General features: G+C 43.4%; 2 pseudogenes; one reads left to right on the forward strand and one right to left on the reverse strand.

The window, feature by feature from the left end:
- Positions 1-1,035: 1,035 nt before the first annotated feature.
- Positions 1,036-8,857, forward strand: LOC123415203 (annotated as a pseudogene).
- Positions 8,858-46,147: 37,290 nt separating this feature from the next.
- Positions 46,148-49,038, reverse strand: LOC123415217 (annotated as a pseudogene).
- Positions 49,039-59,704: the final 10,666 nt, after the last annotated feature.

Here is a 59,704-nt window from a genome sequence, read left to right on the forward strand (position 1 = left end):
AGGCCGCCCCACGATGCCACCGCGCCCGCCCGTCACCTCACCGGTGCTGGTGATGGAGCGTGTGGATAAGATGAGACAAATGATCGTGATTGAAATTCTTACAAATGTAGGGGGCTTTTTGAAACAATGAAGCGTTTTCTCAGATCCACTTAGGAAGGGACTGCGGGTTGATTTCAACAAAACAGAAGTTTTTTTTTTGTAAAATTGCAATGACGGACGGCAGAAGCGCTCCGCGCTTTATTATTACTAGCAAAAGAGCCCGTGCGTTGCAACGGAAGAGAAAGTAACACACGCTCTGAACGCAATATATTTTCACATGGCATCACATTTGTGTTGCCGATGATGGCTTTAGTGCTCACACAATGAAAACACGTTTGAATATACAGTCACTCGGAATAAGATGAGAAATATCTTGTTTCTCCCCACGAGGTTTTCCAAAGATGTGCATGTGTTGTTAACGATGTTTTTTTTCTCTCAATTTGGTTTTAATTTAATGAATGTTTATTGCAATTCGTATCGTCGCCAGAAAGAGAGAAGAAAAAGGGACCGTGTACTACAGATTAAGTTTGCACCAAAAATAATATTTAAGAAGTATTCAACTGCTAAAAATAACATCCTATTTAGATTCTACACATTTTTTAATCAAATTTCATATATAACATGTTAAAATCGGAGTTACTGTTTAAAAGATATGGATAATTTTGTTTTAGATAAAATGTGGATTGATTAACTGAAAAGTTAGGGCTTTTTTTATTAGAATACAGAGGGCGGGTTGATTACCTGAAACATGAGGGGATTTTCGGAAAAATGCAAAAATATGATTTGTTTTCTGTCTTAAATCCGGACTGCGGGTTGATTATCTGCAACATCAGGGAATTTTCTAAAAAAAAGCAAAAAACGATTTTTTTTAACTTAAAAACGGACTGCAGGTTGAATACTAGTAAGAGATAGGGGAGTTGTGGGGAGTACAATTCAATGCTGGTAGTCGAACAGGCGGGGTGGCGTCGTGGTTGACAACCGTGGTCGCCCATTTTCATCTCCGCACCGCACGCCTTCTCCGTTCGCGCGGATCGCCTTCATCTCGCTGCCTTCTCCCTCTCCTCTCCCCACCCAAAACCCTACCATCTCCTCTCCATCGACGCCATGGCGCCGCCGGGCTCGCCTTCTCCCTTCACCGGTGAGCCCCTCATCCACGTCTTGTCCCTGACCCCGACCCCAACGCTAACCCCCAGCCCCAAGCGCTAACGCTACTTCTCGTGCCGCAGTCGGCGGGCCGATGCTGAACATGATATTCCAATCTGCTTCCGACGGAAATCTCTCCCTCTTCAAGAGTACGCGGCTGTGGCTCTCGGTTTCCTCGTTTCCGATCTTTGGTTGGATATTCAGTGCTGATTATTTTTGCGTCCAATCCGCTGCAGGGCTGGTGGTGATTCTGGACATGGGCAGGGGCCGCCTCAAGGAGACGGTGGAGGCGCTGAGGGTGGAGGATGCCGGGTTGCTGCAGGGTCTCGGGGCACTGCACGTCGCCGCTATCAGAGGCAGGCTGGAGGTGTGCAGGTACCTGGTCGAGGAACTGCATGTTGATGTGAATGGCGTCGACAAGGGAGGTCAGGAGGTCCCTCTTTAGGATTTTGTGATAACATTTTGTTTATGCTTGCTCATTAATTATGGCGGTGTAGGAAATTATGGATTTGCCAAATCTCACCAGGTGCTAGTTTACATTTGCATTGGGTTCATGCAGGAAGTGAACCCCTGTTTTGGTTTTCATGCGCATCCAAATATAATCATTGTTTATATGAGTTGCTTGATCTGTAGATCCAAAATCATGATTTTGTTGTGTCTGATGTTTGCGGGTGTGCTAAGGTTAGGCCTGGTAGTCTGAAGGAAATAGCTATTGTGCTCAGTCATGAAGTAATGATAATATGACATCTATGTTGCTCTGCGTATTAATTTGCCACCCAGTTAGATTTCATCTCTTCAATGGTAAGATATGTCTGTGCCCTGTGTGTTTGAGAAAAAAAGTTAATCATATACCTAGCTTCATGTGGAAGTGGACCATGCTCAGTTATGATGCCTCAGGTAATATCCTATATATGTATGTGTGTGTGTGTGTGTATTATTATTATATTTTCAGGATTTCTTATTTACACCTTCCATGTCTTTTTGTGGAGATGAAAAGTTACGCATTGGGACAAAATTATATTTTTTCCTTGCTAAATCCAGAAGTGGTTTGCATCAATAAGAACTACATCACTGTCTGCTTGGCAGGTAGAACATGTCTGTTTTTTGCGATACTTTCTAAGGATGTGGGTATCGCCAAATATCTTCTTGATCATGGTGCCAATCCTAACAAAGTCAACAACGATGGGATCTCCCCTTTACATCAGGCAACTGTATCAGGTCTACCTCTACAAACACATGCCTCTGTTTTGTGCATTTGTGCACTGCATTTTTTCTTCTTGTCTTGTGAATTTCAACGTTGTATTATGGTGTGGTTTAGTACTGTACTAGCATATATTTTTCTTTGTTTCATATGGTAATAAGTTATATTGGCTGTAATCCCTTCCTGTCCAATTAAGGCCCTGTTTGGAACCATAATAGATTATGATAATCTGGATTATGAACATAGATTATATAATCTGGTTTATAAAAATAATCCAAGTGGGTATGTTTGGAGGCCAGATTATATAAACTGTAAACCAGCTTTTAAATTGTATAATGACATGCTTGCCCTTTGTTTACAAGAAAAAATAGGAAAGTGGCGGTGACACTGCGTAATTCTCTTGAAGTTTACAAGGATAACACGTCATTTGAAATCCATAATCTCATTTTAACTGGGGTAGAGCAGATTATGAGATTATAATAATCTGGTCATCTAATTTATAAAATCTACAATATAAACTGTCCTGTTTGGAAATACAATAGATTATAAAAACCAAATTATATAATCTGGGTGGTTCCAAACATGACCTAAGTCGTTATTTATTGCACATGGCCAAGGCGGAGCGAGGTGCATAAGACTTTTCAAAAGAAGGATATTATCCCAAGAAATACCTATCCTCTGCTGTCAAAAATCCATGGATTCATTTTCTGTCAGAATGAGAATGAGAATGTTACCTCTCCTCTTATCCAGCAAGTTCATGCATCTTTCTTCAGGAGATTGTGAAGCTGTTAAACTATTGCTTGCTAAAGGAGCCTATGTTGACCCAGTAGCTTCTTGTGGCACGCCACTTCATTGCGCTGCTACTGAAGGGCATGCTGACATTTTGAAGATTTTATTAGACCACAATGCAGATGTAAGTTTATAAGTGCATATGTTTCTGACTTAAGTTTCTCACTGGACACCTGAACGTGCATGGTAAATTTTAATTCCTTGTGTTCTGATAAAGTAAACTCATTAGCTGTCTTCCTCATGCTGTATTAATTTACTGTTTTGTCTGGTTGCTTGATTCTACTTTCTTGTCTTTTGCATTTTAAATCACGGATGACTTGGAGCTCAAATGCAAGTACTGTTAGCTAACTTCTTCAGCACAGCTAACTAACTCTTTTTTCTCAAACACGTGTCAAAATGCGTTTCATTTTGCGTCAGAGAGAAAACGTCAAGATGACACAAAGCACAAGGAAAGACTGAAGGGACAAAGCAAACCAAGCGAAAATTAAGAAAAAAATCCTAAGGCCTAGCTAACAAAAACGTGCAGAAGAAGCAAACAACAATGCGTACAGAGGATCAAACGGCAGGAACATCAGAAGATCCCACGTGCAGCAGTAGGCGTCACAGTGACTTGACCCCTGCCTTCTTCCAAAGGCTAGCCTTATGGAGAATTGAATCCACCAGTTCTTGGCAATTCAGCGTCTCATCCTCAAGCACACAACCATGCACTGTGAATCACCAAATCTTGCACATTTTTTAGATTTTGCCATCTTAACTCTTGGACAGTTAACTCTTCATATCTTGGTTACATTTTTCGTCTTTCCTTGTTCAGATCGTGCCATTGTAACAAGTGTCAAAGTACTTCATCCACTTCTATTTAAATTCACTGAAATATACTATCAAATCTAGGATCTACATAGTTCCTGGCCTTAATAACCGCTGTCATTGCATGCAACTTACGTTTTTCATGGAATACATGATATATACACAGCACAACTTGTCACTTCTGGTCTCTTGAATGTTGATGCCGATACATTCAAAATTACTTCTTGATGCAATTTCCTTTTTGCAAATTTGCTACAATATAATCTTTAACTTGTGCTAATGCTTACTTTTCAGTGCCATTTAAAATTTCAAGGTTCTACAAAATGCTTGTAAGCTACGAAATACGCTAGATAATAAGTTAACAATTTTCGTGGGTATTTTGTGATGACTTGAAAGCTGCTTGATTTCTGTGATTCTATCTCCTTTTATCCATTTTACCTTTACCCCTTTATTATCATTTGACTGTATGAGCTGATATCTTAATTGTTTCTCACCAGCGCAACAAAATGGTAGATGGTAAGACACCTCTCATTGCGGCTGTAGATGCTGACTCAAGGAACTGTATGCTTCTCCTTATTAGGGTATGGTACCTCCATCTTTGCCTTCTCAAGTCCTTCAATTTTGATGATTCTGTTTGCTTTGCAATGACATATTTTTCTCGCTGAAGTTGAGAAGTTCGACTTACTATGCCGGCTTTTGTTTTGTGAACATTGACTGCAGTTGACGCTGCAATTTGTCCCACTTGCAGTAGACACTTTCTTAACTATTTTTCTTTCGAGCTTTTCGTCATTTTGGTTACCACAAGCATGATGACAGCGAACTCAACCACATGAACTAGCTGAAAATTCGTTCTGAAATGGTGGCCCCTATGCTTGCTATTCATTCCTGAAAGTGTAGAAATGTGAAATGCTATCCTGTTCATCTTTAGGACAGACATTTAACATCTTCTTTTATGATAGGCTGGTGCTGATGCCAAGGGAGCTTTAACCTATGCTGCAGAGAATCTCCATTCTGAAAAACTTGTTTCAACTGACTTCGTCAATTGCATTATGGAGGACGTTGCTGCCAACCGTGTTGTTCCAGATGCTGTAAGATTTTACCTCTTTGAGAGTCCATGCTTGTCGAGTTTTTTTTTAATGAATCATTCTTGTAGAGTTGTACTAAGCACTGCAATATAGTGCATGCGCATTGTTTTTTAGAACTCTATATGCGTGCATATTGACCCTAACAAGTTGCAACCCTTGCACACACATTAGGAACTCTACGGAGAACAAAATGCACAATCTTTCGGAACCTGTAGTTGCTGACAATGGTCAAGATCCAGGTACCGTATCGGATTATGGGTAAAGCGCCGATACATCCATGGCGTATTCAAATATTTTCTGCTAAAAAATAGAAAAACTAGATTCCCAACGTGGCTTTGATACTGGTATGGCGCAACTGGACATGCTTTGGATGAAAGCCCGGGCCTGTTGGATTACAACACAACTTTCCCACGCGAATAATGCATTTCTTTGGTTAGAAAATGGAAGTTTTCATTACACCTGGCCTCTGCATCAATGACACATACAACCTAAATTTTACTACAAAGTTCAGTACAACCCAAAACACGGCCAAATTAGAAAATGGTGACAGTCAGTACACACTGAAAAAGTCTTAGGTATTAATTAAGAAGTCTAACTGAAGCACATGACCCAAACCGGGGCATAAATTCTCTGGAAGTCACAAATCGGGACATAAATTCCCTGGGAAGTCACATCGGCTCCTTGGCGTCAAGTTCCATTTGCTCCTTGTGCTGTGAATGTTGTAGCACAGCCCTTGGTAAAGCAGGTCTAGAACTCACTGGGGGCTCAACCTCCCCACTGTAATTTGGGAATAATATGTAGCGGCTCAACCATCTAGCCTGACAAAGGTGGTGTTTTGGGCAAGGGACTCTAGCCAATAATCATAGTTGTGAAACTTGCAATGTAAAAATATTTGCGCAGTTGCCTTTGTAAGTATTTTTGGAAGATCAAATGCAAGACATGTTCGCATTAGTTGACTTAAATGAATATTACCACTCCAATCTATAGTCCCTGATTGTGCGCAAGAAGGGTAGATGGAGATTCTCTCAAAGTTATGTACAAGATTGAAGATGGTAAATAGTATACTACAATGCATGTGGGACGTTCAAAAGGAAGAAATCAGTACCATCTTGCCGGTTATTAATGAGGGAAATGTTACTTTCTCATTGTGGGCAAGGCTGGTGGAACTGGTTAGGTTGTATGTACATAGATTAATGTATCATGTTGATATTTGTAGTTAGCAAAGCATGATATCAACAATTTGCGGGAATTAGTTAATAATTTAGACAATAAAGTATTTGTAATACTGGAAGTAACTCGAAAGTATGCCATCATAGATGTGTAAGCAAATGATCTTTATGTAGTGAGATCCATATTTTCCAAATCTTTACATCAAAATTCAAGGTATTTTTTGAACTTATCTTCTTTTTTTTTGCACACCTGAATTAACTTTCAACATCTCAATGATTCAGGACGAGCCTGTGTTCAAAAAGAAAATTAGAGCAGCAGGGTTCAAGAAACTTGCGAACCACTCTTTCAAGGAGAAGGATTATCTTGCTGCAGCAGGATCCTACAGTGTGGTATATTAAAGCATCATATACTTCTTACTTTGTTCCTTTCCAACATTTCGTTTAGTCCATGTCTTATAATTATAATGGATTTGTGTGTGATTCCTTTCCAGCATTTCATTTAGTCCATATATTATACTTCTTCTGTCCCAAAATAACTATCTCAAGTTTGTACTAGATTTAATACAAAATTGTACTATACTTGAGACACTTATTTTGGGACGGAGGGAGTAATAGATTGTGTACCGCTTTTTTTCCCAGCTCTCCCTGAAGCAGCCAAGGTTTCTTAATTTCACAGATTATTATGGCCTGGTTTTACATTACTATTTAATGCAAATACATTGGTCTAAAATATCTTTTGGAAAAACTTATATGCAAATACCAAATTTTCACGCCGAGCGGGTGGCTTAAATCAATGATTACAAGTCACATGGCAACAGATCTGTAGCCTATGACAGAGGGAGCTGATAAATAAGACACTGCTCTGCTTCCAACAAGTCATGAACATGAAGATGGTAGATTATTAGTGTGTTGATCTGATGATTGTGCATTTTAATTAAGGAAAAAAAATCAGTATTTTATTTACCACTCTTTTGTCATATACTAGCATGACAGTACTGTTGTTTAGGTGTTACTGCCTTCTGTTTCTGTTTAAGACATGTTGGATAATGAATGAGGTGATTAAAAGTATCATGATATTCACTTGTACGAAGACACGTTGACAAACAATTTACACACTGCTACTTTTTAATTCACACGTAGTATTACCTCATCATTCTTAGTACTCTCTCCGTAAAGAAATATACGAGCGTTTAGATCACTACCTTAGCAATGTAAACACTCTTATTTCATTACAGAGGCTACCTTGGTAATCTAAACACTCTTATTTCATTACAGAGGGAGTATTTAATAATTATTGGTTGGGTTCATTGGCTTTGTTTTCCAGGCTTGCTCATTCTTGGTTTAGTTAAATGCTGGCTCAAGTAATTATCTATACTATTTCGAGTATCCTCTCAGCCATGTGCTGGATTTCCTATTTCACTGTCGAGTGCCCAAGTAAACAATTTATTATTTATTTTATGGTCACACTGTTGATTTGCCCTGCTGGTTGTAGGCAATGATACTTGATCCAGAGGATGCAACCGTTTACTCGAACAGGAGTGTTTGCTTGCTTCTTATGGGCGAGGGAGATAAAGCTTTGATAGATGCTAACGAATGCAGAAAAATGCGGCCTGACTGGCCAAAGGCCTGTTATCGGCAGGGTGCAGCTCTGATGTTGCTGAAGGTTAGATAGAAGATGCTGTTGGATGTTGTTTCATCCTTGTCAGTTTGTCTGCACATTTTTTTTTACCATTAACTTGTGTTTTATCATCAGGATTACAAGGGTGCTTGCCAACGTTTCTTGGAAGGACTAAAGTTGGACCCAGCAAACACTGAGATTGAGGATGCATTGCGGTATCCCATCTGCCCGTCACTTTAAGAATGCCCTTTTCATATTGGTGGTTAACTACATACTTTCTTCGTTCAAAGTTACTTGTCGCAAAAATAATAAAAATAGATATATTTAAAACTAAAATACATGTAGATACATCAATTTCTCTGCAAGTATTTCCAGACGGAGGAAGTATGAACTAGAACTGAGTTCCATGTTTCAGCACATCTCATTGTTAGTCATGCATTAGCTATGCCGTAGGTACACACTCGTTTTTACACTGAGATTGCTTTATTTTTTTTCCTTTTTTTATCAAGACATATGCATGGCTTTTTCTTTCTTTGTATTTGTGCATCGGCCACTTAAATATGTTACGCCATGGGGCGTTTCCAGCTCTGATGGTTCTTCTTGAAATGTGCAGGAAAGCTTATGATGCCATGAGAGATGTCTTGGACTCGGAGCACAAAGGCTGAGTAACTGTCTTGAGTTGCAGGGGGCAGGAGCTCTGGATCTAGTCTCTAGTTGAGTTGCCATTCAGGGTTTCACCTTCTGCTTAAAAGACTTTGAATTCCTATAAACCAAAGAAGTGTATATTACCCCCTGAAGTATCCTGGATCTGACTGTATCACCCCCAAAACTCTATAATTGATTACCTAATCCCCAATGTTCCGAATGCCGGCCAAATCACGCCCTCCCCAAGGGTGCGCTTGTATTGGGTGTAAAATAATACGAAGGTATTTTTTTTACACGTGTAACTTACAGGCCAGTGAGCAATTTTCAGCTGGAAATGAAACAACCGATCGAGGCATGTATCTTTTACGGAGGTATTTCAAGAGGAAACGCTGATCCAAACAGGCCTCAAGTGGTTTATATGGCGGTTTTGCCTATGTGACTGGATCAGCAACCGTGCGGACGACTATTGCAGTGATGATGACCACGTGCTCCCCCTTCTCGTTCTTTCCACCGCCCCATCTTCTTTATCCTCCTCCCACATCCTTGCTACTCCCTCCCTTTAGATGGTGGCATGCAAACATGGCTCATGCCCTCGCTGCGTAGCCGTGTTCAGATCCACGCATCTACACCCAAATTTTTGTGATTTTTTTCAAATTGATTAAGTTTTTACAAATTTGTGAAAAAAACACAACCGATGAACTTTTTTAAAAAACTACTGAACTTTTTTCCAAATTGATGATTTTTTTCGAATGGGTATACTTTTTTCAATTTCCATTTTTTTGCATTTTTTGAAAAGTCAAATTTCAAGGGATCAAATGGTTATGTGTGTTGAAAGCAACCGAGACAAAACAAATGATTCTGTATCAATCTTTGCTGATCTCATTTATATACATGTACAAGGGACGCCTCCTGAGAGGTGTCTGTTCGCAGCGTGTGGGACATCCGCTAGTGGTTACCAAGTTTGAAACCGTCACACTCCGTTCCCTTAAGCATGGATTAATAATAGGATTAGTTGAATCCTAACACTCCCCCCTTATCATCTTGAAAGAGTTTCCTCCAAAATCCTTGTGGGAAGAATATGAGGAGTAGTGTAGGATATGTTGCTAAAACTCATTCAAATCCGGTGAAAAAAATAAGGAGAAAATGATGCAACACATACTGGTTATTGTCTCTTTTAACTCAATATGAGAAAACTATAGAGTTCAGAGGTCAATAAATCTGTCGTGATACTTTTCTAAAATCCCCGATGGGGAAAACATAAAAGTATGACATATGGTCTTGTGTTGATATTACCTCGTTAATAACCTTTATGAGAACCTGTAAAGTAAACTCATGAAGAAAAAACGAGTATAATATGATGCTTCGAACAGGAACAATTCAGGAAGATACCCCCTGATTCTTGTAAATTTCGAAGCCGTCACATACCAATTCCATGAACATATTTCTGGAATGTCAAAGTTCGTAGAGACTTGGTGAGCAAATCCATCACATGATTTGACTTGCAAGATATGCAATATGATGATATTGCTTATTATGTAACATGTTTGCATTCGGGCAATACAAGCAACATTATCATTGAGATAATGGTTGGTGGATGTAGCCACGAGATATGTTTTGAAGACTCTCATGATATGGCTATCACACCTAGCAGGAACACAAACGTTGTCTACGATCTGACATAGTGGGGATATGATTGATGTATCCAATGATATTGGTGTCCAAATTTCTCTAGAAGTGAAAGATTAGGACAAAATGTTTGATGCATTGGAGATATCGAAATATATTCTTGACTCCCAACCTGTGTTTGATGAATCCAATGCATGACCTGTGATAGGGAACTTTATGTCCCAACTGTTTGAAGTAGAGATCGGTAGAAAACACCAGTGATGTAAAAGTGAACTCTGTGTCATCTTTATTGATACTTCATGTATTTATAGTGTTACAAGAGATGCAAAGGAAAAAGTGCCTGTTTGGCAAGGGGCGTGGGAAACCGACAACAATTGCTAAGCACTAGTAGAAAACAGGGCTATCGTTCGGCCCTGACTAGCCCATTAGTCCCGGTTCTTGAGAACCGGGACCAATGGGGGGGGGGTATTAGACCCGGTTTGTGAGCCCAGGGGGCCGGCCGGGGCCTCGTGGGCATTGGTCCCGGTTCGTGTAGAACCATTTGTCCCGGTTCGAGCCACGAACCGTTACCAATGGTCCTCGCTGCTGGCCCACAACCATTGGTCCGGTTCGTGGCATGAACCGGGACAGAAGGGGTGGCTTTAGTCCCGGTTCTGTCCCGGTTCATGCCACGAACCGGGACAAATAACTTGCCTATATATACCCACCGCCGCGGCAGAGCACTCCACAGTGCTCTGTTTTTTCAATCCAGCGAGGTTTCTAGTTCACCTCCTATGCACATGAGGTGTTCACCTCCTATGCACATGAGGTGTTCGGTGAAATGCCCGAGCCACACTAGTTAAGCTTTCTCCTCTCGAAGCTCGACCTAGGAGCTCCAATTTTTTCGAGATTTGTCTAGATTTAGGGGTCCGTCACGCCCCGTCCCGTTTTCACCGCCGTTGATCGCCCGCGCCGATCTTGTCGCCGACACCATCGTGGTGAGCCTCTTGTTCTTATCTTCTTTATGATACTTGTCTGATTTTCTTACTTTAGATAGACATTTGTCTGATTTTCTTAATTTTGACACACATAATTATATGTAATGCACGCAGATGAACCGGCAATGGATGTATGGTGACAGACACACCTCCGAGTACATTAAGGGCGTGCATATTTTTCTCGAAGTGGCTGAGGCAAACAAGCAGAATGGTTTTATGTGTTGTCCATGCAGTAAATGTGGGAATACGAAGTCTTACTCTGACCGGAAAATCCTTCACACCCACCTGCTTTACAAGGGTTTCATGCCACACTATAATGTTTGGACGAGGCACGGAGAAATAGGGTTATGATGGAAGACGGCGAAGAAGAAGAGGACGATGACAACTATGTGCCCCCTAAATACGGTGATGCTACAACGGGGGGAGCTGCTGAAGATCAAGAGGAACCAGACGATGTGCCCGATGATGCTGCAACGGGGGAAGTTGCTAAAGATCAAGAGAAACCAGACGATGTGCCCGATGATGATCTCCGCCGGGTCATTGTCGATGCAAGGACGCAATGCGAAAGTAAAAAGGAGAAGCTGAAGTTCGATCGCATGTTAGAGGATCACAAAAAAAAAGTTGTACCCCAATTGTGAAGATGGCAACACAAAGTGGGTACCGTACTGAAATTGCTGCAGTGGAAGGCAGAGAATGCTGTGCCTGACAAAGGATTTGAGAAGCTACTGAAAATATTGAAGAAGAAGCTTCCAAAGGATAATGAATTGCCCGACAGTACGTACGCAACAAAGAAGGTCGCATGCCCTCTAGGATTGGAGGTGCAAAAGATACATGCATTCCCTAATGACTGCATCCTCTACCGCGGTGCGTACGAGGATTTGAACGCATGCCCGGTATGCGGTGCATTGCGGTATAAGATCAGACGAGATGACCCTGGTGATGTTGACGGTGAGCCCCGCAGGAAGAGAGTTCCTGCGAAGGTGATGTGGTATGCTCCTGCGAAGGTGATGTTGATGGCGAGCCCCGCAGGAAGAGAGCACCGAAGGAAGATGACCACGGTTGAAACGACTGTTCGGAAACAAAGAGCATGCCAAGTTGATGCGATGGCACAGTGAGGACCGTAAGAAAGACGGGAAGTTGAGAGCACCCGCTGACGGGTCGCAGTGGAGAAAAATCGAGAGAGGGTATTGGGCTGAGTTTGTACGTGACCCAAGGAACGTATGGTTTGGTTTAAGCGTGGATGGCATTAATCCTTTCGGGGAGCAGAGCAGCAATCACAGCACCTGGCCCGTGACTCTATGTATGTATAACCTTCCTCCTTGGATGTGCATGAAGCGGAAGTTCATTATGATGCCAGTTCTCATCCAAGGCCCTAAGCAACCCGGCAACGACATTGATGTGTACCTAAGGCCATTAGTTGAAGAACTTTTACAGCTGTGGAATGGAAACGGTGTACGTGCGTGGGATGAGCACAAACATGAGGAATTTAACCTGCACGTGTTGCTGTTTGTAACCACCAACGATTGGCCCGCTCTCAGTAACCTTTCAGGACAGACAAACAAGGGATACCATGCATGCACGCACTGTTTAGCTGACACCGAAAATATATACCTGAGAAGCTGCAGGAAGAATGTGTACCTGGGCCATCGTCGATTTCTTCCGACCAACCATCAATGTCGAAAGAAAGGCAATCATTTCAAAGGCGAGGCAGATCACCGGAAGAAGCCCGCCATGCGTACCGGTGATCACGTACTTGCTATGGTCAATGATTTACACGTAATGTTTGGAAAGGGTCCCGGCGGACTAGCTGTTCCGAGTGACGCTGGGGGACACGCACCCATGTGGAAGAAGAAATCTATATTTTGGGACCTACCCTACTGGAAAGACCTAGAGGTCCGCTCTTCGATAGACGTGATGCACGTGACGAAGAACCTTTGCGTCAACCTGCTAGGCTTCTTGGGCATGTATGGGAAGACAAAAGATACAGCTGAGGCACGGGAGGACCTGCAATGTTTGCACGAAAAAGACGGCATGCCTCCAAAGCAGTATGAAGGTCCTGCCAGCTACACTCTTACCAAAGAAGAGAAGGAAATCTTCTTTGAATGCCTGCTTAGTATGAAGGTCCCGACTGGCTTCTCGTCGAATATAAAGGGAATAATAAATATGGCAGAGAAAAAGTTTTAGAACTAAAGTCTCATGATTGCCACGTGATTATGACGCAACTGCTTCCGGTTGCATTGAGGGGGCTTCTACCGGAAAACGTCTGATTAGCCATTGTGAAGCTATGTGCATTCCTCAATGCAATCTCTCAGAAGGTGATCGATCCAGAAATCATACCAAGGCTAAGGAGTGATGTGGTGCAATGTCTTGTCAGTTTCGAGCTGGTGTTCCCACCATCCTTCTTCAATATCATGACGCACGTCCTAGTTCATCTAGTTGACGAGATTGTCATTCTAGGCCCCGTATTTCTACACAATATGTACCCCTTTGAGAGGTTCATGGGAGTCCTAAAGAAATATGTCCGTAACCGCGCTAGGCCAGAAGGAAGCATCTCCATGGGCCATCAAACAGAGGATGTCATTGGGTTTTGTGTTGACTTCATTCCTGACCTTAAGAAGATAGGTCTCCCTAAATCGTGGTATGAGGGGAGACTGACTGGAAAAGGCACGCTTGGAGGGGAGACAATAATTTGCAGGGATGGATATTCTTGGTCTCAAGCACACTGCACAGTTCTACAGAACTCTACCTTGGTGACCCCTTATGTCGATGAACACAAGAACAGTCTGCGCTCCAAACACCCGGAGCAGTGCGACGACTGGATTATATGTGAACACATCAGGACTTTCAGCAGTTGGTTGGAAACACGTCTCAGAGATGAAAACACTTTTTGTGATGAGTTGTACTCGTTGTCCAGGGGACCATCTTCGACTGTTACGATTTGGAAAGGATACGAGATAAATGGGAATACATTTTACACGATCGCCCAAGATCAAAAGAGCACCAACCAAAACAGCGGTGTCCGTTTTGATGCAGCCACCGAGAGGGGAAAGGACACATATTATGGTTACATAGTGGACATATGGGAACTTGACTACGGAGTAGATTTTAAGGTCCCTTTGTTTAAGTGAAAATGGGTCAATCTCTCAGGAGGCGGGGTATAGGTAGACCCACAGTACGGAATGACAACAGTGGATCTGAACAATCTTGGGTACACTGACGAACCGTTCGTCCTAGCCAATGATGTGGCACATGTTATCTATGTGAAGGACATGTCTAGCAAACCGAGAAAAAGAAAAAATAAGGAAGCGGATACATCATACGATGAGCCAAAGCGCCACATAGTTCTTTCAGGAAAAAGGGACATCGTGGGAGTGGAGGGCAAGACAGACATGTCCGAAGATTATGAAAAGTTTCATGAAATTCCTCCCTTCAAAGTCAAGGCTGACCCAAGCATCCTGATAAATGATGAAGATTATCCATGGTTACGGCGCAATAAGGAAAGGACACAAGCGAAGAAAAAGTGAAGACTTTCTCCACAACTATTATGATGATACCATGCCAACTTTCAACCTTTTTGTAGTTAATTTGAAATGCATGTTGTAACAGACAGGTTTCGTATGAAATCCTGATACTTCGAAAAAATTAAAATAAAGGAATCAACTAAAAATCTTTTATAAACCTCTAGTATTATTGAAACTAAAATTATATAGAATTTTATTACAAACTTTAATAGAAAAAAGAATTATCATAAAAGAAAATAAATAAGTAATTAGAATTTTGTTCAAAACATTAAAAGCAAAAAGAATTATCATAAAAGAAAATAAATAAGTAATTAGAATTTTGTTACAAACTTTAATAGCAAAAATAATTATCGTAAAAGAAAATAAATAAGTAATTAGAAACAAAAAAGAAAGCAAAAAACAGGAAAAAAAATAAAAAAGTGCCACCTACAAGGCCACCACGACCTGCATATGACTAGAAACCCATTACTAGGGCCAGGATGCACGCCCGTAGTAGGCCCAATAGGCCCACAAGCACAGAGAGTGATTTTAGGCCCGTAAGCCTGCAATAGAGAGGAGCTCGAAGTGGTTGATTCGGCAGGGCTTATAAACCACTCCAAGCCCCTCTCGGCTACCGAGGTGGGACTAAACATAGCATCGCACCATGCAAGGCCTTTGGTCCCGGTTGGTGGCACCAACCGGGACTAAAGGGGGGCATTGGTACCGGTTGGTGCAACCAACCGGGACCAAAGACCTCTGCTTCCTGCCCTTCGGGCTGCTGAAAAGAGACCTTTAGTCCCGGTTTGTGCTACCAACCGGTACCAATGACTCTGCTTCCCGCCCGTTGGGCTGTTGAAAAGAGACCTTTGGTCCCGGTTGGTGCCACCAACCGGGACTAAAGGTGGGGCTATATAAGCGGCAATTTAGAAATTCTGATCTCTCCCCCCTCTCCATTCGATCCCGACGCCGACGCCGCCGCTGCCCCTGACGCTGCCAGGCTGCCGGAGTTGCTGCCAGAGTCACTGCCGCCCCCGAAGCCGTCCTCGTCGTCGTCGCCACCTATGCCGGCCGCGTGCGCCTCCTCCATCTGCCCGCCTACGAGCAACCCGACCCTCCTCTGCTTCCCATGGTGAGATCCGCCGCGCCACTCCTCCCTCTCCTCCTCTAGCTCCGGCTTCCTCTCGTCGGCAGGCGCCCTCCTCTCCCCACGCCGCGGTCAGGCGCCCCCATCCTCTCCCCTCGCCGGCAGGGCCGGTCCTATGATTTCGGGGGCCCGGGGCGAATCTGACTTGTGTTCTTAGGATTATATGTGTGTAGCTATTATTGGTTCTAGTAGTACTTGCTCACTTCAAGAAATTTTATCCTGGGAGCAGTCTACATATGGACGTTGCTCCTTGAAAAAAATGCATTTTTGTGTTCTAGGAAAGGATAGTACCTGCCAGGCATGATACTTGATATTTTACTAGTACTATATACTCATTTTTGTGTTCTATGCATTTCTTTTAGACACGTCAATAATTAGCTGGCTCCTTGTTTCAAAATAATATGATACAATGTCACTACTAGAAGGTGAAGTACTTGTGATGACAATGCAATCAAACTGGATATATATTCAAAAAAAAAGCCATTGCATATTGACCAACTATTATGAGGTGTATCCAACGCTTCTAAAAATATAAGTTCGACTATTAAATGTAAACTATGCACACTTTTTTAGATTTAAAGGGGGGACTATGCTATAAATTTAGAACATTTAGGTATAATGACGTTGTAAAACAGTTCATGAGACATTTTGGCAGAACACCATAAAAATATGAGAGTGTGTAAGCAAGTTCATGGCTAAATACGAACAAAGATGAAATATTTTTAATTTTGTAATAATTTGACTAAATCCAAAATTGTCAATGGGCACAAAACATGTTCTTTATTGGGAAATAATTTATATTCTCATATGGTGCTTTCCTTGTTCTTAATTAGTACACGGAAAGAAAATTATAGAGCAATCAAATCATTATTGTCCTTCTATTGTTTTAGACTACTTTTATATGCTATGCCGAAGAGAATAAGCGCTGAAAGCATGCTTGCGTTGAACTAGTTTATTTTACTATATATAGAAGTAGTTTATTTTTAGCAAGAAAATTAGTAGAACTAGTTTATTTTTTAGTTCATTTTACGATGCCTATCCCGCATCCTCGTCGTCGACTCGGCGGAGGACACCTGCTTGATCAAAGGGGCCATGTCCGGGACTGGGCTTCGCCCGGCTGGTATTGGGAGGTGCTACCTTTCGAGGGGCGTAGGTTGGTGAGGAGCCGGCCCGTTGTTGACCCGATCCTTGTTTGGTGGCGGTCGCGTGGACCAGTGACGGTGCTTAGGCTTCCGGACACCGCGGAGGTGGTACGTCACCGTGTCAGCGAGGAGGACAAGCACGTCCGTCGCTACATGGTTGCGTTGGAGGGCAGGTTCGACAATACCTGGCAGGTTCTTCAGGGATCTCAGTGGAGCTATGATCCTGTGATGGTTCCTTCTCTTTGGGTGTCCACCGCCCGCGACGATACCCGTCGGGCGCTACGGTTCTAGCTATATTAGTGATGCTATATGTATGACAAGAGATGATGTAGTTTTGCTTATAATTCAATGCATGCTAATATGAATACTACTTTATTTTACGATTTGGTTTTGCTTATTGAATGCTCAAATTAAAAAAGTACTCCTACTTTGAATGCTTAAATTGGAGAGCACTATGCAGAAATCTAGGAGCCCCCTCCATCATCCAAGTCGTCGTCCCCGTCACCGACCCCCCTCCGACCTCGAGTCAGGGTCTATATTGTTTTATGCTATTTTACCTTAAAGAGGGTATTTAATTAGGTCCTACCTAATACTGATGATCATGTTGCTGTAAATGTTGTATGACAATGTTGTAAAGGGTAGTAATTGGTCTCTTCAGCTGCTTTTCAGAGATGGAGTTCTTCACGATTATACTTGAGAAATCCTCCAGCAGGCAGGTGCTGCCGGACAATTTTGTGAAGATGCTGGACGGCCATCGACCACAGAACATGAAGCTGAGGCAGGCCGACAACGGGCTTTGCAAGCTGTGGGACGTGGAGGTGGTGTTCGACACCGATGGAAGCACGTACCTAGATCGTGGCTGGAAGCAGTTCGTCCGTGCCTACGACCTGCAGCATGGGTACTTCCTTGTCTTCAGGTACGACGGCAACACCAGGTTCGCCGTGAAGGTGTTCGACATGACTATGTGTCGGAGGCGCTACCAGGACGCCGACGATGCCAGTATGCTCTGTCTCTTCTTACTCTCCAGTTGGCTATGTCTCACACCCATTTAAAAAACATTTTTGCATTTGGCAAGGCAATGGGAGCAGGAGCAGCGAGTACTGACAATGTTGTAAAGGGCAGTAATTGGTCTCTTCTGCTGCTTTTCAGAGATGGAGTTCTTCATGATTATACTTGAGAAATCCTCCAGCAGGCAGGTGCTGTCGGATAATTTTGTGAAGATGTTGGACGGTCATCGGCCACAGAACATGAAGCTGAGGCAGGCCGGCAATGGGCTTCGCAAGCTGTGGGACGTGGAGGCGGCGTTCGACACCGATGGAAGCATGTACCTAGATCGTGGGTGGAAGCAGTTCGTCCGTGCCTACGACCTGTGGCACGGTTACTTCCTTGTCTTCAGGTACGACGACAACGCCACGTTCGCCGTGAAGGTGTTCGACACGACTATGTGTCGGAGACGCTACCAGGACGACGACGATGCCACTACGCTCTGTCTCTTCTTCCTATCCATTAGGATATGTCGCACACCCATTTTAAAAAAAACTTTTTTGCATTTGGCAAGGCAATGGGAGCAGGAGCAGCGTGGCAGGTGCTATGTCTACGGCAGCAACGACTCTGGCTATAGCAAAAGTAGCAGCGACTCTGGCTACAACAAAAGTAGCAGCGACGATGGCCTCGCAATGGTGATCCCACAGCTGGGCGACAGGGCCATGCCAATTCTGGTAGAGGAGTACATCCCACAGCCTGGCCTGGGGCTTCGCCGCTCTAAGCGCATCAGGATGATGGAGAAGGTGAAGAAGCAGGAGTGAAGATCTTAAGAACCTGATGGAGCTTTAATCTTTATAGTGTAAACCTTTTAAGTACGATAGTGTTGAACTGCTACTGCACTTTTAAGTATGATGGTGGTGTGTGAAAAGGATCGAAATGGACCTAGAGGGGGGGGGGGTGAATAGGTACAAATCCAAATTTTAACAATTACTTAGCAATTTTAGGCTAAAGTGTGGAATATAAGTGTAAGCCTAATAATTGCTATGACAAAGAGTAAGCTATTAGGAGTGAAGCAAGGCAAGCGGTAAACAATAAGCAAATACAAGTATGTAATAAGGATTAACACAAGTAGAGAGTTAGGGTTAGGAATAACCGAAACTCCGAGAGAGACAAGGATGTATCCCGATGTTCACTTCCTTGGAGGGAAGCTACGTCACCGTTAGAGGGGCGGATGTTACCACGAAGGCACACCAACGCCATGAAGGCTCACCCTATTCTCCCTTTGAGATAACTCCACGAAGGCGTTTCTCAACCACTAGTGGTAAGCCTTGAGGTGGCTTCCAAACCTTCACAAACTTTCCGGGGGATATCACAATGGTTTGATTCCTCTCCGAAGACTCCTACCGCCTAGGAGTCTCCAACCTCCAAGAGTAACAAGATCACGGGGATTGCTCAAAACTTGCTCAAATCACAAATCACTTTGGTGGGAAGGAGGAGAGGGAGATGATCTATCTTTTGATTGGAACAACACTCTAAAGGACTCACAAATGCTCTTGGGGTCTAGGATTTCTTGTAGACAAGAGTGAGTGAGAGGAAAGGTGTTCTTGGGTGTGTCTTAGCTGTGTTGAACAACCTTTCACGAGGTGGGAGAAGAGTATTTATAGTGTGGAGTGAAATCCAGCCGTTGGAGGTGCAATAAGTCACACAGGGTCCGGACGTCCGACACTTGCCGGACGTCCGGGCGTTCGCGAGGGGCCGGATGTCCGACAGACGTCGGACGTCCGAGACCTGTAGGCATGACTGTAACTCTTCTTAGTTTATCATCGGCCGGACGTCCGACAGGGGTCGGTCGTCCGAGGCCTGTAGATGTGCCTGAACATGTTTGAATTCATCATCATACGGACGTCGGGAGTGGCCCGGAAGTCCGTGTTATACAACACAATTTCTACTGGTGGTGGCTTCCGGATTTCCGATGGGTGTCGGACGTCCGGCGCTCGGACGTCCGGAGGTAGCCGGATTTCCGAGATATAGTGCACACAAACTACTGGTGTTGACCTCCGGATTTCCGGAGCTTGGTCGGACGTCCGGCCCTCGTTCGTCCGGAGGGAGCCGGATTTCCGAGATATAAGCCTTACAAACTACTGGTGTGTGGCTGCGGATTTCCGGAGGGAGCCGGATGTCCGGCCCTCGGACGTCCGGAGGGAGCCGGATGTCCGAGGTAATTGGACATATGTTGAATTGTAGACAGTGGACAGTATGTGGTGTTTGATATGTTTGTAGAGATGTGGTATGAGCAAGTTTATCGCAAAGCCTGTGATCCCCTCTTAATAGTGCGGGATCCCTATACTCAATATCAGTAAACTCAAAAGACTATTCTACAGCATCTCTTCTTAATCCCGAGTCTTCTCGAAATATGAATCACCAATCTTTTCAGGCAACCTTTGGCACATAAATCTTAATCTACTAAAGTATTTGCCGTCCTGAGATACACTCAACAAATAGGATTAGTTTCCTATGTATGTGTTGTCATTAACACCAAAAGACAATTAGGGGCATAGCATGCACTTTCAATCTCCCCCTTTTTGGTAGTTGATGACAACATATACATAGGTCTCAAAAATATTAACCATACATTATAGTCTAGGAGATATTTAGTACGGAGCTCCCCCTTAGGATATGTATGATACAGAAATCGAAGCTCCAAATGGATCAACATGGAAGGATAATAGATCATCATAGAAGTAAATGAGAAAGATATAATAGTCTATGATGATATCATAGCAAATCACAACCATTCATAAGTAGCCATACATGAGTTTTATCCATTACCTTAAATCTCCAAAGACTGAAAATGACGAGAATAAAATATTAACTACGATACATTACTCCCCCTTTGGCACCAAGTACCAAAAAGGGAGCCATCAATAACACCAACCAAACTCAGAGATCATCACCATCATCATCAGCATCATCAGCCAAACCACTGCCCCCAACCTCGTCAAAGAACTCAGACCACTCAGGACCAGAAGGGAAGCCAAAATCAATGGAAGGAGCAGCAGGAGGGGCCTCATCATCACTCACAGTAAGATCGCCCGAGGCTCTCAAACGAGCCTTGAGGGCATTCTGAGAGGAAACTAAGCGGGAAACCACATCATGGGTTTGACCACACTGAAAGGAGACAACCTTCATCAACGCAGAGTGAGCTTTGCCAAGGAATTTGGCAATGCGACCGAGAGACGCGGAGCTAGATGAAGGGGTGGCGGCCCGTGCAGCAGTGCGGCGAGTGGTAGTAGAGGAAGAAGGGGCGTTCTTGGGAGAAAAATCATTCGCCATGTGAGCGGGAATGGACCACTTGCGATGGATGTGAGTGGTAGCCACAGAGAAATCAGCAACGTGATTAATAAGTGCCTGGATGAAAGGAGCATGAGGAAAGGATCGCTTGAACTGAAAGCTAGCAAGCCGAATCTCATGCCATAGGAAATGGGGCACATTGATTTTGGTCTTGGGGTTCTCGAACAAGTGGTACATGATGTCGATACAATAGCCACTACAAGAACCCTTATCACCCATCTTGGGATAGATGGTGCGGATGACACACTGAAAGATAATGAAGTAAGGTGAGCGCCAGATGGATACCTGGTTAAGTTCCTTCTGGTGCTCATCCTCATCAAGCTCACGTAGTGGTTTGAGGAGGTGTCCACACACGTCAATATTCTTAGGCGCATGGTTAGGATCATCCTTATGTATTTTATGACCGGAATGGGGAAAACCCAGAGCGGCAACAAAAGTAGCATAAGTGGCTTTGAAGCGAACGTCAGAGGTCATCCAGGTGACAATGTTCTCGGAGCCAAAATGACATGTGGCATAGAATTGGTGGATGGCAGCAGCATTATAGTCGCAATGAAAAGCAAACGGGGCGGCAAGCCCCGAAGACTCAATAAGCTCAATGGCACCCGGATATTTCGCCGGGTGCTTGCGAATATGCTCAATATCAATGTAAAGATGATTAGATAAGCCCTTAGGAACTATGACTGTGGAAAAGACGTCCGCCTGGACGTTTGTGCGAAAACGTGAATCCGTAGAATCACTGCCGACCACGTATTGAGTTACGTCGCGGCGGAAAGTAAGATAGGAAGCTGCCCCAAGGGAGGGAGAGGGTCACCTTCAGGCTGGGCAGGAGGCGGTTGTGGCATGTAGGATGCCCTGCGAGACCCGAGCTTGGACCTTCGAGCGACGGGCTGAGGAAGTTCCTCGGCGGCAAGCTCCTCCTCGAAGTCGGGGTCAGCATCATCAGACGGTGATGGAGACGGCGACCGCCGGGGCGGAGAACGCCGGGCAACCCGTTTGAAGGGACGGTGTGGCTCATCCGATTCCGACCCCGTGTTCATAGGGATGCGAGAGGATGAGCCGGCCACGGTCTTCCGAGCGGTGTGCTTGGTCTTGCCCATGGAGCCCTACGCGGATGAAGAATCCCCAAATGAGGAACGAACAAGGAGAGACATGGGGAAAATCAAATCCAACACGAGAAAAGACGGAGGAGCAACCTGAGATGGATCCCGTGAAGAGTACGGACGGAGAAGTAGGGGATCCGCGGAGGAGATCGGCTCGATCTCGTGGGTGGCGGCACTGGGGAGGAGCTCCTCGAGCAGCTCCCAGGGCTGGCGGCGGCGGCTGGGGGAAAATGGGGCGCTGGGGATTAGGGCAAAAGGCCCAGCCCCGCGCCCAGCTTTATATAGGGGCCCCGAGGCGTCGGACGTCCGAGAGGTGTCGGACGTCCGGAGGATGTTCTGGCGCCGGACGTCAGGGATGAGCCGGACGTCCGAGAGATAGAGGAGAGGAGTGTTTTGATGATGATGACTTGCATGGTATATATATATATATATAAGACAAACTATGAGCACTGTTTTCCTAGAAGCATTACATGCATGAAATGATCTGTGCGTACGTTGTAAGCTTAAAAACACATAGAATTACTATGCACTCCCCCTAAATATATGCGCACATCAAGACACAACCATAATGTGAGTGTATGTATGTGTGCAAGATTTCAAGATATATTGTCAAGCTCCAAGATACCAAGTTCACGCCTAAGTTGACAGAACCTAGCTACGCTAACTGGCTTGGTGAAAATGTCGGCTAACCGCATGTCGGTACCCACATGGGTAATATCAATGTCACCCTTTTGCACATGGTCTCTCAAGAAATGATACCTAATATCAATATGTTTTGTGCGAGGGTGATCAATGGGGTTTACGGAGATCTTTACGGCACTTTCATTATCACAGAGAAGAGGAATGTGTCGATACATGATACCATAATCCTTCAGTGTTTGCCTCATCCATAGCAATTGAGTAGCACAGCTTGCGGCTGCAATATATTCGGCCTCGGCCGTGGAGAGAGAAACACAGTTCTGCTTCTTCGAGGACCAACTTACCAACGAGCGTCCAAGAAACTGACATGCACCGGAAGTGGATTTCCGTCCCACTTTATCACCGGCCCAATCCGCATCAGAATACCCAATAAGATCAAACTTTGCATCCTTAGGGTACCATAAGCCTAACTTTGGGGTGTGAACAAGGTATCTAAGAATGTGCTTAACCGCCGTGTGATGGCTTTCCATAGGGGAAGCTTGAAATCTAGCACATATTCCTACACTTAACATGATGTCCGGTCTAGATGCGCAAAGGTAAAGCAGCGAACCAATCATGGAGCGATAAGTAGATGGGTCAAAAGGAATACCGTTTGAGTCTTCATTTAGAACTACATCGGTGGCCATGGGTGTCTTCATTGGTTTAGCATTTGTCATATCAAATTTCTCAAGAATGTCCTTGAGATACTTAGTTTGAAACAAGAAAATCCCTTCTTGAAATTGTTGTATTTGAAAACCAAGAAAGAACTTCAAGTCCGTGTTGAGTGACATCTCAAAGGTCTTGGTCATGGAGGCTGCAAACTTCTTGCACAAATGGATGTTAGGAGAACCAAAAATGATGTCATCTACATAGATTTGGCATAAGATCAAATCACCATTTCCCTCTTAGTAAAAAGAGTGGGATCGATCACCCCCACCACAAAGCCATCATCGAGTAGGAACTTCTTAAGATGATCGTACCAAGCACGGGGTGCTTGTTTAAGACCATAAAGTGCCTTGTGAAGTTTATATACATGGTCTTTGTGATGAGGGCAACAAACCCAGGTGGTTGTGATACATATACCTCTTCTTGTAGAGGACCGTTAAGAAAAGCACTTTTCACATCCATTTGATGCAAGGTAAAACCATTGAAAGCAGCATAGGCCAATAAAATGCGAATGCACTCAAGACGAGCAACAGGGGCGAAAGTTTCACCAAAGTCCAAACCTTCAACTTGGGAGTACCCCTGTGCTACTAACCTTGCCTTGTTGCGTAGAACAGTCCCGTTCTCGTCTTCCTTGTTCTTGAAAATCCATTTAGTTCCAATAACATTATGTTCCTCAGTTGGTCGGTCTACCAATGACCATACTTCGTTGCGTGTGAAACTGTTTAGCTCCTCTTGCATAGCAAGTAGCCAGTCATTGTCACATAACGCATCCTGAACCCTGTGTGGCACGGTACTAGAGACAAACGAAAAGTGAGCACACAAGTTTGTTAATTGTTTACGAGTCACTCTACCTTCCGATACGCCGGTGAGGATTTGATCAATATCAACACGACTGGCCACACGCGGCATGATGGAGGTCAAGGTTTCACGAGGTTCAACTTCGTTTCCATCATCAATGTCCTCAACATATGGATCATTTATGTGCGGAGGAATATATTCCTCTTCACGTTGCACCTGTTGAGGTTCATCATCAAGCATGTCCATACTTTGGTCTACCTCTTGAAGATCAACTTGTTCTTGAGTGTCATCTCCCACTTGATCCTCAACAACTGGCATGATGGGTGTGCTAATATCTTGTGGAGGTACGGGTAGTGAACTGTCTTGAGGATGCGAGATGTTCTCATCATCTTCATCATCATCATGGGGTCTTTGTTCCATAGGCAGAAGTGCACCTACACCCATGTTTAAGATATCTTGTGGGGAGTCTTCTTCACCTGCAACATTTAGATCAACTTGCTCCCCATGGGAGCGGTTAAATTCATCAAACGTCACATCACATGTTTCTATAACACATCCAGTGGATTTGTTGTAGACTCTATAGGCGTGAGAGTTTGACCCATAGCCAACAAAAATCCCTTCAGTTGTTTTGGATTGAAATTTCCCTAACCGTTCCCGTTTGTTGAGGATGAAGCATTTGCATCCAAACACACGAAAGTACTTAACATTGGGCTCGTTCCCAGTTAGGAGCTCATATGGAGTTTTCTCCAATATTGATCGGAGGAAGAGCCGGTTTGATGCATGACATGCTGTGTTGAAGGCCTCAGCCCAAAAGCTATGTGGTGACTTGTATTCATCTAACATGGACCTTGCCATTTCCACAAGTGTCCGGTTCTTCCTCTCTGCCACACCATTTTGTTGGGGGGTGTAAGGTGCGGAGTACTGATGTTCAATCCCCTCATCACTAAGAAATTCTTCTAGGGTGTAGTTCTTGAACTCAGAGCCATTATCACTTCTTACTGCGTTGATGTCCTTGTCAAACTTCCGCTCGGCTTGTTTGGCAAAGTCAATGAAAGTGACCTTCGTCTCGTCCTTGGACTTGAGAAAGAACACCCATGTATATCTTGAGTAATCATCAACAATGACTAGGCCATACTTTTTCCCTCCAAGACTTGCCCATGAAGGAGGCCCAAATAGATCAACATGAAGGAGCTCTAACGGCCTCGACGTGGATACAACGTTCTTGGGTGGATGTCTTGATTGATGTTGCTTCCCAGCTATGCATGCACTGCACACACGATCTTTCTTAAAAGATACATTTGTTAGTCCAAGAATGTGATTACCGTTTAAGATATTTTGAAGATTTTTCATGCCAACATGGGCGAGCCGGCGATGCCACAACCATCCCATGTCGGCCTTGGCCATTAGACAAGTTGTATGGAAAGTGCTCTCTTTCGAGAAATCAACCGTGTAAAGGTTGCCATCCAACTCTCCAACAAAAGCCACTTCAAGAGTGTCTCTCTTAAAGACTTTCACGTCCGTTAGTCCAAATAGTGTGTCATAACCGACGGAAGCCAATTGACGAACTGAAAGTAAATGATATTGAAGAGATTGGACAAGCATGACATTTGCAATAGACATGTCATTAGTGATTGCCACCTTGCCCAACCCAATTACCTGCCCTTTCGACCCTCTACCAAATACAATGCTCATGTATGGTCGAATGGCTTGCATGAAGTCATAGAGCAAGTTACTATCTCCGGTCATATGATTGGTGCATCCACTGTCGATCACCCATTTTGCTCCACCGGAGAAAACAGCCTGTAACGAATTAAGACTTGGTTTGAGGTACCCATTTTGTCATGGGGCCTTTCACATTAGTTACAAGAGTCTTAGGGACCCAAATGGCATAAAATCGAAATGCATTACGGGGACCAACAAATTTAGCATAGACTTCTCCTTCCTTTGATTTGCATAGTACATAGGATGGAGGCATGAATTCGGTTGTCTTGTTGTGAGTAGACGGACCCCTAGTGGCCGATCCACTCACAACCTTACCTTTCTCCGTGTGTCCCTCTGGTACAAATATTTCCTTAAGAGGAGTGGTACACTTCAGAGGAGATGCACTTTTCTTGGCAGTGCTTGGATTGAACCCAAGCCCTTCCTTGGCGGCACCCCATTGTGTTGACTTAAGATCTCATTGAGAGTCTTTTGTCCTTGTGCACATGTCATGAGACCTCTGTCTAGTTGTGCCCTTAACGAACAGTTTTCCTCAAGGATAGATGTCAGTTCACTACTAGGGTTAGTAGTGCAGGTATCAACATTGATAATAGGTGAGGAGTAGGCCTTAGCTAGAGTGTCAAGATAAGTGACCTTAAGTGCCTCAAAGCTCTTTGTAAGAACAGTGAGTTTCTCTTCCTTGTCTTTGAGGGACAAGGATAGACGCTCACAGTCCTTAGAAAGAGAAGCATGAGAGTTCACAAGTCGATCTTTATCATTTAGTAATTCTCTGCACACATTTTCAGCCTTTTTCAAGGAGGCAAGATCATTAGCATGTTTATCAAGGTTTTCACCTACTTTTGAACATAATGCATCATTTTGTGCTTCCTCATAAAGGACTTTCTGCTCAAGGAGTTCATTTCTCTCCTTCTCCTCAGCGATGAGGGTTTCGAGTTCCTTGATGGTATTGGTGTGCTTACTCACCATTTCCATAAGTATGCGAAACATAGTGAGCTTCTTTCCTTTGAGAGAGCACATAAATTTGTTCATTTTAGCAAACATGGGATGATCTAAATCATTATCCTCATAATGATCTTCCGCATCAAGATACTCATCAGAAGGGGTAGAAACTAGACTGAAAGAGTTTAACCGTGGGGTTACCTTAACCTTATCATGGGAGCTTTGGTCTTCCCCATCTCCCATGGCAGTCTTTGCCATCAAACACTTGTGAGCGTTGCCCTTGTAGTCCTTCATATAGTTGTAGTGAACAACATCACCACTTTTGTTGACTAGCCTCAAGGTACTCTGTGTATCCTGAGCCAATCCAGCAACTCCACCAACATTTTCTGGATCTGATTCTTCTTGTGCAACCATTGCTCTTCCATCTGTCCTCTTGGACTTGGAGTTCATAGGGTTTGGTAACTTCTTCTTTACAAAGGTCTTTGGAAACCTTGGTTTGTCTTCTCTCTTCTCATAAGGGCAGTCGTTGGAGAAGTGGTTGGTTTCCTCACAGTTATAGCATTTCCTTACCTTCTTCTTTGGAAATCTTCCCTTGAACTTCCCTGCACTGAACTTCTTCACAAAGAGAGCAATGTCCTCAAACGATGGGCTTTCATCAGAGTCAACATCATCACCATCTTGACAGTCATCATCACCTTCTTCTTCTTCACTTTCTTCTTCGTCATACTCATGCTTGGCTTTCAAAGCAAGATTGATCTTATATGTTGAGGTGCCATGCATGGCTAGGTGCTTTGTTGCATTTGCCTTTGACTCTTCAAATAATTGAAAAGTGGATATGATGTCATCTAGAGTCATTTCTTTGAAAGCATGATGCTGTCTCATGTCCCATACCATTTGATGGTGATATGGAGCAAGAGCGTGAAGTAACTTGTCCACAAGAAATCTCTTGGTCAGATTGAAACCATCTTGCGTCTTGTCACAGTCACATGACTCAATGTCTGCGGCGAGAGTCATGAGCCGTTCTAGTAGTTGCTTGGGAGATTCACCCTTTTCCATACAGAAATTCTGTAATTGCCCCTTGGCAATTTCATATTGAGCAAGCCGAAGAGTGGAGGTACCGGTCTTGGTCCTTATGATGATGTCCCACAATTCCTTGGCACTTGTGATGTGAATGTAAGGTCTTCGTTGCTTGTCATTCATCCCCTTTCTTATGCACATGATCGCAGTGTCATTGAGATGCTTGTCATAAGTTTCTCTGGGCGTGAGGCATCTTGGATCAACAGGATTGTACCCATGCTTGAGGATGTCCAACATCTCATCATTGGCGTACCTAAGATGATCCTGCATACCAACTCTCCACAAAGGAACATCGGAATTGTCATCAAGCAAGGGAGGTTTTCCTCCAGTATTGTACTTAGGTTTCTCAATTTGAGACTTAGCATAAAGCCATGGAACACTAGTTTGGTTCCTCTCCGGAGGAGGTTGGCCAAATGAAGTACCGTGCACGTGGGGCCCTGAGGCCCTCGGGGACGTGGTTGTCCCCGTGGTTAGTTCTGCTAGTCTCATTTGAATTATGGACTCAAGAGAAGCATCATGCTCCTCTTTTTTCTTGGCAAGGGCCCGTTCCAGGTCCTCAGAGGTGAAAGACTTGACTTCCGCGGAAGTCCCGTCCCTCTGCACTGGAGCTACTGCAGCTGGATCCACGTCCATCTCGCTCTAGGGCGGTTAAGCCACACAAATAGAGCACGAGGCTCTGATACCAATTGAAAAGGATCGAGATGGACCTAGAGGGGGGTGAATAGGTACAAATCCAAATTTTAACAATTACTTAGCAATTTTAGGCTAAAGTGCGGAATATAAGTGTAAGCCTAATAATTGCTATGACAAAGAGTAAGCTATTAGGAGTGAAGCAAGGCAAGCGGTAAACAATAAGCAAATACAAGTATGTAATAAGGATTAACACAAGTAGAGAGTTAGGGTTAGGAATAACCGAAACTCCGAGAGAGACAAGGATGTATCCCGATGTTCACTTCCTTGGAGGGAAGCTACGTCACCGTTAGAGGGGCGGATGTTACCACGAAGGCACACCAACGCCACGAAGGCTCACCCTATTCTCCCTTTGAGATAACTCCACGAAGGCGTTTCTCAACCACTAGTGGTAAGCCTTGAGGTGGCTTCCAAACCTTCACAAACTTTCCGGGGGATATCACAATGGTTTGATTCCTCTCCGAAGACTCCTACCGCCTAGGAGTCTCCAATCTCCAAGAGTAACAAGATCACGGGGATTGCTCAAAACTTGCTCAAATCACAAATCACTTTGGTGGGAAGGAGGAGAGGGAGACGATCTATCTTTTGATTGGAACAACACTCTAAAGGACTCACAAATGCTCTTGGTATCTAGGATTTCTTGTAGACAAGAGTGAGTGAGAGGAAAGGTGTTCTTGGGTGTGTCTTAGCTGTGTTGAACAACCTTTCACGAGGTGGGAGAAGAGTATTCATAGTGTGGAGTGAAATCCAGTCGTTGGAGGTGCAATAAGTCACACAGGGTCCGGATGTCTGACACTTGCCGGACGTCCGGGCGTCCGCGAGGGCCCGGACGTCCGACAAACGTCGGACGTCCGAGACCTGTAGGCATGACTGGAACTCTTCTTAGTTTATCAGCGGCCGGACGTCCGACAGGGGTCGGTCGTCCGAGGCCTGTAGATGTGCCTGAACATGTTTTAATTCATCAGCATACGGACGTCCGGAGTGGCCCGGAAGTCCGTGTTATACAACACAATTTCTACTGGTGGTGGCTTCCGGATTTCCGATGGGTGTCGGACATCCGGCGCTCGGACGTCCGGAGGTAGCCGGATTTCCGAGATATAGTGCACACAAACTACTGGTGTTGACCTCCGGATTTCCGGAGCTTGGCCGGACGTCGGGCCCTCGGTCGTCCGGAAGGAGCCGGATATCCGAGATATAAGCCTTACAAACTACTGGTGTCTGGCTGCGGATTTCCAGAGGGAGCCGGATGTCCGGCCCTCGGACGTCCGGAGGGAGCCGGATGTCCGAGGTAATTGGACATATGTTGAATTGTAGACAGTGGACAGTATGTGGTGTTTGATATGTTTGTAGAGATGTGGTATGAGCAAGTTTATCACAAAGCCTGTGATCCCCTCTTAATAGTGCGGGATCCCTATACTCAATATCAGTAAACTCAAAAGACTATTCTACAACATCTCTTCTTAATCCCGAGTCTTCTCGAAATATGAATCACCAATATTTTCAGGCAACCTTTGGCACATAAATCTTAATCTACTAAAGTACTTGCCGTCCTGAGATACACTCAACAAATAGGATTAGTTTCCTATGTATGTGTTGTCATTAACACCAAAAGAAAATTAGGGGCATAGCATGCACTTTTAATCTTAACACCCCCCTAATAAATGCTTATCCTTGCGAGCAACATCATCTTGATAAAACCTCCTTCAAAAACCGTGTGTGAAAAAATGTGAAGAGATATGTGTTTGATATGTTGCTAAAACTCATTCAAACTGAGTGGAAAAATTAAGGAGAAAATGATGTAACATATAATTTTTAGTGCCTCGTTTAACTCAATATGAGAAAACTCATAGAATTAAGAGGACAATAAATATGCCATATATACTTTCCTAAAAAACCCGGTAGGGAAAATTGAAAGTATGTCATATGATCTCATGTTCAGATTACCTCATTAAAAACCTTTATGAGAACCTATATAGTAAACTCATGAAGGGAAAAAGAGTATAATATGATGCATCGAACATGAATAATTCAGGAATATACTCCCCTGATTCTTGCAAATTTCGAATCCGTCACATACCAATTTCATGAACATATTTCCGGAATGTAAAAGTTGGTAGAGACTTCGTGAGAAAATCTATCACATGATTTAATTTGCAAGATATGCAATACAACGATGTTGCTCATTGCGTAACCTGTTGGCATCCGGGCAACACAAGAAACATTATCTTTGGGATAATGGTTGATGGATGTAGCCATGAAGTCTATTTCGAAGACTTTCATGGGATGACTACCACACCTAACAGAAACATGAAGTTGTCTATGATCTGATATAGTAGGGATCTGATCGATGTATCCAATGATATTGATAACCAAATTTCTCTGAAAATAAAAGATTAGGACAAAATGTTTGATGCATTGGAGATATCGAAAGATATTCTTGAGTCTCAACCAATTGTGTTTGGTGGATCCAATGCATGAGCCATGATATAGAACTTCATATCCCAACATCATATTTCCATCTCCTCATGGTCTAAATAAATCTTTCTCTATGTCTAGAGAACAAACAACCATGGGAATTCTGGATGGATAAGACTTGTCCACAATCAATTTCTCCAATATTCTGGATATAGACAACATGGTGTACCATAATGTATGAGTGAAGGTGCACAAGGTTTTATCCAAATCCTTCATCTCAAATCCCGTCATTTAGATGATCACATGCTTAACATGTATGGGTAATCATCGGTGTAGGAGCAATCCTTGTGGGTAATGAACTCACTACGTCGGTGTACCAAATGTACCTACAATAATAAGCCATATGATGTCTTATTGATTTTACACAATATATGTTGCATTTTGGATTTTGATTCAGAAGTGAGATTCCGTTGGGAACCATCTATATCTGAATCTAGTGATCCACATGGATATGTAATCACTACATCTATCAACCGCATAGATAGATGATTTTATACTGACAATGATATAAGTTTTCGTAAAGAGATTCCACCTCTTAAGAATAGTTGGGTATGTGCATGAACCCTTGTGCTACAACTGTCACGCCCCAAGGTATGTCTCGGACGTAACAGCCGTCACGCGTTTATAAACAAAAGATTATAAACGTGTGAGGCCTAAACTAAAACATTTCACAATAGTACACATATATAGCATGCATTCTTTATTCTGGGGATACAAAGTTCTTGCTGAAAATAAACTCCTAAAGTACTTTAATTTATTCCCTCCCGGCGCGTGCTAGGCCTACTGCTCAAAGTTTTGCTCAGGACCATTACCACTTTGGGCTGCAAAAACAGAAATAGGCAAGGGTGAGTATGATGATTCATACCCAGCAAGTAGGAGTAGCATTTTATCCAGTGTACGAAAGGAGAAAGTATTATGAATAATACAACGACACAATTCAATTTCAAGTAAAGGATAGGACAACACTGGATGGATTTAATAACAGAAATAAAGTATCACCAAAGGCTGAATTTAAGGATAATATCCAGCGGAGTTCAACGGAAATATTGGAAATATATTTTACGGCAGTGTATATGGAAAGGAAATATTGGTATCACACGTGACCAGCAAGGTTCCCTACCCGGGACTAACAGGGGTGAAAATTCACACTTTTACACTCTTAGAGCATCTCCAACAGCGGCGCAAAAAGGCGCGCGCGTTAAACCGGCATTTTACCGCGCGCGGGACAGATTGGCGCGCTCCAGCGGGGACGGGAAAACCGCGCGCGAGGGAACCGCTTGCGCGCGCGCGAAAAGGCGGCAGTTCGCACGTCATTTTTGCGGCGCCGCATCCCGCGCGCCCAGCGCGCTGCCGCTTCCTTGCGCCATCGCCGCGCGCGTTCTCTCTTCCTCTGCCTCTCGCGCCGCCGCCCCAGCGCGCTCTCTCTTCCTCTGCCTCTCGCGCCGCCGCCCCAGCGCGCTCTCTCTTCCTCTGCCTCTCGCGCCGCCGCCGCCGCCGACGCGCCACCATGCCGCCGCGCCGCCGTTCTGCGTCGGGCTACCGCGACATCCGCCAGCGCCCCAACGGCGGGTTCTACGTCGAGATACGCTCCGTCGATCTCCGGCTGAGCCTCGGAACCTACGACACGGCGCACGAGGCCGCCCGCGCGTTCGACGCGGCGGCGTGGCGCCTAGGCAGGCCGCGCCTTCAAATGAATTTCCCGGACGTCCACACGCTCCAGCAGGCGTTAGACCTCGCCCCGCTGCCTCGTCTAAACTCCGCACAAGACCGTGCGGAGCACACTGCGCTGCAGCGCCGCCTCCTCGTCGCCCAGGAGGACGAACGGGTCATGGCGGAGTGGCGCCGGCGCCACCCGGAGGACGTCGCCTACGAGCAGGAATATTGGGAACGGCGCCGCGAGGAGGACACGCGCCGGCGCCGCGAGGAGCGGTTGGACAGGCGTCGTCGGAAGGCATTGGCGTGTGCGCAGGCCGACCTCGTCAATGCAGGCGGGAGGTCCTTCTTCACTGAAGAAGATGTGCGTTGGTTTGACATCTGGCTGTCAACCTGTGACGACACCAACGACGATGATGATGGTGCAGATGACTGGAGCGACTAGGATTAGTTTTTTAGTTTTCGAACTATCTAGCACCGAACTATCTATCTATGTTTTCGAACTACCTATCTAGTTGCAATATATGTAAAATAACTTTATATCGTTTTTATTTAATGCAATCTACTTTAAAAAATGTTGTGCGCGTGCTGCATTTTTGGGCACTGCTGAAGCGGCGCGCGCGCTGCATTATAGCGCGGCTGTTGGAGCCAGCGCCTATCCCTGCGCTAAACCAGCCGACGCGCGCTGTAAATACATTTTTTGGACGCGGCGCGAAGCACGGCTGTTGGAGATGCTCTTAAGAGGGGTACTCCGACATCGACAGTCTCGACCAAAACCACGTGGGTTCCAGAAGAGCAGAGCCCTTTGGTCCCCTGAGGCACGACAACTTGACTTACTAGTATGGGTCGTTCCCAAGGATCCATCACCGATACCCTGTTCGGAACAAGTGTCATCCTCAGTGGAGAACTCAGACAGTCCCATACCTGAACTGTGACCGGTACAATACGTTTGCGGTCGTGACACCAATATAGACAACATGTGAATATAGAAAATAAGGAGGTCAGTGATACGATGAAACTTATGTAGTAACTCTCACGTCTCCGCGTAAGCCTAAATAATCATGACGATTACTTGCTCATCGGAATATATTTCTTCTCAACAGTACTGTGGCCAACGAACAGAGAACAATTGCAGAAGAACCCATATATCACGGTACAGTGGCTAGCAAAGAGATACTACCAGCAGTATATCTCTAGATCAGTGAAACAGAGTGCAAGTCACGGGACTAAGCACATCAACGGAATAAGAACAAAGGAACAGCTACTTGCCTGACCAGCAGTACCCGTCTACCACGCGGTCACTATGGAGAACACGAGCGCGGGCTCCAATTTCTATTTTTTCAACAGACACTCTGACTAGTACTTGCCCTATGCTACAGCACCTGGTCGCCTTATATACTGGTAAAAAGTGAGTAGCTCCTTGTGAACCGAATATTGCTTTTGGCTCCCGAGCTCATTGGAGGCCTTTAAATTCAAACTTTAAATTCAGTGAAAATTTATATTTTAATGTTTCAAAAAATTCTGAAAAAAATACATAGATAAATGAAGGTATAATACACAAGTGTTTAAATTTTTAGAACAAACTTCGTTGAAATGAGGGCTGTACAAAAAAGACAAATCTGAGGCTGTTTAACACATGTTACTATTCATCATTTCAGACCATAAATTTATCTTTTTTATACAGATCACGTTTTAAAGTATTTTGATCTAAAATTTTACACACATGTCGGTTACATCCTTACATACATGCATATTTTTTTCAGAATTTTTTGAACCCTAAAAATTTTAATTTGAAATTTTCAAAAATAAAAGCCTCCGTGGAGCTCGGCCTCCAAAACGCCATTCTCCTTGTGAACGTATTAATTGTCGTCCAGCCGCATCCTTGTTGGGCGATAACTCCTGTTCGTTCCAAAGGATAAGCTAGTGCCTCTTTGCCTCACCTAATGGCTGGTGCAATGCATCTACTAGCTCATGCATGAATACGTTTCCAACCAGAGCAAATGACACGTATGTAGATGTCAGAGTCCAGCGAGGAGGCACGTCAATACCACATGCAAAATATCCACCATCCTATGCAGTAGTACAACGCAGTACAAGAGCTAGCTGGCCTATCGAGAGAAGAAAATGCAGCTAACCATACTGAGCTAGTCGGCAGGCTACTCATACATGCATTAAGGCAATTGGGTAACAAGATGGATGCAACATGCATGCAGTGTATCGAGTACACAGGATGGATGCGGTGCATGCCATGCATTGATGCATGCATGTAAGTGTACGTTGGATCACTCAAGCAAATGTAATACTCCACCATCTTCTAATACATAGAAAATCTACTATTGATTGGCATGCACGTACTGGTCTTAAGATATTTATCTCCAAAATTATTTATAAATACTAGCATGCCTGAGTTCTTAGGAAAAATGATAGTTAAGCAAAATTTAATTTTAAATGGCAACAGATGCAGTTTAATTACTCTTAAGTAACACACGGGTGTTACAACAATACTTGCTCTTTGTTTCACCACCTCGTTCTCAATTCCATTTTTAGAAGAAAACTAGTGTAGGTATTGCTTATGAATACCTTCCCATTATGGAGCAAGATCATCTCTACCTAGAGTGTACCCTTTGCTTGAGCTCAGTCCGAGTGTTGTTCACACTTTGCCATGGCCATGGTCTTGGATCTGAATCATTTGAAAGATTTTTGCAATCTAGTTGATAAATGCATGTCAACAATTGTAGACTTCCGGTTATATGTTTCTCCAGAATCTATATATAAATATAGAGTTGATGGAAATATCGTTACCCATGGTGACTGCTTGCGATTTCCTAATGCGATTGAGTCGGGTATTTCGATGTCTCGGTCATTGTGTGCACTATTACCTGGGTTGGTAGAGGTTTCCCATCCACTGTGTATACTATCCATTAGGTGTGTGTCAACGTGAAGTTGACTTGCATTTACTGATTCAAAGGCCTTGATATCCTAGCTTGCGAGAATCCGAATCCCGATGTACTATTGTTGTACTTCTCCTTTTTTGCTTTGAACGGGGAGTTGAGTGGTTTTAGTTGGTACCTCCACTCTTTCCGACATATTTTTGCATGATTGTAGGATTGCGTGACACCTTTATAGCCAGTAAATGAATGTGGCAGGTTATTTGCAATGTGTTGCAATCTTCTGAACACATGATTCAGATCTTTGAGTACGCGGATTTGAGGCAGGAATGTGTTGAACATTCTACTAATTTCCTGGCATTATTTATGGTACTTGAATTCTCCCCCTAATGCATGGAAATTCTCCTCATTGAATCTTCATACTGGCCTTGAATAACTCCCCATGCGAGGGCTTGTGGTATTGATAGAAATACAGTTATTCCTCACATAGATCCCAACTATATGTTGAGGGGCCAATGATGTATGTCGGTTGGTGATATCGGTATGCAACCGAAATACCGCAGATGGGAAATACTTGGTATATTTCCATGTAACAAAGATAGAAGGGAATAATGTTATGCAGTTCTGTCATGAGCGTGTAAAACTGCACGACTCCAATGTAAAGTTGGTAAGTTGCAATTCCAAAGTAAAGATAATGCAATGAGCTTAACTCTTTGGATAAAGGAGTGTACCAAACCGTTTTGAGTCTATACATTAGGACAAATTGCTAAACTTCAATCCAAGGGCCATAGAGAAGGCACTCAAGGAGAATTCTGAAATGTTATCAATTCAATTTGCTTAAAGTCGATGACAGGATAATGAGCCAATGGTTTCGTGTGAATAAAGCACACACTCAAGACCATCATGTAGATATGTATTTTGAACCATGGAATACCTGAATAGTCTACTCAGTGGTCGGGAAGAGCCACTTACCTCGACTTGATCCATTCAAGGAGTCTGAGTGGTCCAAGATAGGCTTTAAGGTGCGCGAGCCTTAAAATTAGCTTCCCTGCATCACATATAGCGCACACAAAATCCAAATATTGTTAGAATTGAGCATCATAATAATCATAAACTAATGGAATTGCGGATAGTTTCGGTTTCAACCAAACGTCTCGATGACCAAGGCGAGTATGCCAAGTTTGTCATGTCCAAGACACTCTGGAAAACTATCTTATACGCAACATGTGCTACAGGTTGTGTCGTATGTGTAGTACAATCCAGATGATACATAAAGAATGTGCTTGTCATATCCGCTGCATATGGTAAAGAGAAGTTATTTCTCTTTGTTGCCATCATAACTTTCACTATGGAAAATATTTTGACGGATACCTCTATAGTTTAGTAGGGCACGAGTTAAACCTGGGAAGCAATATAGCATCCCGATGTTACTCGAGTACCCACGGGGATAGTAAATATGACTCGAGTTGAGCCAACAAATACCTCATCGTGTCCAGAGATTTCAAAATATCTCCTTTCTCTCAACAAGAGTGGAAACATTGGACTTCCCTGAGTATAGAGTTTGTGGTGCATACGACGACAAGGCATATATCATCTTTCATAAGATTGACCCCGTAGAAATCTATATATAGAGATGAAGATTTTTAATATGAAATCACTATTACATATATAGAATTCATACAAATGTATTTGTACCAAAGTGTTGATACAATATGTTTTGATATACAATATATGACGACAACAATACTTATGTTTTTGTTACAATATCATAAATGGACATAAGTTATATTGACCACTGAAGAGATTGAGAGACTATTCAAAGTATTCAAACATGTTAGTTGAGTCATATTCAACCTTCATGTTCTCCGTGCTCATACGGTCCCGTGACAGCTGTATAGTCATTTTATTGCTCGATTCTAGAAGATCATCATGCAAACAACTTACTTCCATGATGGTGTCAAGCTGAGAGTTTGAAGTGCGTTTCAAACTTTTTACCCTTGAGGTCCCTTGCATCCCGGGGGCGTGGCTTGGATTGCACGCCTTATCCCATGGGATGTGAGACTGATCTTGATTTACATGACCCGCTTAAGTAAGTTGTGGCCATTGAGGGCAAGAGCCTCAAATTACTTAGCCATCGATTACTTATAGGGGCAAACCGGAGATAATTAATTTACCATCAGTAAATTTTAAAATTATCATGGTTAATCATTGTAATGCATTTTGCAAAATTAATGGGTATTTCAAGAAGTTAGCTTGATATCATTTGTGTGAATCTTAAATTTCTAAGTATGGCATCTAGAATGAAGTAGATCTCGCAACACTAGGGAGTATAATATGATGAAATCATTAGATACTCACTCATAATGCCTTTTGTCATGACTTAGGAAAATGTATGGGAGAGCACTTTGTAAAGCAATCATAATGTCAAATATGACAAAATGTAGGCTTAAATAGTAGTGGTGATAATCTGCACACTAGTAGATCAACACACTACTTTGTAATCCCACTACATCAATTTAAAGAAATCACTTTGAATTTTGCATCCATATTTGCAAGAAGTTTAAAATCTCAATTGCAAATAATAGATGTAATTAATCTCAACATGTAGAAAACATGGGAATATATTACATCATAGAAATATTCCGGAATACCTTGTACTCAACGGATAAACCGTACTGAAGAGGTACTGAATTTATCTTAGCAAGAAATGAAAAATCTTGATTGCAAATGGACGTAATTAATCTCAACACGTAATAACCGTAAAAATATATTACATCAACTTAAGATCTGGAATACCTCAGTACTCAACAGAAAATAATACTAAAACATATGTACTAATTTTAACAGATCTAAAACAGAAATAAAGTAGTGCTAGAAGTGATGTTAGAATGCTAAGCTAAAATATTCTAAGCACTTAAGCAAGTAAACAAGAATTGCAACCTTCCACAACGCATGCAAATGGGTCTCACACAGCAGCCCAGCTAGGACCGTCCTGGGCTCCGGGCCAACCAAATGGATAAGATCATAAGAGAGTAGCCACATCCATCCAAAAATCTTCGCGATACTGAAACAAGCAGAGACTTCCACGACTGGCCGACCGGCCGCATCATTAGAGAGCGACGAGGCTCTTCTCGTCGGGGACAAGAGCCATGGCCGCATCGATCCCTAATGCTTAGTTCGGTTAATCCCATCCCTGCAGGGATTGAAGGGGATTTGCAGGGATTTTGATTTGTAGGGGATTTAATCCCCCTCAATCCCCTTCAAATCCATCTCAACTGAACAAGCCCTAAGGCTGATGCATCACACGGGAGGGAGCCGCTCACCGTATCCAACATCATCGGCAGCAGTGGTGGGTCTAGAAATAAACTAGAGGGTGTGCATACTACAAAATAGTTGAGATCTATTCAATTGGCTTGGTTGGGCCTTGAAAATCAGGACTTATTTACAGGGTAAAAAAAATACATCCCAAAATTCTGGGTGTGCCATGGCACTCCCGGCACACCCGATGTTTACGCCACTGATCGGCAGCCACGTCGGGGAGTGGCTTCGACGGGGACGAAGGCATACTCCAAGCGACGCAACGGTGGAGACCAGACCGGCCATAACGTGGCAGTGACCGAATGAGGCCTCGCACAAGGCACGTGCACGTGAGGGCAGCCACTGCATGGTGCTGCTAGCCATGGCTTGGCGCAGGGGTCCAGCCACGGGTGTGGCGCGGATGCGGGGCGGCGGCCGGGCGGACAAGCGTGGTGTTGTCCTGTCCCTAGAGAAGTAGTGTCGGGGCCGACGTCTCCTCTGCACTCGTGGCGCCGGATGCCTTGAGGACCCCGCGCCGGCAACGAGGTCGCCAACGGAGAAGACTGGCACCGGGAGATCACACCGGCGGGCCATCAACCTAGGCTGCATCGCCTCCACCGAGGGAAGGTTCTTCGGCCTCCATTCACTCGATGGAGAGCAATGTGGGTGATAACGTGTTTGAAGTAGAGATCGAGAGAAAACAACAACGATGTAAAAGTGAACTCTATGCCATCTTTATTGATAGTTCATGTATTTATAGTGTTACAAGAGATGCAAAGGAACAACTGCATGTTCGGCAAGGGGCATGGGAAACCGACGACAATTGCCAAGTTAGCAACCAATGGTTCCTTAAGCATGGATTAAACTTGGATTAAGTTAATCTTAACACCAACATCATATTTCCATCTCCTTATGGTCAAAATGAATCTTTCCCTATGTCTAAACAATGAACAACCGTGGAAATTATGGATGGGTAAGACTTGTCCACAATCAATTTCTCCAATATAATATGGATATAGATAACATGGTGTTCCATAATGTATGAATGAAGGTGCTCAAGTTGTAGTAGCGAGCGGTATTTTGGTTTATCCAAATCCTTCATCTTAAACTCTGTCATTTACATGACTACATGTGTTGTCATTGCAGACATACAAACATGGATAATCATCACTATAGGAGTAATCATTGTGCATAAGGAACTCACTACGTTGATTGTACCAAAATTTCCGACGATAATAATAAGTCATATGGTGACTTATTGATTTTACACAATCTATGTTTTGTTTTGCATTTTGATTAGAAGCGAGATTCCAATGGGAAACATCTATGTCTAAATTTGGTGACCCGCATGGATATGTAATCATACATCTATCAATTTCATAGATAGATGATTTTATATTGCCAATGATATAAGTTTTCGTAAAGAGATTTCACCTCTGAAGAATAGTTGGGTATGTGCGTGAACCCTTGCGCTACAATACTTGCTCTTTGTTTCACCACCTCGTTGTTCTCAATTCCATTTCCAGAAGAAAGCTAGTGTAGGTATTGCTTATGAATACCTTCCCATTATGGAGCAAGATCATCTCTACCTAGAGTGTACCCTTTGCTTGAGCTCAGTTCGAGTGTTGTTCACACTTTGCCATGGCCATGGCCTAAAGTATCTATATATCAATATATAGTTGACGGAAATATCATTACCCATAGAGGCTGCTCGCGATTTCTCAATGTGGCTGAGTCAGGTATTCCGATGTCCTGCTCATTGTGTGCACTATGACCTGGGTTGGTGGAAGTTTTCATCCATTGGGTGTATACTACACATTAGGTTTTTGTCAAAGTGAAGTTGACTTGCATTTATTGATTCAGAGGCCTTGATATCCTTGCTTGAAGAAGCTGAATCATGATGTACTATTGTCGTACATCTCCTCATGTTGCATCGAACGAGGAGTGGAGTGATTTTTGTTGGTACCTCCGCTCTTTCAGGCGTACTTTTGCAAGATTGTAGGATTGGGTGACACCTTATAGTCAGCAAATGAATCTGGCAGGTTATTTGCAATATGCTCTGCAAATCTTCTAAATGCATGGTTCAGATCTTTGAGTATGTGGACTTGAGGTAGAAATATGTTGAACATTCCACTGATTTCCTGGAATTCTTTTTGGTACTTGAAATCTTCCCCTAATGCCTGGAAATTTTCCTCATCGAATCAACATATTGGCCTTGAATAACTCCCCATGAGAGGGGCTTGAGGTGTTGACGGTAATACAATTATTTCTCACATAGATCCTAGATGTATTTGAGGGGCCAATGATGTATGCCGAGGTGGTGATATCGGTAATACTATCGTAGCCCCACGCACACGCACAAGCACAAGCACCACGCGCCCTTGCCGTTAGGGCAAGCCACGACGAGGCGGAGAAGACGGTGAGGGCCAGAGAAGTCGCCATGAGGGGAGCTGCGATAGTTTTGCGCACGACGTTGCTTACCGTCGATGGCTCATGACCAGCCATGGCATGCGATAGGTGAGACGAAGCTACAGCCGTTCTTGAGAAAATCTTACACCGTTGAATTAGAAAACTTCAACCGGACTACTGTGCAACTGAAGAGCTACAATTGTATATGAACATTTTTAACCATAGTTTGAAAAGGTTTCAATCCAACCACCGCTAACTAAAAAAAACTAAAATCGTACTCTCATAAGAAAGCTTCAACCGATGATCCTACAGAGATATGGAGATCATACAACCGGTGTGCGGCAATACTGCAAATAGGTGGGCGACGACGTCAATGGACGTGGAAAAAGAAGGTTTAATGGTGAAAAAATAGTTTCAACCCATGGTGAAAAAAGCTTCAGTCGGCATGAGAATAAACTTTAACTCTATGTAAAAAAGCTTTAACCGGCATAAAAAAAGCTTCCACCGCGTGAGAAAAAGCTTCAACTAGCATTTTCATTTTTGCGCGAACGGCAACATTGAGGGCTGCGGCTGGCAGCGTGGTGGTTCGGCGAAAGACGTGCTACGACGGCGACGGCTAGGTGTTGCAACTAACAGAGATGGCAGATATGCTAGTAGGCAGTGACAATTTGCTACAGGACGACACATCCCTCCTGAAACCGGGAGGGTTGGTGCTGTGAGGGTGATCGAGGCGACGAGGGCATCAATCATCGGTGAGGCAAGACGGAGACAATGGCCAACGAGCTGGCTGGCGTCTCAAAGGATCAGGACATGAATGCAGGTGGCAGGCGACATGTATTTCTTTCTTCTGTTTTTTTTTTGCATGAAACAGTTACAACGACGTAGATGGTGCGACTACAACGACACAGATCATACCTACGCAGTGCGACCGGCCAAAAGTTTGGACCCGAGCACCGGTGCCTATCAGCGTCCAAGGTGAAATATAATTAAAATAATGGTCGGCACGAAGTTTAAGAGGGGGAGACTAGTATGAGAGCGAGATCAACCCCAAAAAATCATATCTAGACATTTTAGAAAAATCCAAAATTATTTGACAACCTCCATGTGAGGTGTGTCTACAACGCCAAAATAATCATCTTAAAATTCTATGTACATTTAGAGATTGAAAAGAGACAATTTTGAATGTGAATATTAGCAGCTTTGGGTGAATGGTACTTTGACACTATTCAAATCCAAAATTTTTTTGTTTCTATTATTCTAAGTTGAATTAGGAGCTTAGACCTTTTGAGGTTGGACATCAAACATTGATGTATGTCTACAATTTTTGTAATAATATTTGAACATGTACTTTTTTTTAAAACCGATCTCTTAAATTTTATCGAATATGAAATCTCACACAAGTCTTTCCCGGGTTTAAGATGTTCGTTTTCTTTCCAGCTGGCTCGCTAGCTATGGAATGGTAACGCTTGTGCGTTTGGGAATAGGGATATGCAAAAGTGTGCGTTACATCATGTACAATTAGGCACCTCAAACCTCCTCCTGTATGCTCGGACCCGGTCGTAAATTCCTGACACAGACGAATACCACATACCTTCCCTTTACGCCCGGCCTGTCCGGCATCCCTTATATCTAGTCCAAACATAACCATCGAACAACATGCTAGAAAGATATACACACCAAGGGGAAGACATATGCCGCAATACACAAAGCAAAGAGAGAAATGGTGCAGGGTGTCATACAATGTAACCATGATCGAGGAAAGTGAGGAGTTTGATTGAGTGTGGGCAATTTGCTCACATGCCTGGTCCGTGGTAGTCACATACTAAAGGTATTTTTGTTGTGCAACTATGTTGTGTGTTAATAAATAAGAAATATCAATATCAGTTGAATAATAGTCTATTATTATGAAAAGTCAGGTGCAAGATTTCATCCAAGTGAAACAAATTCCTCGAATGCACATAGTGGCGAGATGGACTAGGGACGCCAGAGACATCCTTCATCCACACCTTTCGCAATATTGGAAGGACAATGCGCACAAAAATCTGTTCAGTTTCAGGCATTTTAATATGTATATGAAGGCGATGGAGCTGATCCATCTTGGGGAGACAAATATTGAGGCTTATGAACGGTTGGTAGCTTTATTCAATGGTTGTATGGTGGAGATGGAGCCATTTGCCGAATCCAGAGACGGGCTAGCGTTGGAGGACCAAATTGCAAAGAATGTGTTGTTGTCAAACTGAATCAGCCAGCAAACCCAATCGTGCTTGCAGGGATTGGTGGCAACATGGATGTTGCAAATGGGGATGCAGATTCAGCTAATGAGTCCGGCAATAGATTAGCACATATGTTGCCACGGCTAGGAGAAAGGAGATGGAGCGACCAACGTTAAGCAGGGAGAAGGTGCCATTATTTTATTTTATTTTTAGAAAAGGAGGATTACCCCCGGTCTCTGCATCTGGACGATGCATGCAGCCATTTTATTAATTATTCACAAAGACCTTACAAGTAGTACGTCAGTTTGTCCGAAGCCACCATCTTAGCAACTATCGCTACTCCTAACCACTTGATGAAGGGGTGTCGATAGTCCGAGCCTAATACCAAACAGACATCGCACCAAAGCCTAACATATAAAGCCGGAGGCCCCAATCGAGCCACATACTGGGTTTAGGGTACAAACCGGTCCGACGCACTCTCATGTGTCGTCGCCGTCATCTTCCACCAATCCGTCTTCAGAGAAGAAACTAACACACCGACTTGCTAGACCTCTCTGCCATCGACGCCACCATGACGACAGAGAGCTTCCACCTCCTGCACGAGTCCATCTCCACGCATCAGATACCGAGTCTCCGTTGCGCCACGCTGCCGAGATCCACCACCATCAATGAGTAAGATGAAGCACCGCTCCATCAAAAAAGCCGTCCACTCGTCCCTCAAGCCCGTGTACACCTCCAAGAATGACGTCCCCAAGAGGAAAACGACACCTACGCGTCGCCGTCATCCGATCTACTAATCTAGGGTTCCCCCGGAGGTAGCGGATAGAGGTCTTGAGCTTCTCCACGGCGATGCCCCCAAGAAGGTGACGACATAGAAGAGTGCCGCCATCGCCGAACTTAGCAACAAGCCAAGAACAAGGATTTCTCCCGGATCCGCTCGACGAATCTCCGTCTCACATCATGCGCACACGCGACCACCGATCTCTGCCACCGCAGACCAAGCTAGCCACTCAGGCCAGATCAGATATGACCAAAGGGCCAACTACGCCTGCAGCTGACCAGCCAACCAAGTCCCTCTATGGCGTCGCTGATCCGAGGAGACAGCGCCACGACCAGATGCAGCAGTTGCATCTGCTGCCGCTCGCCACCGGGAGCGATCCATCACCGCGCAGAGTCACGGATCTGGGGACGCACATCCGCGCGCCTGGATGCCCCACTCCACCCACGTGCGTGAGAAGGAGAGGCTCCTCCGCCACCACCGTCATCTGCCCGGGCTTAGCCCGGCGATTTCCTCCAACGGTGGCGGAGGGGAGGGGTGGGATGAGGAGAGACCGACAACTAGGGTTTGAGCCCCTCGGCCGCCCGCGCGGGGGGCAGCGTAGGGGAGGGGGAAACGCGTGAGATGCGATCTCTGCCCCAAAACGTGCGAGGTTGCCGCCCCAACTGGTTGGTTGGTTGGCTGTTCTGAGAAGGTGCCATATGAGGGTTTAAGAAGCGGACACGATTTTGCACTATAAGTCGATGACAAGGTCATAAGTGGACGACCTGCCCAGACCGGGGTAATGTGCCAAAGCAGCCTCAGAGGCCGGCTCGCTCCAAAAACTGCCGTGTGGAAGGACATCGGAGGAACAAATGCACAAAAGCTGCAAAACTGAGACTGCATGATGGTTCTAGTCCATCTGTTCATAAATATAAGTCTTTTTAAAGATTCCACTAGTAGACTATATACGGATATATATATATATACATACTTTAAAGTATAGATTTACTTTTGCTTTATATAGTTCCCTAATGAAATCTTTAAAAAACTTATATTTGGAAACTGAGCGAGTAGGTCCAGGTGTTTACTCATTGACCCCTACACTTGCATCATCCAATCTGTGATCACCGCAGAAACTATGATGTAGATGGTTCTGAACAAAGTTACCATAACCTATTAACTAAGCAGGTACAAATTGTGTATAACTTGATAACGAATGTAACCCCGTAATTGCCTGCAAGAAAAAATAATTTCTTTCAAACCAGGCTCTGAAACTCTTGTTCTATTTTTGGTGTTTTTATTGTTATTTTCTCCAACCTCTCTTTTGGAATAATAGCATCTCAGGTAGTTTCATAAATAAAGAAACATTTGAAAAAAAAGCCGGATCACTTAAGTTGGGTATTCAAATATTCAAGATGGTCCATGAAACCAAACCCATACCAAGGCACATAACCCACACTGATAATGTGATGCATGTGACATAAACATAACTCATCAATCCCCTAACCAAGGAAATATGAAAATAAATTAGCTAAGAAAATAACACATCATTTTGTGATTTAATGCCCTCATTTCATTGCGGCAAGACGGTTGATAAATATGTTGAACGCTTTGTCGGTGTCGACCATGCTGATCCTGACCACCTTTCGGTCAGCTCCGAACTTATTACCGCTGCGGGTTATTATCTTGTGCTCATGCAAGAAGCTCTCCAGGTCTTTCACTTCCTCCTTCTCGCAATGCAACCATGCAAATGCTGAAATCAAGAAGCATTGGTTCAAAAAATGTATAAGTATTAAAAAAATAGGTCATAGAAAACCCAATTATTATTTTTCGTAAGGCGGCGGTAGATTTTGTAATGTGTGTACCAGGATGAGCAGTGACTGTGTCCTTGGTGAAGGTGCAGAAGCCAACAACCTTGTCGGGGAGGCTGAAGATGCCCGAGTTTGCCACCGCAGCACGGAGTGCGCGCCAGCGGTACGCCATCTCCCGCCGCGCAAAATGAAGAGGAGGTTCACGTCCCCACTAGCGGGGGTGGTAAGCTGATGCTCATAGCCATCAACGATCGCCCCGAGTATCTTGGCAGCGCGTAGCTGTGCATCCTTGGACACACCGATGGTGTTTAGCTCCATGAACTTGTTCATCTTCTGTGCCACCTCCTTGTCCTTCACCAACACCCACCTGCATGAAATGCAAGAGGGGCCATAACCATAACAGATTAAGCATAACATTTATACAAAGTAAATACATATTATCATGGACCCATACATTCTGAGATGTGATGTGATTACCCTATCCTTGTGCCTGCGTCACCCGTACACTTTGACATGGTGAAGAGCATGATGTCGTGGGCGAGCATGTGGGTGATGGGAGTGTACTGCGGCCAGTAGTAAGCCAGGTCGTGGATGGCCTTGCCTGGCTTGGACTTGAGGATTGTCTCACGGATACCACCATCAGGGTTGTTCGGCGAGCAAATGACCTCAATGTAGTCATCACCATCGAATGTGTTGGCGCGCCGGCCCATCGATAGAGCCCCGAGTTGAGGAAGTCTGTCACGAGTGGGTACGACTGCACAAGATGGAGCATACCATATCAATCGCTTTCAAGACTTATCGACCCTCTGTCGCCGTCACAAATGTCGATTGATTTTCTCAGTCACAAATAAATGATTAATCAATGAATTATTACCGAGTAGAGGGGGTGAGAGATACGACGCTCACAGGCATATCTGCAGTGGATGGGGCGAGAGCATAGAGTGCGGCCTGGAAGAGTTGCATGGATCCGGTTCCGACAAGGACGTGGTAGCCCTCGCGGCGGCGTTGCCAACGAGGCGGTGGAGGCGGCGCACCTCACACTCCAAGATAGGTTCAAGGAACCAACAGAGGTTCCTAATGTCGGAGAAATAGCTCATCGTCTGCCACCCTGGGATCACGAGTGTAGCGTTCTCGCTAATTGGTCCACGCCAAAATGTCTCAAACATCGTTGGATCACCGATGCAAACAATAACATTATCGTATATATATCATATGCGTACGAGACAAACTTCATATGGTCCTCCTCGGAGAGCACGGGCGCATGGAGGAGCAATTCGCCATCGGCACGGCCATCACGCGAGACGAGGACCTGACCGAGCAGCATGCATTGGGCAACTCATATCGATCTGCTCGCGACAACTGTGGTGACCATCGTCGGTACCACCTCTATTAGAAATTTCGAAGATATGGATGACATGAAAAAACTTACTGAACCAAGTTCATTGTGGAGTCAGACAACACAAGCGGCTTGCTAGAGGATCATAATACAACCGCCTTCTTCTTCACCTTTTTGTTGGCCTACTTCTTGACGGTGGTGCCAACACTCAGTAAGAAATGGCTATGAAGGTAGATGACGAGCACAGTGAAATTCACTGTGACGGCCCTGACCATGCCATTGCACCTGACAATCGCCGCTAGCCCATCGCCATGATCTCTCTCCATCGAATCGCAAATCCAAGTACTAATAAGGCATGATGTATCTCTTCAAATATATGGTGGTACTATATATAGATGGGAGATGGAGGTATCTCCTCATGTTTATATGGATAGATGTGAGATGATTCTAGATGGATATGAATCTAACTAGGAAGGTGAAGGTGGCTCAATAATGATACGCGTGAGCTGTAAGATATTCCTTTTCTCTCCGGCCAACTAGCTAGCTTTGGAATAGTAACGTATGCGTGTTTTGAGGGGATGTGCATGGTCAGAAGTGTATGCTAGAGAAACTACAGTCGGGCGCTTCAACCTTCCCTCCTATACGCCCGGGAAGATAGCCCGGTCACTGCCCGGTGGGGAAATTCTGACCTAGCTCATATTGGCCCCGTACGTTCGGTTAAATGGCACCCCTCATATTCAGTCCAAATCTAAAGAGGATATGGACACGGGCATGTGTGAGCGCGTCCGCCACATCGAATTAGGCCCATGCTATCCCACCCGGCCCCTGCATATATTCGTCCCCACCGTTCTCCATACCTAACCCTAGCCCCTCCATCCCCAAGCTCCCTTTTGAAGATCTCCGATCTTCTCCGCCATGGTGGGTAATGGATCTGAGTCCTCCATCACCACATTTATGGACTCGGAGCTCCTCACATGCACACCCGAGGAAGAGATGGTCTTTTAGATTGCATTCCATCGCTCCTCGGAGGTTTCCATCATAAGAAATCATAAAGATATGTATGAGATGAAATAACTTACTGATCCAAGTTGACCACCGAGTCACACAACACGGGCGGCTTGCCAGATGACGGTGCCACAGCCACCACCTTCTTCTCCTTTGTGCTGACCTGCTTCTTGGTTGCGGTGCTGACGCTCCAAAAGAAACTGCCACGAAGGTAGATGACGAGCGCTGCAAGATTTAGTGCGATGGACCCGACCATACCAATCCGCCCGACAATTGCCATCACCCCGTCGCCATGATCTCTCACCATCGCTCGGACAGAAATCTCAAATCCTAAACCCAAGTACTAATAAGGCACGATGTATATCTTCAAATATATGGTGGTACTATATATAGATGGAATTGGGAGAAATCTCCTTGAGTTTATATGGATATATGTGAGATGATTCTATATGTCGATGAAGCTAAATAGGAAGGTGAAAGGTGGATCCAAATAATGGTAGGCGCGAGGAATAAGATATTCCTTTTCTTTCTGGCTGGCTAGCTAGCTGTGGAATAGTAACGCATGCACGTTTCTAGGGATGTGCGTGGTAAAAAGTGTATGTTAGAGCATGTACAGCTAGATTCCTCCAACACCGTCCTATACACCTGGGCGGATGGCGCGGTCACTGTCAGGTCACAAAATCCCGACCCTGACTACGTCTTATCTCGGTCGTGTATGTCTGAGCTCATCCACACCCCTCACATCCATCCCAAATCTGGTTCGGATATGGGGAAGCCCAAGCATGCCTGGCGCATCCACCACATCGGATCCGGCCCACACTAGCGCAACTCGGTCACACATATATTCGTCCCCATATGCACCCCTGACCAAACCCTAGCCACTCGACTCCGCCCCCAATTCCACTTTGCCTCAAGCTCCCTTCCAGCAATCTCCGGCATGGCAGGTAGAGGATCGAGGTCCTTTGTCACCCGATATGCGGATTGAGAGCTCATCACATGCGGGCTCGAGGAGGAGATGGTCGTCTGCTCCTCCCGTGAGGAGTTCGCTCGATAATGGTGAGACTCAATACGGCGATAATCCAATGCGTCCACCCAAATGGCACTTAGATCCTACAAGGCGCGTTGCTGCTACCTCGTTGAGGCAATGTAGTGTGTTGTCATATGAATGCCCTAGGAGAGGCACAAACCCTTTGTTTATGCACCGAGTCGGAGGTAGTCGTCTCCACTTATTGCTTGTTCGATGGGAAGGCTAAAATGGTGCAGTGTGCCTACCGTGCGAAGCAGAGTGTGTGATAGCACGCAATATCCCTCATGACAGACACCGGCGAAGTGGACTCCCACACCCCGGCGCCACTACGGGATACCAGCAACCCCTAGTTCCGTGGCTGCATCGCGGAGGACATGTCGGATTTCGACCACGATGGACCTATTGTAGACCTCACATCAACCAGGGATGTTTATGCCATTGGCTCTGAAAAGGAAGAGTAGGACATCGGATATGGGTACGCCTCGATCCTAGTGTTCCGGTCTATGTCACATGTCCTACTCTACCTCACGGGCGACCACACCTTCCCTTTGAAGGGCTCAGTCGGCTGCTGGACATGGACACGACCATTGCGCTGACAAGGTTTAGATTATGTTTTTATGTTGCATGTAATTGGATGGATTTTAGGATTTGTAACTGAGGTTTCTAGTTGTGGAAGAGGATATTTGAGGTGTGACCGTTCACTGTCGCAATATTAGTAACTTAGCAAACACAATATGAGATATAGAACTATTCCAACTCATCAATCATATATAAGTATGTATTCTGTATATAGTCACTCGTTCGTAACATATTTTGTCGTACCCTCCCGTGGCAGGAGGGTCCTAAAGAAAATGTAGCGACCTGGTCCCAATAAGGAATCATGTCTCTTGTGCTGTTGTGCTATCCCTAGATCAGTATGCTAGCACACATAGTGCTTGATGAAATACCATAACGTCACATATTAAAAAGGTAGCATAAATCCAGAGCATACCTCATATAGCCCTTGGGCTAGAATACATAACAAAAATAGCGACAAATAAGGTGGAGTCCATCAACACCAACAACAAAAGTTGAGTGTAGACATCGTAACCTACATCGTATTACTTACTTGTCGGATAAAATCTTGCAACGTAAAACATTGCAACCATATAGGTCAATACATTAAATGTATTGGCAAGTCACCCATAGGGTGATTACGATAAATCTATATCTATATGCAATTTGGCTGGTGTAGGCTCTAAGTTTAAATTTGCGTAAAGCTACTTTTATCCTATCACAAGTTAGTAAAAAATTACTACAAAGTTGATGTCATTAATGAGATGGTTCCTCCGACTCAATATCATACCCAAAGTTATTTATAACCCAATTCATTTAAAAGTAATAGTGTTGAGATCTCTTGATAATCCAACTCCATATGCTCAAGTTGTCCATAACCAAGAAAACGGCGAATCAAGTAGTTTGAAACTTTGCACACGTTTGCACACTTTTCCCCATATGACATATACGTCTCCAACCTATCTATACTTTTTGGTTGTTCCATGCTATAATATTATCATTCTACGATGTTTTTTGGGTGTTTATATAGCAATTAATATTACTTTTGATCACTAACCTATTAACCCACTGCCCAGTGTCAATTGTTGTTTTCTACATGTTTTTGTCTTTTTAGGTTTATAGTACCAAACAAAGTCCAATTGCCCCAATACTTTTTTATTGTTTTTTTGGACCAAAATAAGACGTAGAAGCTTCGGAAGGAGGCCGGAGGCCACAAAAGGGGAATGCCACACATCAGGGCATGCCAAGCGGGTGGCCACACCCTGTTGTGTGCTGGGTCGCCCTCGCGCCTCCTAATGTCCCTCTTCGTCCTATAAACTAGATCATGAAAGGCGCGCGTTGCTGCGCCCGTCCATTTTAGCGCCATAATGTTAGTGATTGACACAATTGTATGAATTTTTTTGTTTTAATCACACTGTATAATTCCCACACATGGACAGATCAAGTTTAGCTATGGCAGCAAAGACAAACTCCTAGTTTTACAACAAAGGAAAACAAATGTCAGAGAAAGAATACAACCTATTGAAATTTCTAGTTCACTAAAGCACACAATTCCTATTTGATGAAATATAGAAGTTGTACCATCATACTCATGTCATTTTACCAGAGCTGAGAAATAGTGCTATTTTACAAATAGTAAGAGGAGTGCTCTTTCAAAATATCCCCAAGTAGGAACATATACCATTCAGATAAAGGTTGCAATTATAATTTTGAGATAGAAAGATGAAAATCTTCTCAGTATCGCAATGCTTGTGCATTTGTTCTCATGTCAAATGAAATACAGTTTTAAGCAGGCAATTTATAAAACTATACAAACGTTGATGCACATAATGACTAATCTCTAACTACATCACATCTCCACCGAGCATAAGATGCCAACCTTGAAGTGCACAATCTGATGGATTTGCATCTCTCCTCCCATTTCTAGTAATTGAACTGAACGTTTGAACCCAAGCAATTGCCTTTCAAACACACAAAATCCATTAGCAGCTAGTCTGTAAAGAGGTGAATAAAACAGGGGAAATCCATTAGGGACTGTTTGTTCTTCCACAGAGTAATAATAATAATAATAATAAACCACACGGCGATGAACTGAAGCGTGATATGGTGGATTATTGACTACAGATGTACCTACTTGGTACAAATACAATAGCTCATCTGTAAAGTCACACAATAACGGCTTTAATACTCAACAATTCTTTCTCTTACTGAATATAGGCAGAAACCTAGTACATAATACACCTCACGTTTGATACTAATTACCTAATATCACCACAATTGAAAATTGTCAATTGTTGTTACTTACCTGTCTTTCCTACATCTTTGAAGCTAGGCAAATAAAAATGCAGAACTATTCTAATTTCATTGAGTCTCGGTGTATGTGTGTGCATGCTATTTGTGGAGTAAAATTATATGCTTGCCTCAAGATAGGTAGAATATTAAAATAAGTAAATCAGTATCGGCATAATCATGTGATTTTTCTTCTTTTAGGGAAATTTATAAGATCTTACATAGTTGAGAAATACCACGTGAAGTATAAAATATGTCATGCTGACACTCGCAGGATTAGCGGCAAATGCTAAAGTATTATATATTAGCATCTGTGCAACTTATACTTGCCAGTTTAGCATTTAGTGAGACGGTGTTTTTGATAAATAAGTAACATATTGGAAATATGGTTAACCTCATCTGTTAATTCCAATTGTTTCCATACTGCATGACAATGATAGCTAATGATATTTGCTAACGATAGTTATTTCAATCGTATGCAAGTGATCAGGTGCTACTAAATATTAGCTTGATAACAAAACGAAAAGTAGTGGCTACAGAACATGTAGTCCAAGAGACACTATTTTTATAGCACAAATCCAGAACTGATGTGCTTGTCCAAAAATAAACTGAGAAGGAGGCAAGAATAAAACGGTTCTACCTGTCAGGTAGAAAAACAATTCTACATGTCTTGTAACACGGACCAGGAGCTTGTTCAACTAGGGAGTAGAAGTAGAAGTGTAGAAATATTGAAGAGCACCACGCCTCTCACATGAAAAATTAAGAATCAATACTCAGGTAAGGTACAACTTTTGGAGTGATGAATATGAATCTGCAAGGTTCTCCTCGACCTCATCTAACTGATCTGGTATAGGGAAAGTAACGAGTAACCTCTGTCGGTGCCCCTCAAGGTCAGTCCAGGTCCAGGAGTGTTCCTCGAGGAAGAATATATTTCAAGTCTATGCTTTCTCCCAGTGTGACTCTGCCGTCTGATCCTCTCGCGCTTATCCTTGCATCTATCCTTCCACCAACACGGGTACCAGATCAAGTAGGTGAATCCATAAAAAATTAGGGGATGCGTGGAAGGGGAACAGACACAAACCTACTTGTAGAGGATGGAATTGATATTGAGATTGAGACTGAATGTGAGATTATCCAGCTAGGTGATGCAGACATCATCGGAGGAAGTAGGCACCAATTGCCACCATGGTCGTGGTCTCTTTTTTGTGATTTTTGTTGCAACCATTGAACAGAAAATTCACACATCCATTACGGCAAACACACTTCACTTTTTCCTACCAATAGTAGAAAATAATTCCAACAAAACTCACATCTGGAGAAGGCATGTCGATCCTAGGCACGCGGCGCTCGAGGACGGGGTTGGTGTCGACGGATCTCGGGACCAGTGGAAGGAGAGTTGCGGCGTGCCGCTTCAGCCGACGGTGGCTAGTTGGGTTCGATGTTGCGCGCGCACTGTGGATGGCGTGCTGCCGCTGGTACCTACGATTGTGGTGCCCCTCCTTGAGCCGCCAGATGAGGGGGTCGAAGGCCTGAAGGAAGGGATAAGACGCGAAGGATCATGATCTCTTTCTTCATGGGAGGTTTGGAGGCTCGACCTAGAACAGGAGTGATCTGATTGGCTCCATCTCCCTCTCTCGCTCTCTCACACAACGACGAGATAGCGGTGGCGCGCTTGGAGGAGTCGGGGTGTGGAGTGGGGGGGAGGTGGGGCTATGTGGACACGGAGAGAATCACGATCGTTCTTTCCACATCCGACGTTGGCCATCGTTAGTGAACCTCAGGCTTCCGATTCGGCCATGGGAATAGCAGCCACAGGACATTCGGCCCAGTACCAGCCCATGCGAGAAAACAATGTCTTGGACGGCCATGGACGACCGAGATGCAGGATCCAATGGCCGAAATCGCTAATGGCCTGAGAAAGCTCGGTTTAGGTGCAGTTTTACTCTCCTTAATTCCTAAATATCCCAAAAACCCTAAGGAGCAACCAGAAACACTTTTTCGCCACCGCAAGTCCCTGTTCCGTTGTGAGGCCATCTGGAGCCCTTTTTCGGTGTCCTGTTGGAGGGGGTCGATCATGGAGGACCTCTACATCAACCTTGCTACTCCCATGGTGATGTGTGAGTAGTTTACCACAGACCTACGGGTCCATATCTAGTACCTAGATGGATACTCCTCTCTCTCTCTCTCACGCGATCTTCAATACAATGATCATCGGATCTCCGCTTTGATCTATCCGATGTAATTCTATTGTGCGGTGCGTTTGTTGGATCCGATGAATTGTGGGTTTATGTTTAGCTTATTCATGATAAACATACGAGTCTTCTCTGAATTCTAATTATGATTCTTATTTGCATGATTATCATAGCTTCGTAAATCTCTTTGATCTATTGAATAGTTTGGTCAACTAGATTGATATTTCTTCAATGAGAGCGTGTATTGTAGTGGGTTCAACCTGACGGTTTTCTATTCCGAGTGACAGAAGGGGACAAGATGCATCTTTTTCTTGTTGCCACTGAGGATAAAACTATGGTGTTAATTCATATTGATTGAGTTCTCTTTGTCTACATCATGCCATTGTTCTCCAAGCATTACTTTGTTTTACTTAATACTCTAGATGCATGCTCGATAGCGGTCGATGGTTGGAGTAGTAGTAATAGGTGCAGGCAGGAGTCAACCTATTTGCTTATGGACGTGATGCCTATATACATATGATCATTTTCATGAATATCACATAACTATGCGCTTTTGTATCAATTGTCCAACAGTAATTTCTTTACCCACTGTATGCCTACTACATGAGAGATGCCATTAGGGAAAACTACGGCCCTCGTGTATATTCACTTATAGGATTATAAATGTTATAATTTCCTTGGTGCCTTAATTTACTTTTAGTTTACTTTGCACTTTACAACTTCTATCTACACACTTTACTTGCTTGCCAATAACGAGTCCAAGGGGATTGACAACCCTCTTGCCCGTGTTGGGTGCAAGTTTTTGTTTCTTTTGTGTGCATTCGTTGAATACGGGGGCTGGTTGTTACTCATATTTGTTTGATAAACCTTGGTTCTCTACTGAGGTAAATACTTAACTATATTGTGTTGCATCACCCGTTCCTCTTCACGGAAAACCCAACATAGACCACAAGCATCAGGAACGATTTCTGGCACCAACCTATGGTCAAGTAACTTCGCACAAAGTATCATTCACTTGTTCTTATTTTTATTTGTTGTTATATTTAGCTTGCTCCATAAAAAACAAAAATACAAAAATATTTATCTTTGCTTGTCACAAGTTTAGTTCTTTGCTTGCTAGTTTACTTGTCCTTCTTGTTACTTTGCTTGCTTAGTCACCATGTCTCTAGATACTAGTAAGTTGCATGACTTCTCAAATACTAATAACAATTATTTTTATGAGTAAACCTATACCACCTGCCACTAATGCAGAGTCTTATGATATAAATGTTGCATTGCTCAATCTCGTTATGAAAGATCAATTTTTGGGAAGTCCTAATGAGGATCCTGCTGCTCATCTTAATAACTTTATTGAACTTTTTGATATGCAAAATAAAAATATATGGATGATGATATTGTGAAATAGAATTTATTTCCTTTTTCTTTACGGATAGAGCTAAATCTTGGTTCTCATATTTACCGCGTAATAGTATTGGAACATGGGAAAGTATTTTCCTCCTGCTAAGATCATCTCCCTTAGAAATCAAATTATGAATTTGAAGCAACATGACCAAAGAACATGTTGCACAATCTTAGGAGAGGATGAAAAGAATGATTAGAAATTGCCCAGCTCATGGTTTAAACTTGTGGATGACTATTTCAACTTTCCGTGTTGGGCTAAACTTTATTTCTAGAAATCTTCTAGACTCTCCTGAGGTGGTACCTTCATGGAGGTGAACTTAGGAGAGTCCAACAAGCTTCTGGATAATATCATGATAAACTACATTCAATAGCATACCGAAAGAGCTCCAACTGGTAAGAAGGTAAACTCTGTCAAGGAAATCGCTACTTTGGGTGAAAACGTTGATGCTCTTATGAATATGGTTGCTAGTAAAAATTCTCATGTTGATCCTAATGATTTCCCTTGTCTACTTTTATTTAGTAAAATGATAATGCCATTAATGTGAATTTTATCTCAAGAAACAATTTTAACAACAATGCCTATAGGGGTAATTACAATGCTAGGACACATCCCGGTAACCCCTCTAATGGATATGGCAACTATTATGGAAATTCTTATGGAAATCCTTCTACCAATAGAAATAATTTATCCTATCATCTTGGGAACACCATTAAATAATTCATTAGTTCTCAAAAAATCAAAGCTATGGTAGAGGAAAAGTTGCCCAAAATTGATGATTTGGCTAGGAACATGGATATGATTGCTCTTGATGTAAAAAATCTTAAAGGTAAAACTTTTCCACCAAAGAATAAATTTAATGAGACTATTAAATCTATCCAAATATCTATCACTGAAAGTAAGGAGAGGGTAGCTATGTTGAAAGATAAAAGGGAATTCCAAGAAAAATCTCTTCCACCCGGTTTTTACCGTAATCATGATGAAGATCTTAAAATGCTAGGTACTTATCCTACTGAATGTTTGTTTAATACTATGAAAATAAATGATAAATGGACTGGAGATGAGTCAACTTTAGCTATAGAGCGTTCCAATTGCTTGGAGGGTGATGACTATAGTGATAAAACTAAAGAAAGTGGGTTTGGAGAGGTTAAAACTATAACTAGTGATGTGCCCACTATCTTGGATCACAAGTACTTTAATTATGATAATTGTTATTTAGTAGAATCTATTTCATTGATTCAATCCATCATTATCTCACCCAATGCTTATGAACAAAATAAAGCTTTTACCCAACATGTAGCAGAAGCTATGCTAAAAGCCTATGATGAAAAACTTGAGTTAGAAGTCTCTATTCCTAGAAAGTTGTGTGATGAGTGGGAACATACTATTAAAAATTAAAATTAAAGAATATGAATGCAATGCCTTGTGTGACCTATGTGCTAGTGTTTAAATTATACCTAAATCTTTATGTGATGTACTTGGTCTCACTAATATTCATGAATGTTCCCTTAATTTACATCTTGCGGACTCTACTCTCAAGAAACCTATGGGAAGAATAAATGATGTTCTCATAATTTCCAATAGAAATTATGTGCCTCTAGATTTTATAGTTCTTGATATTGAATGCAACCCATCTTGTCCAATAATACTTGGGAGACCTTTTCTATGAACTGTAGGTGCATTAATTGATATGAAAGAGGGAAACATATGGTTCCAATTCCCAATAAATAAAGGGATGGAACACTTACCTAGGAATAGAATGAAACCACCTTATGAATTTATCATGAGGGCTACGTATGGGTGGAGTGTGAAAAATGACAACATTTGAATCATATGCATTATGCATAGCTTGGGGCATAAAACAATAGCGCTAGTTGGGAGGCAACCCAATAGCTATCTTATTAGTTTTGTTTTTAATTTCTGTTTGTGTGTGATAAAATGATTTTTTCTCTGTGTAATAATAGTGTTTTATGTTTAAATTAGTGTTTATGCCAAGTAAATCCTTTGGGATGATTTGAATGATAGTAGAATTGATGCGGTGCAAAAACAAAAACTTTAGCGTCCAGTGAAGAATTTATCTGATTTTACTGGAATGTCTTTTTGATCTGAATTTTTTACACATTAATTTTATACAAATTCCTCAGGTCCTACTGGTTTTTCATAATTTTTGAGGTTACAAAAGTATTGTATTTAACTATATCATTACAGATTTATTTTTTAGACAGATTATGTTTTTGCTTGCATAGTTTGCCTGTTTTGATGGTGCCATGGGTTGTATCCGGGGGTATAAGTCATGCACAATTTTTTGAAGAAAAAATAAATAGAGGGATTAGTTGAAAGTTTTAAAATGAATCCTCTTCTTCTTTCATTAGATGATTGTGTATATATATAAAAGGAGAAGAGATGCAACGAAGAGGCATCTGTTCGGGAGAGATGTCAGTTACAAGGGGAGATTACCCCATAATTAACACATGTTAATTAAACCCTAACACTCCCCCTAATCTACACTTGTCCATCCAGAATCATCATCTTGATTAGAGGCTCCTCCAAAAACCCTGTGGGGAAAATTTGAGGAGTATAGTGTTTGATATGTTGCCAAAACTCCTTCAAACCCAGTGGGAAAATAAGGAGAAGATGTTGCAACATATAATGTATTGTCTCTTCCAACTCAATATGGAAAACCCCATAGAAATAAGAGGACAATAAATATGTCGTATATACTTTCCTAAAAAACAGTGGGGAAAACAAAAAATGTGACATATCGTGTTGTGCTGATATTACCTCGTTAAAAACCTTTATGAGAACATATATAGTAAACTCATGAAGGGAAAAGGAGTATAATATGATGCACTGAACAGGAACAATTCAGGAAGATACTCCCCCTGATTCTTGCATATCTCAAAGTCGTCGAATACCAATTCCAGGAACGCAGTTGGTAGAGACTTTGTGAACAAACGGACAAGTATGTTGTATGATTTGACTTGCAAGATGAGCAATATAGTAATATTGCTTGCTAAATAACCTATTTGCATCCGGGCAACACAAGCAACATTATCTTTGAGATAATGGTTGCTGGATGTAACCACAAGGTCTAATTTTTTTTAGAATCTCCACAAGGTCTATTTTAAAGACTATCATGAGATGGTTACTGCACCTAGCAGGAACACCAATCTTGTCTACGATCTGACATAGTAGAGATCTGATCGATGTATCCAATGATATTGGTGTCTAGATTTCTATGAAACTAAAAAACCAGGACAAGATGTTTGATGCCTATGGAGATATAGATAGATATTCTTGAGTCCCAACCAATTGTGTTTGGTGGATCCAATGGCATTATGGAATGTTGAGTCCCAATATCTCATTTCCATCATATCTTGGTCTAAATAGATCTTTCTCTACATCTAGAGAATAAACTACCATGATAGTTATGGATGGATGAGATTTGTCCACAATAAATTTCTCCAATATATTTTGGATATAGACAACATGGTGTACCGTAATGCGTGAG

The sequence above is a fragment of the Hordeum vulgare genome, chromosome 1H (assembly GCF_904849725.1).
Source record: "Hordeum vulgare subsp. vulgare chromosome 1H, MorexV3_pseudomolecules_assembly, whole genome shotgun sequence".
In the NCBI taxonomy this organism is placed as follows: Eukaryota; Viridiplantae; Streptophyta; class Magnoliopsida; order Poales; family Poaceae; genus Hordeum; species Hordeum vulgare.